The sequence below is a fragment of the Liolophura sinensis genome, chromosome 8 (genome assembly GCF_032854445.1).
Source record: "Liolophura sinensis isolate JHLJ2023 chromosome 8, CUHK_Ljap_v2, whole genome shotgun sequence".
NCBI classification, from domain to species: domain Eukaryota; kingdom Metazoa; phylum Mollusca; class Polyplacophora; order Chitonida; family Chitonidae; genus Liolophura; species Liolophura sinensis.
In genome coordinates this window covers 13,588,835-13,651,465 of record NC_088302.1, presented here as the reverse complement: position 1 = coordinate 13,651,465, position 62,631 = coordinate 13,588,835, and the positions used below count along the sequence as shown (strand labels likewise).

Sequence of the window (62,631 nt, the reverse complement as noted above, 5' to 3'; positions counted from 1 at the left end):
CAGGCATCATGTCCTACCCAGGGTTTAAATCCCTGTATACCTTTCTCAACAAGCGGGTAACGATTTTGCCCTCACAATATTTATCAAATGGAAAGCCAGTATCACATATCTGTACAGCTGAGCTAAGAAAAATCACGCTAATTATGTCGGCTGCAGACAGCCTTGGTATATCGTCAGGTTACGCGGATATGGTGAGGTTACGAGGATATGGTCAGGTTACGCAGATATGGTCAGGTTACGCGGATATGGTCAGGTTACGCAGATATGGTCAGGTTACAAGGATAATGACATGCCATGGAACGCAGGGCTACAAAGAAAACTGGTGTTAGCCTGCACAGCTGGTTTAAATTTTATATACCCCTTATGTGCATGGTCTGTAGCTCTGACAAGTGTGTGTCAACATTTTAGACCCACTGTTCAGCGAATGGCAATGGAGAATCACAGGTGATGTAGGGAAAACCATGTACCCCCTTAGCACTAATTGCTGCTCAGTTAATACATTTCTGAGTGTTTTCACATTACCTTGGTACTGGACTAAAACTGGCAGAATAAAAGTTAATATGGAGGCTCTGGAAAAATTGTTTTAAACTGGAGTACATGTATCAAGATTTGCATACTGCCTTGATATCGTTACATTTCTGCTGTAACTGAACATCAGATTCCGGAGTTGCCATTCTGCTCTGATAGGCCGGTATTACCATCCTCATTTGTGTCATCCGGCAATTCAAGATGTAATTTTCACCGTTGCGCTATGTAACCTCTGCCAAGGCAACTTTAAACTTGGAACAATACAACCTTAAACTGGAGTAACAATTTTAATTGGTGTGGCCTGAAATAAAAATAAATAGGAGCAAAATATTGATTACATCTGCATGTAGGCATGCAATCAAATATTCTATTTATTTATTTTATTTGTGTTATACGGCAGACTCAGGAATATTTCACTTATACGACGGCAGCCAGCATTATGGTGGGAGGAAACTGGGCAGACACCGGAGGAAACCCAGGACCACCAGCAATGTGCTGACAGAGCTTCCTACTTACGTCAAATTTTCAAATCATCCATTCAATAATCGCTGATGTCCACTGACGGTGTTTTTTAACTGAAATCTTATCCCTTCACCTTTTATTACAGGTACTGCTGTTTAATGACAACAAAACATTGAGTCTCAAAAATAAATAATTTATTCTCCATTACTCTGTATCTCAATCAAATTTAACATGAAGAGAATACAATTCAACCGATGTGGAAATTGATTTTTCATGTATGTAAAGTTTAAACCGTTAACAAATGTCAAGTACACTACAAGTGGGATATACAACAGTGTAGGATTTAACAACAATAGTAACGGCTCATGTAGAAAAAGGTAAGGCAAGATAGGTGTAAATTTTTTAAATGCATGCAAACATTAGGTAAAGCTTTTAAGTTTGACATTTTTTATTGTGACTACTTCATTTTTGATAATGCTCGCTGCCACATGTGCCTACAAGAAAAACTAACGTTTGTAAACAACATGATTTGTGGTCAGATCTGGGTCTAGTCGGATATATTTATCAAAATTTCTGACAAACCATCCTCATCCTTTAGAGAATAGTCCATTTTTGTCAGTCCCCCTACCAGCCAGAGACAGGCGTACATTTCCGATTACTGGTTTTCAACAAAAATACTTCACAAGGAAACAAACAAAATATACAAGTTCATGTATAACGATCAACATATATTGGACCAACAAAAACAAAAGAGGAATAGAAGTACATGTACATGTTGATACATATCAGGTCACATGTACTTAACAAATCACAACATATTTACATCAACACAAACAATAATTGATACCTTAGTAAATAAAAAAGCAATGCTGTCTTCAAGTGATGGTACATGAAGGCCTACTTAGCTGGAAGGCTCTCTTTCAGAGCATTCTGCTTGTCTTTTTTTGTGAATATTTTTCTTATGAATAAAAATATTATCCTCCGACAGTGTATCACACGAATAACTGACAATGATTTTTTCTTTTGCAACATGTCCTCCTGAACAGTAAACAGGTATACTCTTAATTTTAGTAGATGTGATGTTTTGAAATTTGTTTTTGATACTGGTAACTTCTTTAATCACAACTTATTTCATTTGATCTACAAAGTTACTGTGATGATCCTGCTTGTCAATATGTTAAGATATCATGAGGAAGTTGCTTAGAAATGTAGAAAAAGTGAACCAGATTTATGTTGTGTGAGTGCCAGTTTCAGTCCTATCACAGATGGACTTTCATAATTTTTTCATAATCTCCAATCTGAACTTCTCAACTGCACTTTGAAAGAAATGAACTCCACAGAATTATGAAGAAGGCACATTCTAATGTCGCCTAACCAATCCTTCTGTTTACAAATGTGACAAGTCCTCACAACTGAATGTAAACCACATGAAAAACGAATACAAAGAACCCAATGACATGAATAGTGAATACTGAGAACTCAGCAACATGAATAGTCAATACTGAGAACCCCGCAACATTAATCATGAATATTGAGAACCCAGCAACATTAATCATGAATACTGAGAACCTTGCAACATTAATCATGAATACTGAGAGCCCTGCAACATGAAAAGTGAATACTGATAACCCAGTCACATGCAAACTGTGTACAATTCACAGCTGAGGACAAGAATAAATGCATAATGCATATTATATATCAGTACATCATTACAACTTGCATACCATCCAAGTTTATATACATTTGTTCATGTGCTATTCCAATAGAACAGATCTATAGAACAGTAAAAGTTTTCAGACTTTGTGTTGTCTCTCTATGTAAGACAACTGTCACTAGAAATCACCATAGCAATACAAAATGCTTTGATTCACCGACACCTGCAGCCAAAAATAAGGGGAGTAACTGTACAATATATTACAGTATAGTACAGTAATGAATAGAGTTGCCTCCCTTCGCTCTAATAATATGAAGACCTAGAGTAAATACTTGTATACATGTGATTTTATTTTTTTAAAAATTGCTCGTTCTTTTCTTTTATTTATGTGCCATCTATTCTAGGCCAACATTAAATTCTGAATATTCATGTATTCTCATAAAAACAATCATGAAATAAGATTTGTAATATACAAGTACATGTAAATAAGCATACTAACAGTCAGCTTGTCGATTGAATAAATATATGACATTGGACTAGAGTTCATCAATTTCCAGTAGGCCTGTTGCATCATATTTAAAGAAATTACATGTATTGATACCTGTGCCATAGACTAGAATAGAAACACACTTATTCTGTTACTACCCTGGATAGGTTCATATTTTCAATCATGATCAAAATTCTATAATTAACATGCATGTATTTGCTTTGTCAGCAGTCTCCAATGGGTATATTTATGTACATGTAAAACTTTAAACTGAAGTAAATATGACTTAATTCATTAACAAACAGCATATAGATATAGATATATATATATATATATATTGCTTTTTGGCATGTTTAGTTACACTCACTGAAAAATCTTATAAATGTTAGGGTACTAATGAACCAGAGAAATAAATAGTAATAATAACAATAATAATGAATACAAATCAGAATGTAAATTAGCATGAAATACACATAAGAAAAACATTTTTTGTCCAGTTTAATACTGCCTTGAATCTCCACATATATCTACTTGTATACAGTAAGAGAACTGTGCAACAGTGTCTTGTAAGATCTCCATCATTTTCATGGCTGGCTACATGTACATGTATACTGTCCTTTCGAATTCTGAGTGAGACTACCCCACAAAATATGTAAATGCTGTTGTCAAAAATATGGTAAACAAGGCTTCATCATCTACATAGAAAGCTGTCGAACATATAGTGTTGAACTGAGGAAGAATTATTCAAAACTACTACGAACAACTTAATGTTGACAATAGGATATGTATTTGGTATGTTCCAAACTACATGTAGTAAACAAAATATATATATATATATATATATATATATATTTTTGGTAGGGGGGTTGACAAACAATTTTCACACATCCCTCAAGGAGGTAACATTTTTTCCTTATTGCCTCCCTTATATCTGGATTTCGGTACATTACAAGCTTTCAAATCGCCCATAAACTCGGGTGTAAAGCTTGAATGCTCCAATTCAGGATGACGCCCCTTGGATTATGAATTGGGCAGGAAACATGACGCAAAAGGCTGTCAACTTGTTCCTGTCTGCTTTACACAATAATACTGCAAGTCGGATAGACAAGCCAATCATATCCCGGTAAGATTTCAGATCTGATGGTGTTCTCCAGCAGGGTTTGAAAGCCCTGCAACAAATTTTAAATACCTCAAAATACCGCTAAAAATTTTGTAAATATAAATTATGTGGCCATACTGCAGAAGTTGGAAGATATACATGAAGCCAATGTCCACCAAGAACATTTGACCACTCATCTTAGAAAACTGCTAAATTTTTGTTCTTACACTGTTTAAAACAGATCTGTTCCAAAGAAGTTGTTACAGGAATGGGATGTATAAACATGCTTGTACAATGGACCATGAAATTACCAACTTGGGCTTGAAAGTACTCTATACACTGACAGATGGAAAGAATTGCAATGGTAAAGTACAAGCAAATAGCAAATGAATTTACACATTTAGTATAAAAATGTTTTATGATATACACAGCAACTTTATGCGAACACCTATCACCACAAAAAGTGAGATTCGCAAATAAAAATACACAAAATTTCTTGTGCAAAGTTTCACTTTCATTTTCTCTCCATCCTCAGTACTATCTCTTTCTTTTTTTCTGCAATAAAAATTTAAAGCAGTGTTTCTTAAGGCCGTGCTCTAAAGCTGTAGAATTTGAAAGTGTTCTGTTCATACATTCCAATTCAGCTCTAAATATTCATGTGTGAAGACAAATGCGTCATGATTGACATCCCCAAAACAAGGGACCTAACTGTTTAATGCTTTGCTTGAGTTACGCCCCTTTATCATCCAATTTTGGACACATGACATCTTTTCTGAGGGTACAGTACATGTACTTCTGTTCAGGGCCCCAGAAAATGTAGAAATCTAAAAAAATGTAGAAGATGTAGAAATGAGCCTGACAAAAGATGAAAAGAATGAAGCTTTTCTTCACCAAAAGCTGTTTGCATAATCAGTATCATAAACACATATACATGTTCAAACACATAACGGAACTTGAAATGTAGAACAACTTCTGATGATCATTTTTTAACCAAGTTTGCACGTACACGTATGAATTAAAGGTGTGCATAATGATACCTACTAATAAATGTACAACCCAGTCAAACAGACAGAAATCCCTAGACTAACACAAACTCTGGTCAAGAAGCCTCTTTCCCTTCAGACAAGTTACCAGCAGTGTCAATCAAGTTTGGAGTGTCGCGAATAATTTGGGACAGGCGGGCTACAGATCCGTAGCTCGATGCTTTTGACCCGGTGCACATCCGGTATTGTGATGGTTCCAGGTCCGGGTCGCACCTGATTGGATGAAATATGTGAATCAGTCCTGGATCTATCGAACGAAACACTGTCATATTACTGGTAAGAAATTTTTGGAACAAATCAACGTCTTCCTTTCCCCAGCCGTGGATGTTTTTGTCGAAGCCACCGACAGCCATGTAATCAGATTTGTACACACTGGCTATCCCATAACCAAAGAGACGCCAGTAGCCGTAATCGCTTGTTATTTTGTCAAGGTTGCTCCACCCACAAAGTGGGATTGTCCCAGATGAGTTTGAACAGCCTGGCACAGTCTCAAAGTCATACTGGCTGAAGACGATGGGAAAATATGCCAGTTTACCGCGCTTTGTGTTGACACGTATCCTGTGCACAGATTCAGCGGTGAAATATATATCAACATCAACAAAGAAGAGCAGTGAGTTGTTTGCACAGAGCTGAACACCGAGATCTAGCCCTGCCCCTCTGGAAAAAGTGCCGGAAGCGAGAACAACTTCCATTTTGCCTGCAGGGTAAAGTCGCTGGTATTTGTGGACTAAGGCGATAGTTTTGTCCGATTCTGCAGTGTTACTCGACTTGTACAGTATGACATGAAGAAATACAGGCTCCCCAAGCTTCAGGCATTGTTTCTCAAAGTTAGCCATGAAACGTTTGAATATGTCGTAGCGCCCTGACAATGGGAGAATGAAATGTATCGTTTCCTTGGGCGCTTTATTTAACAGTGAACTTGCGCTAGACCTAAAGCCCAGTTTGCTCCGCACAGTATCAAAGAAACTCGGTGGTTCTGTTATCTTTGTAAGGGTAGTCTCCCCTGACAGGTCTTCTTCAGCAAACTGCATTTCCAAAAATGTTTGGTGAAGGTAGGCGTGACGACGGACAGGGACCGTCATTTTACGCCCTTTGTGCTTCCGATATATCAAAAGCAAATCAAGCACATAGTCTGCCCCATATAATGGGTTAGTCCTACGATAACCATACAGAATTTCTTTAAAGTCTATTGTTCTGCCTCTCTGTCTGGCGTTTTTATTGACCATTGTCATAATTTGCATAACAATGTCATCTAGAGACTGTCGTAAAGCGAGTTCAATGCCACGCGATGGATTGGCACTGGAATGAGAAAATACTGATTTTGCCATGAACTCCCAGGGCAGTACGTCTTCTGGACGCTGTGGGACATACTTATTCAGGGATGGCTGCAGACCTTGTTTAGGTGTAGTCCGGTCAGGCATGTTATCCTCGTCTCCCCTGGCATCAATCAGAGCGCTCAGGCTTGCCATTTCCCTATGAAGTGTCAGCTCCCGTTGGAACAGCTCCATGATCTTCCGCGACTTGAAGTACTTGTCCATCCTGAACAGATACCTAGGCTCCTTCACCGGGTGCAGTGTGATGGCACGGTTGACCTCCTTCAGTCCCAAAGTGTGGGTGAAGCTGCCCTTCTCTTCACGGTAGTTGTGATAAAACAGATGCTGCATCTACAACACCGAGAAACGGCAAACATTAAGGTATGAAATTCATGTAAGCCCAACTCAAGCTTTTGAGTAATATTTGCATATGTTATCAGATAGCTCTACATTCAGATGTTAGTCCAATCATTTTGAAGAAAATTACATAAACAGTATCCCAACAGAAGGATGGCATATGTTGTATCTATCACTTCTACCATAAGTCATTTTTAAAATTAGAGGCTATACCAGAGATTTTTAGCAAAATATGAATTTTGCTATAATTTTAGCATGAATAATCATGTTGTCACCTGAGTTCTTGAGGTCAAAACCAAACTCACGGAGGCTAACATCATAAATTAGAATAAGTACTCTTTTATTTATTATATTTATTTTTTTGCAATAATGTAGACATGTGGAGTTTGCTGTGTTTATTGTCACTAATGACAGGCAATTCTGGTAGCGAGTATAACTATAATTTTATAGATAGCTGAACATAGGTGACAAGTTAAAAGAAACAGACTATAGTATATTTGACATTGACAAGTTCAGCACACTTAGAAATGTACAACTTTACAGTAATAATTAAGACCATTTAACTAGTATATTTGACATTAACTACATGTTGGTAGGCACACAAAGAGGGTATTTCATAAGACACAAAAAGTTCATGACCCAGCTCTGACAGTTCAGGAAGAGGGGAAAGCAGGGTGGCTGGAGTTAAAACAAGGAGTAATTCAGTGCAGTGAGATCAGTTACTAGAGAGGAGGTCCATTTGAGACAATGTTAAAACTAACTCTTGTGGTTTTCCTCAGCAGAGGGGGGAGGGTGGGGGTGAATACAACAGGAAACTGGCGACCATGAATGACAAGGGGATGAAGTGGCCAGTGTTGATCTAAGATGGGGTGATGTTGGTCACCAGAGAGAAATGAGGGGTGAGGAAGGAGATGTGTTGGGAAGAGGTGGGGGTGCATACTATACTACTATACAATAGCGGGCAGGATGACACATTGGTGCCACATGTTGCTGAGCCAGGCTCAGTGACCCAGGGAAACTTAAAACCACCCTCCTCAGATACTGTGATATTGGTAAGAAGGGGAAGGTTGGTACAGGGGTAGCCATCTAGTCCTCTCTGACTTACACCAAATTAATGAATGAATCTGAAGCAATGGTTTGAGGCAGATCTTGTAAGCTACACAGTACATGGAGGATTGAAGAGGGGGGGGGGGGGGGAGAGGGGTTAGGATCTACATGTATTCATGTCCATGTAACTGAACCTTCAGGAATTCCTTTGTTCAAGTGTTTGTAATTAAGACCATTCCCTTACCAGCATGTACTTTGTGTTACAGTCCATGCTGTTGTACAGGTATTAAACTGTTGGTCACTTTAACACGGTAATGCATATTAAACCTGCCCTACAATTCAGGATTCCTACACTTTAAAAATTTCAAATTTTCAGGCATTTTCAAAGCTTTTCCAGGCCCAAATTTCGTATTTTCCTGGCCTCCTGGAAATAACTACAATGTATTCTACACTCACATCTAGTTTAGTATACAAGCTTAAAGCAATGTAATTAAATTATCTTTCAGTCTTACGCATATATACACAGCAGTTCATTAAGCACAAAATTCAAAAGTTGTTGGAGAACAATTTTCTCAAACAGAAAGTCCACATATATACTCTACACAGCTCATGTATCTGGTTGGTTCTATGGCCTCGCTTTTCCAGGCTAAATTATGCTAAAAACATATCTACTTTCTATGCTTTTCAAGGTCTGGAAAAAGTTACTTTCAAATTCCAGGCTTTTCAAGTTTCCCATACTGGACAGTGACAAATGCTACAAATTTTCTGATTTCACCTAAGCACTTATTCTTTTTGGTTAAAGCCTATAATGGAATTACTGAAACAATGATAATTTCAATTCATGTAGAATGCTAACATAACATGCAAAGGTTTTCATCCACATGTTTGCTTTCTTACTTGCGAGTGAGTGAGCAAGTGAGTGCTTGGGGTTTAAAGTCGTACTTAACAATTTTTCACTTATATAACCACAAAGGAATCCTTAGAGTGCATGTAATGTGCCTCCTTTCATATGCGAAAAGGTCGAGGAATTAGGGGCCCAGTTGCAGTCCAAAAATCATCAATGCAAAGCCAGACAAACAATAAGTTCTTACACAGCTTTGTCCAGAATTACTTTAAGTGGGAAATGTTTGCACCACCTCATTGCAAACTTCGAAACCTTCCATACTTATGTGCTATAAAATGTACAACAAAAGATTATGTAGATAAAAAAAAAAAAAATAGTTATTTCTAAAACATATGTTTAAACTTTCTAAAACTAATGGGGATAATGTGTGATATCACACAGTTAAAATAAATCACAATATTAAAGTTAGCTAGAGCTACATGTGTTATCCATTCACAATCTTTCTGTTTTTTTGTAACCACCATGGTGGCTAGATCCTTGATTGTGAACTTCACCCGATTCAAACAGAAGTGTCTCCATCAGGCTGAAAGGAATGCTGACACGTAATAATATATATAAAGCTCATATACAATGTAGTAACACTACCAATGAGCTGCAAAAATTCTGATATAACTTTTATTTTAAGCATAATCTGGTTTTCAATCATAAACTGTACTAAACGTGGAGAGGCCGTAAACAGATTTCTGACACCCTCGCAGCATGAGGTCTTGGGTTTTAAATGGCAGTTTGGTGGTTTATAGTTGAACACAAGAATGATCTCCAGAGAGACATATTGTGGCTTAAAACGATGCAAGTGCTATTTTGTGCTATTTTATAGTGCACATTAAGAATGTTTCGCATATGCCAACTTAAAATTTCTGTTCTTACTTTATTTTATTTATTTTTCTGCTATTTAACGCTACATTCAAAAGTATTTCTCATATACGCTGGTGCATGCTCATCTTCCTCAATGGAGGACACCACTATCCACATTTAGCTTAGTTACAAATAAGTACCATTTTAGTGCCTTTATGTGCTTTCGAAAGAGCATTTGTATATACCAGTAACAAACTTTAGGTGAAATACAGCATGTCCAAAATAAGGACTAAGCCTCATTAACTTTACATTGTACAGAGTGATTAAGTTAACCGACAGTATCAGAAAATAAAGGACTGTCTGGCCTGGTATATCAGACTGTCTGGCCTGGTATATCAGACTGCTGCCCTGGTATATCAGATTGTCTGCCCTGGTACATGTATATCAGATTGTCTGACCTGTGACATCAAACTGCTGCCTGAGCGTGTACAGCAATTATCTTCATAGTACTGCATCAATGGCCCACGGAATGAAATTAAGGGCCTAATTGTGATGTCAATTAAGACATTTATACTCGCTAAATCTGATACATAGACATGACAAATTACATGTACCACAAAACTGTGATATTATTTGATTGTCCATGTATGAGTAACCCAGGAAATGGAGCATTTAATAAGGTGATGGTTCATCAGAATTTAGTACTCATTCTAATTACTTGCACTGCACATGCCTGTATGTATGTGTCACTTCTCGAACTTCCTGACTACAATAAATTAACCTAACATTTGCGCATTATTAGAAGCCAATAAATGTTAAAATATTATGTTTCAACTTGTGTTGAAACTTGTAGTTTTCCCTTCATCCTATCTACGACACAAACCTCAAAAACATCTTTCTAAGATGAAAAGAATTTTCAGAATCAGGGAAAATGAGAATCTTGTTAAGTCATGCATGAATTTTTTTTACGTATTACCACATACACATCTCGGTATGTTTAATACTATAGGGCCATACCTGGTATTTTGCTTTGAAAGGAAGTTTTCTTGTACTTCCCAATACACTGGAACAATAGCAGTCTGAATGCTGATATACATGAATTTATGATGCTGCCTCACTGGAGCACCATGCCAATGACACCCCCTTCCAAACCACAGTGTGTGGACACCATGCCAGGAAGTACCTGGACCATGCCCATACATCAAACGATGACCCAATGCAGGACTGAGCCTTGTTCTTCCCACCTGTGAAGCACATACTCTAACCACTATTTATTTATTTATTTATTTGATTGGTGTTTTATGCTGTACTCAAGAATATTTCACTTATACGACGGTGGCCAGCATTATGGTGGGTGGAAACCGGGCAGAGCGTGGGGGAAACCCACGACCATCCGCAGGTTGGTGGCAGACCCTCTAACCACTAACCCATCATTATGTAGTCACAAGATGAAAAGCATGTATTATCACTGCATACATGTCTTTACATGTAATGTGCATATATGCTGCCACGTCTGTATAAGGAACAAGTACCACAAGTATTTACAGTACATGTGTGAAGTTTTAAAGAACCAGGATCTAAGTGTTGCTTAGACACATGCACATCATTCCTGCACAAGCCATGTGCATTTTGAACTCACTAACTTCTCTCTGAAGTTTCCGCATTTTATTGATCTTTTATCCTGTTCCTTTTTTTCACATCTGCTGCCCGCCTTACCCTTCCTGTGATTAGGCACACCCCTCTGTGCGCCGACTCGACCACCAGACGTACAGCAATCAGATAAACATTGCTCAATACCGTCATTTGCCTACATAAAAAACCTCCATGTAATGCTTGAGCACATCCTCATTTTACACACTTTTTTTTTTTGTTCGTTTCAGACAAAACATTTGGCTAGAGATCAGGAAATTCTACATTTCCATACACTTGCAAGCCACTGCATGTATAGCACATATGTTCTACATCAATGCTACATTAAATGACTTAAATGATGAATTAGAACATCTGTTTAAGCTTCCTCAGAATGTCTAAAGCCTAAAGCACAAGCATCTAGGTATTTTATGTTAATACCAGCAAATAAATACATTCTGCAATAACATCATGCTGGTGTGGCTCGAGAAAATTATTACATTGCAAAATGATCACAAAATTATTTTTTAAAAGACTGTAGATAACAACCATGATTTCCTTTATTTTAAAGTCACAATGAAAGCATGAAATATTGAAACATATCTGTTGTACAAGGAAGATTATTTATTTATTTATTCTGAATAATGTTATATGCCCTATTAAAAATATTTCTCTATATGTATTTATTGATTTGATTGGTGTTTTTATGCAATATCCTAGAATATTTCTCTTGTACGGCAGAGGCCAGCATTATGGTGGGAGGAAACTTGGCAAAACTCCGGGAAAACACACAACCATTCGCAGGCTGCCGACAGACCACTAGTTATTAAGATTATACCTAATACCATGCGTGCATACATACTAATAGTTTGCCGATACTATGCCATTTACAAAATGACATATTACATGTAAATGTAATATTTTTAATACTCTTAACTTTCACTACAGATAGCATTTGGACCACACTCACTACATATGCACTCAACATTTGTAAGCTAAGTTAAGTGATTGTCACATTTGAATGTAACCTTCACCTACACAACTCTATTAATATACGAAAATATTGTTGCAGGACATGTAGTACATTTCTTTCTGCAGTATAAATCAGAGAATTATTTTTTGATAGGTGATAACTTTATGTTTTTATTCTTTCTCCAGGACAATAGTGCACAGTACAAGTAGAGGAAATGAAGCACAGTGGGTTCATAACCATGTGAGCACTGCCCCCAGTGATGTTTATGCTCCAAGCCCTCTCCCCCACCACCATCCTAGAGACTATACTCAAAACATCCTGTTTGGACCCCAGGACAGATCTAATAATATGTACTCATGCCAGCAAACTTTCTCACAACCTTTAAATCTTCACTGACATGGGGCTTATTAAATGAGCTAGTGATGTTTGATTCTACATATTGTCTGGCGTGCAAAATCTCCCCTATTACACACAAGCCCTCACCCAAGCCGACTTTTTGAATTTATGCATCTAAAAAATTTGTCTTTCAGCATAGGCTAAAAATTTTAAGTAACCTGACTTTAGCACATCACTGTATCTGCATAATTTGACTAGTGTAGAGGGGATTTAGACTTACATAAGCACTGAGCTGTACATGTACATGTAATGGTGAGCACTTAATAATTGTCAGAAAAACACAAAGAATCAGACAGAGCGTTTACTTATCACTGGATATTTTAGCAAAGCATAACTGTCCAATAAACCAGCATTGCAATAGCCTAATTAATTGCAGTACATGCTTTCTTCTAAATTATTATTTATTTAATTATTTTGTGTTTTACGCCATATTCAAGAATATTTCACTTTCTGGTAAGAAATCCAGCAAAACCTCAAGGAAACCCACAAGCCATCTACACGTTTCTGGGACTGGGTTAGATTGAGGTATATAACCCGCAAGGTGAATGAAACAGGCAAAAAACAAGACCTCAATCTATCAGAGATGTCTCCCTCATCTTATCCCTCATAACTTTTCTTGCCCGACAATATGTCTGAAGAAGTTCTAACATACGAAGTTAGGCCCCTGAGATCAGACAGCATCTCAGCACGCAGTTACATTGCGGTTTCTACACTCATGAACTAGTGTATACAAAACGTTCCCAGTTAGCAGATGCTGACAGGCGATTGCGTCATAACAGGACTTTGATAAGAACATGCAAACACACGAGGATCAAATCTGGAGAGCTATTTTGGCTATCAAATGCTTTGGGATGGAGGAAATCATACGTGGCAGCATTGTTTGAAAAAGCACTCCAGACAGGGCCGAATGTTTGGCATCTGCTGCTTTTCTAAAAGTGACATAACCATGATCCCGTCTGATTGGCATGTCGGAAACAATGTGCAGCAAGCACCGCGAGGATTATTCCGAGCTGTGCCGAATTGCTCGCACGTGAAGCAGAAAATGTCATGCGGGTTAGGTAAATGGCTTAGAGGAGGAATGATCCAACCACTTTGAATCATTCACACGCGAGTAAATAGTTTGGGTGCATGACAATCAGCAAGTCCACTATATTCCATGATGTGTGCCATGTAACAAGATGAAAGGCACAGGTAACTGGTAAGAATAAAGGAACATTATATAGGAAACTGCAGCATGCTAATTATTTTACTTTTCTCTTCCAGATTTTGAATTTTACCATATTCTGCATTTGTCAGGTAAAAACTTGACAGTCCAGTCTGGAGCACTACAGACTTCATGGTCTTTGTGTAGGGTTCTATCCTCAAATAAAAGTCCAGTTTTTTTCTTTCTCTCTCTCACAATTAAATCTTACACCTGAAGGATACAAATGCTTCTGTTGACCAAAAACACTGACTTCTGAAACAAAATTTATAGTTCAAAAGTGTTTCATTTTTATTTTTTCTTCACTTTTAGGGAAATGTTGCGAGCATGGTGAATCCATTTATAGTAAAGAAGAAAAAAAAACAAATTGACAAAATATAGATTTGAACTCTCGAGCTACACACACATGTACAATGCATGTAAATGAATAATGAAGCTTCATTCAAGGTCCCACTCTTAATGACCACATATACACGATCTCCGTGAATGTACGTGAGCAACTTAAAAAGCTGTGCGTGTACATAAATGTTACATGTGACAAGAGAGTTACACAGTACACTCCAGGGAGAGAGGGTAAAAAGAGAAAGGTAATCCTGTAAGGCCCTGAATCTAGAGTATAACCCCTGCCAAGTTTACATAATGTTCACCTCCCTAGCACGCACATGCAGTTTTAACTCTGCTCAGGGTCAGCATTTAGATCTTAGGAATGAGTAAACACCTGTTTATGGGCATTTTGTCGCCTTGCATGCCTCAGGCATGCCAGTTTGCAGACGGAAAGCAAGGACATTTTGACACTTGTAACAATCTGGCTGATTTATATGCGACAAAATGCAGGTGAAAGCCTACACATGGAGACCCAAAAATTTCAACTCCATATACCGTAATTCTTCACCTTTTCACATGCTTGCAAGATGTTTATCCAGGCATATTCTGAAGGCATTATTCTGTGTTGACTGATAAAATCATACTTCTTGTGAAGCCTGAAACTGGCCAATGCAAACACAAAGTTTTGTCTCCAAAATCAAATTCAAAATGTGCATAAATTGCACTGAAAGTTGCCCTTTCGTATGCGAAAAGGTTGATGAATTAGGGTATACTGTTACATGTACAAGTAGATCTGTAATGAATTATTAATCCATCTTCACCACACCATATCAACACTTGGAAAAGAAATTTCTAATCATAATTTTTGTTCATATATCATATATCATAATTTCATTGCAGCAAGCCATTGCCAATGGTCACATGCTTAGCATACTGATCCACAGGAAACCCATGTTAAAGAGTGAGTGAGTTTTTTTTCATCGTACTTAACAATTTTTCAGTCATATGACGATGAATGAATCCTTAGAGTGCATGTAATGTGCCTCCTTGTTGCAGGACGGATTTTTCCACACTCTTTTATCCAGTGCTGCTTCACTGAAATGCCTTACCGAAGGCAAGTAAGGCGCCCTGCCCGAGGCATTATACTGATATGGGTCAACAGTCGTTGCACTGTGCCCTTCATGCTGAACGCCAAGCAAGGCAGTTACAACTTCCTCTTTTAAGCTTTAAGGTGTGACTCGACCCAGGATCCCATGTTGAGGACACCAGACAGGACTCAAAACCCAACCAGTCATACAGCACAGCTCTTATCTACACCTAGTCCAATCTGGTCTCTCTACACATACCACTGATGTACATGTATGTGTGACCAGAAGTGAATGTTCGCCATTGTTTAATCTTTGTGTGTAGGCAGAATTGCAATTCTGACATTCTGCGCTTTCAATTTGAATAATTTTATTGGTTAATGTCAGTTTTCATCCTGCCAAGTTATTGGTCAAAATTTTTGGAGCTACCATTTTTGCAATGAAATTTTGCTGGAATCAAGTGTTTGTCCCAGAAAATAGAAGAAAAAAGTGTCAAAATCTAATTTGGATTGTGTCAGAAGAATATATTAGTTAGTGACAAACAACAGAGACCATCCATGAACATGTGTGTGTGTGTGTGTGTGTGCGTGTGTGTGTTTTATTTGCTGTAATCTAATGTGATTTGGACACTGGCTGTGGAAATTCAAAATGTCACACGTTCATTCTTTACCATTATAGCATGGGTTGAAACACCAGATTGGACTATGGGTAGATAAGAATTATAAATTTTGTTGGATTGGTGTTTTGTGCCAAACTCAAGAGTATGTATTTCACTTATATGATGATGAGCAGCATTATGGTGAGAGGAACGCAGGCAGAGCCAAGGGGGAAACCCACAACTATCTACAGGTTCCTGGCAGGCCTTCCAACATACGGCTGGACAGAATGCCAGCATGAGCTGGACTTGAACTCACAGCGACTGCATTAGGATAAGGCTCCTGGATCATGCGCCCCACTGGCATGCTAACCAGCTTGGCCAAGGAGGCACCAAGGACTTGCTTTCAGAATATGTACACTGCCTTTACATGTATTGCCTGTAGATATGCGCAATATAGCAGGAGCAAATAAATTCTATAACTGTACCGAGCCAATGCCATGCTAAGTACTATATAATGCATAGAAACAACACATATATGAAGGAATGCAAAAAAAAGTAAACAAAAACTTCTGATAAATGCAAAAAAATGTACACACAGAAATTAAACTATAAAGACCACCATGAGGCAAATCTGACATGGCAGTTGTGATGTAGTTATTTCCCATAGCATGCAATGAGAATCAAAACACTGATGTTCACTAAGACAGAGTTCACACAACAAAAACAGTCCTGGAGACCCAAAAATGTTCCTGAACAAAATATCAGGTTCCTTTTTATTGGCAGCAAGACATCCATGGAATGAGAGGCCAGACGTTCCAAATTTAAGAAGATAAAAAATACACACACCATGGGGGGGAACTACTCTGCTGTCTGTAAAAACAATTAAGCCTTAAGCTTATTTTAAGAATCGACCTAGTTTCTAAATGACCTAATATTTCAACTGCAACACAACACAAATATAAACTCTGAAACCTCTCACACATCTTGTTCATGAAATACAAATACAAACTTTGAAACCTTTCACAGATCTGCTTATGCATGCACACCACACCAAGGTTTAGATAGTTATTCTAAAAGGTTTTATAAATTAGAATTTTTTTTAAAATTAGATAGTACTGCTTTTTTATTGTAATTTCCACTCTCAACATAGGTTTCTTGTACAAAGAAATGGTAAGCCTAAGTTGACTGGAAATCACTGAGATCGCAATCACAGAGCTAACTTACAATCTTAGACAATTAAGGGGATCGTACGGTATGAGTATGATAGTCACAACTGATTATCAACAATTTATCAGCAGGTCGACCCTATTGTAACACACAATCACACCAAAACCAAATGTTAAGTACAAATACTGGACTTCGGTAGCCTGTTAGTTAGTAATTTGTGAATGTTTGTACAGATGTGCAACTCAATTGTCTCAAAGAGATGTTACAGGAATTTTGTTCACATGTTGTTGTCATTAGCTGCGGAATTGTTAATTAATTGACTCTACTAAAATAAAACGAAGAATAAGTCTCCATATAGAGACCACCATGATGTACATGTCAAATCTGGCGTAGGATCCCAACCATAAATCTGTAAAGTTATAATTACCTTACAATTCCTATGTGCAAAGCGGCATTACTTATTTTAACAATTAATTGTAAACTAAACTCAACTGTAGGGCCTATAATCAATGGTACATTTAGACACAACCTCTTTGTGCAAGCAGGTGCTGCTTTGATAATATTACAACCATTAATGTGATAAGAAAAGCTAAAATAAAAACTAAGCTTTTCTAGGATCTAATACATAACTACAGCTTGATCTTAAAACCTTTAAACATGATAACTGCTTTTGAAAAAAGATGGGCACGTCAATCAGGATGCAGGGTAGATATTTTTGATGGTTTTGCTATATTGACCAAAAGGTGCCACTGGGCGCCTGCTTGCCAAAAGGATTAGAGCCCAGCAGAAATGAAGCTCTGTTCAAGGCTCTTGACTTAACAGTACTGTTTGGATAATCCAGCTGGAGTCCATACATGTATGGTCCAGTCTGTGGCACAGAGACATTCCCCATGTTCACACTGGATGTGGTACAGCTGGTCTGTGGACAGATGCTCCTGGTACTGGGGGGTCAGAGTTGAGCTGTATCATACAAATATAGCTCAATCACCACATCAGTTCTCCAGCCTCCAGGGGACCATTCCTGGCATGACTAAGCACTCCTTGTGTTACCAACTACCATTGTGACCTTCCTGACTGCAATACCATTAGCCCAGCTATATGCAGTAATATGGACTGGTAATACTATGAACAGAAATAATAAAACCAAAGATCCAGAGTCCAAAGATTCAATATATTGAAGTCAGCTTGAGCACAGTTGCCAATGATACCCAATTTGGATCCTTGGGAAAAGTGCAATTAAACAGAACTCATCAAATTTTCTAAGAGCCAACACAGAAATGTATATAATGAGCACTTCGCCCCTAAAATGCCTTCATTTCAACCCACGAAGACCCGGATCTGTTTTAACTTTCAAGGGTTGTGTTTCTCAAGTCCTGTTATTCAAAGTGACAAAGACCTACATGTACTCTGTACATGAATACATAACTAGTGAGCAAGCATATCATATATATTTGAAGAGATGTGGCTTATGCTGTACAAATATTGGAAGAGATTTTACACTTTACACTTTTGGACTTCTCAGTAAATCAATGACTACCTTAAATCCTCAACACATTCCACCAGCAAAGCATAACTTTTGTTGAAATTTGCAAAACAAAATTCATCAGAATTTGAAGAGTAAAATGTACTGCTCAAGCAGAGGCACATATAAACTTCACAGAAGTTAATTAATTACCTGTCCATATAAGGTAACATTCCTGTGATATGCCAAAACATGCACTATGTCTGTGATGGATTTTGTTGAGGATTTAGGGTGAACAGGCAGTAGATATGTATAACAAAAAACAATACCTTGTGGTGTATATATATATATATATATATATATATATATATATACACACATCGCAGGTAAAGTAATTATTCAACCTTTTCGCATGTTTGCAAAGGTCTTTATTCAAGCATATTCTGAAGGCTTTATTAAGTGTTGACTGATAAAATTCTACTTTCTGTGAAGCCATGAAACTGGCCAATCCAACCCATGTAGTTTTGCCCCCAAAATCAAATCAGAAATGTGTATAAATTGTACTGAAAGTTGATCTTTGAGATGCAAAAATGTCAAGGAATTAGGGTGCACACTTGTGCTGTACATGTACACTCTGTCCATGTATATTCAACTGTTCTTTAACAAATCTGGGACCTAATTATCAACATTTTTTTTTATTCAAATTCCACTTACTCCGTAAACAGCTTTGAAATTCCCAAAAGCTTTTGCTTGGCTTTCAGGCTGCATACAGTCATGGTATAAAACAGGAAAGCATTTCTTCTCCGTTTAACTAGACTAAAATTAAGAATGAAAACTGCAGACATTATAAACAACATATTAGCTGTTAAAGTTTCAGACCCCTGATGAAATTACTGCAGTGTGCTGCACTTGGTGCTCCTACTGCATTTCGACCCTTTTCTGTCAAAAAAAAAAACACTCAAGGAAGGCAAACACACTGTACATATATATTCTTCATTTATTTGGGTGCATACCCAAAGCTACCCTTGCTAATTTGATCCTTGTGCAAGTGTTACAAATATGGTATGTCCTTTTTTTTTTTAACATCCTTTCAAAGTTAATTTGCAACAAAATTATGTAACTTCTAATACCAGAGTAGAAGGTTGACTAGTGCATCTAACAAAGTTGCATCATCAAACATGTTCACATCCTTGCTAATCCATGTATATCTTCCGGATTCTTTATTACTATACTAGCATTGTACTAGCCTTCTACATCTTAGCAATTCCAATACGTTAGCTTTATAAAAAAAAACGCTTTGTCCAGTCCATTTTTTCTACATTTTGTGCTAATGCCATGTGCTAATGACCGGCCAGCTGGGGTGCTAGATGGGTAACCATAGCAACAGGTGTTACCCGCCATGTGGAGTACATTACACATGACTAATGTAAATTAGATGTGATGAAGTAGATGTGGATCTAACCACACACTGACACAGGCCACTGCATAAAATCATGCGTGTGTTGAAAACTATGGAAGCTCATATCTGCCATCAATCATTACAGTGTATGTGCTGGTCTCACCATACAGGCTTTGTTTTGATTTTTTTTTTCCATTGAAACCTGAACACATGCAGTACTCATACAGCATGCAGTATACATGAATACTGTATTTGACTTAATGTTTTGCCAACAACTACAACATGACTCCTTTTATCTGATTCTGAAAGTTCTATTGATCTTAGACATTGTGAGGTTTGTTTGGAAGGTAGAAAGATGTCCTACTGAATATTTGTTTCAGGATCGAAAGTGTAAAGTATTATAAGATTTTTGTCCAATATAACTAAAATAGCACTGCTTGTAGGCCTACTGCAAAAGTTTATAATATTAAATTCTTGGCTACTGTAATTCCTGAAACCTTTCGCATATGAAAGAGCAACTTTTAGAGCAATTTATACACAAAACTACAGACAAAACTGTAGTTTTGGAGAGAAAACTACATTGGTTGCATTGGCCAGTTTCAGGGCTTCACACAAAGTATAAGTTTATCAGTCAACACAGAATAATGCCTTCAGAATATGCTTAAATAAACACCTTGCAAACATGCAAAAAGTTTGAGTGATTTTTTTTTCTGATAAGTTGTTTTACGCCATACTTAACAACATCTTGGTCATATGACGGCAGCCAGCATATTATGGTGGGTGGAAACCGAGCAATGCCTGAAGGAAACCCATGCCCCTCGGCAAGCTATACTAGCAGGCTTTCCTGCTTAAGGCCAGAGTCGGGACGGCAGGAGCCGGAATCAAACTCTTTACCTCATTGGTGAGAGATTACAGTGATCGCCAGGTGAGCGCCTTAGACCACTCGGCCACCGAGGGCCCCCGAAAAGCTTGAAGAATTACAGTAGTCCATGTATCATCACACCAGTGCCTAAACCCCGCTATAAACCAAAGCACATTGAAGAAAGCATGAAAAGCCTGAAGAGAAATACTGTTTGCTACATGTATCTTCATTAAGCTGAGCAGGACATCTGTGGAATTCATGTTTAGCATGTAAGTATATTGACAATTGAAGTTCACAATCCATAGTTTCTGGCCAGTAGACTGTGCCTGCTAAAAGCCCTTATCCACTTCCTTCTCTTCCTTCACATATCCAAACTTAACACAGAGCCAAAACCTGTCCAGGTCAATGGGATCCAGATGCATATTTGTCAAATTATGCCTTAATTACCTAACATATGGGGAATGTTTGTTAATAATATTTTTTGATGTTCACGTAATATTTTTCATGTCTTCACACTGTTTTGGCAACCTAATAATACTTGTTGGTGCCCTTATATGCTGGTGTCCTCAAACATGTGTCCTACATTGTCCTACAAGTGTTATACTTTGGTGTCCACATAACACATACAAGTTTCCTCAACACGTGTTGTCATAATGTGCTTTGGTGTCTCCGCCAAACTGTGCATCACCTCCACCAAATGGGAGACTGTAAAGTCACCCAGATTTCCCTCTAATATCCCAAAACAAGAGGGTGAACATTATTTTCCCCATATGGAAGCCTATTAAAGCCATCCAGATTTCCCTACAGCATCCCCAAAACCTCACAGGTGTGCATCACCTTCACCATATGGAAGCCTAACAAAGGCGTCCAGATTTCCCTCTGACATCCCAAAACTTCACAGGTGAGCATTACTTTCCTGACATGAAAGTCTAACAAAGCCATCCCGATTTTCCACCATGTGATGAAACTTATTCCTGTTTATTTGTTCATAATCCCTAGTGGAAGCTGTCATGCCCCACAGATTGCCCTCTGGACCTGCCAAGATTTATTCCTGTGCCTGTGGATATGTCTTAATTCGCCTGTCAGCACATGTTGGCTGTGTGGGTAATATCAAGGATATGCCCCATTACTCAGGTCAGCAAACCAACACTAAGATCAACACAGACCAGGGTGTTTACTTATAAACACTGAGGCTCCCTTGGGGCATCTGATGATAGGCCAAACCTTAGTGGTCAAATAGTGTGTGGTGGGTGAGGAGCACAGGTCACTGGGAGGGGAGTGAGGGCTGGTGCATCTTGCTAAAGATGACTGAGATCACAACCTTTAAAAGCTAGTATATCCATCAACCAGGAAAAAAGAAAGCTGAACACTTTATCAATATTGTAAAGAGTTTCAACAGCACATATACCCTAACTGATCATACATTTTGTGCATTACTAACTTGTCTATTTCTCCTCCCTGATTCAGAGAGTTCTGTTGACTTTAGAAAGGTTTTCGCAACAAAAATAATATTTTGCCTCTAGAAATGCACTTTTTCAGATGTTCCAATATAAGAATGAACCTATTTGCCTCTATTTCTTGACAACATGATCGTATCAAAATGTACTGCTGGGGAGCATCTCATGTTCACCATTCATTAATTGATGAGTTACATGCAAGTGAAGAAGTTTGGAATAAAGCAATACGAACCAATAAGTGTTACAAGCACAACTTATACAGAATTCTGCAAGATGATGAAATTTCTTTTCTTTAAGACGAATGGGTCCAAAAGCAGGTCTTTGTTCGATGGTAGTATGATGACTATAACAGGTTCACTTTTTGCCATATTTCACAGACATTGTTTTCATTCTATGCTCATTGTGCAAAACATCGCATCAGTTCACCAATGAAGATGGAATAAACCATGTACATCTGAACAACCATGTTCCTGAATGTTAATTATAACACATGCACACAAGTTCAAGAAAAGTCACCCACAAAAAACCTATATCAGCTTCAGTCAACACAGGCAAAAAAAAATGACAAAGTCAATTTGAAAGAATATGTGAAAATAACTTTCCAAGATGCTAATGTGCTTTAAGCAAGTGCCGAGATGCGAGTCCCATTTTTCTATGTCAGCTCTGGTCTTGTTAGCTTAGCAACAGACGTCCAGACAGACTTGAGTGAGGGTTCCTACAAGTGTGGCCTACATGTAACTGTCAAGGTTTACACATGCATGCATTCTCTATCTTCCTGGTCTGGCACCCACATCACCTTCAACCTGTTAACCCTTTACCTCTGACCTTTAAATCCAAAACTATGAGCCCCCATTATTTGACATTAAGAATATATGTATGACCTGCAAAGTCTCTTCTGTAATTCCTTTTACAGACCTGTGAACCCTTTTATAGACTTGTGAATCCTCTTTTACTGACCTGTGAACCCTCTGTAGCAGAGCTTTGAACCCTCTGTGGCAGACCTGTGAACCATACAATCCTCTCAATGACCTCAAAGAACTGATATGACATGGTAAATCCTCTTACTGACCTATAAAGACTTGGTATGACCTATAAACCCTCCTCCAGACTAAAAAAAGGTATATCACTGCTCTATGTGCCATCTTCCTGACACAAAATGTACATCAATGGCCTGTGACAACTCTCCCTGACTCAAAATGTACATCAATGGCCTGTGACAACTCTCCCTGACTCAAAATGTACATCAATGGCCTGTGACAACTCTCCCTGACTCAAAATGTACATCAATGGCCTGTGACAACTCTCCCTGACTCAAAATGTACATCAATGGCCTGTGAAAACTCTCCTTGACTCAAAATGTACATCAATGGCCTGTGACAACTCTCCCTGACTCAATATGTACATCAATGGCCTGTGAAAACTCTCCCTGACTCAAAATGTACATCAATGGCCTGTGAAAACTCTCCCTGACTCAAAATGTACATCAATGGCCTGTGACAACTCTCCTTGACTCAAAATGTACATGTATATCAAAATTACAATGACCATGTTTCCTACTCCTGACTCAAAAAGAATTATATTGTAGTGCTAAGCTGCATATTTGCACATAATTTGAAATAACTTACATCCCTACATGTAGCTGAAGACCTGGGTTCAATCCTATGTCTGGTCATTTAAAGAACAATATTTTAGCCTGAATGTTCCTTGCTTGTTCACCACAAGATTGGGATAAGTCATCAGAGCTTGTCAGGCTGGTGTCTGCATGCTGTTACAGCATTGTCTTCCAGAAGGAGGTTTTGTTGTGATGTCTAAAATTATAATGTTGACAGTGAGGTTTACATATACGTCAACAAGGAAGAGGAAGTTATCTACCTTATGTCTATATAGATTACGGTATTAAGTATTAAATAAAAGAGGTTAAATTCACACGTGAAATGAAACCAACCAATCATACATTGATAACATAATACATGCACTATGAAAATAAGTGGTCATTATCAAAGTCTTCAAATTAAGTTCTACTGTAAGAAGAACGTATACCACTAATATTAAAAGCCACCTACATGTATTTGCTCTTCCTGAAAACCCTCCCATACATGTACACCGTTTATGCACATTTAACACACTGGTGGTTGATATTCTTCTTTTTTTCAAGAAATTGAATAACTTAAAGGCATAAACTAGATTTAAACTAAATTTTTACAATATACAGCTGTATATGCGAAATAAGAATGCAGAGAATTTCATGGGGTTAATTAAGTAAACTTCTTCTGATCACATCATTGAATAAGGTAGCGTTTGATTTCTTGCTTGCATTCTTTCCTAATCTATACACACAGGTATGTAATACATACGAGCATATTCAAATATGAGTATTTGTGGAAAGAATCACTTGCTGCATTTTCTTCCAGCAACATGTACCATTTGAGGAAGTTCAAGGACAAGTTCCACAGCTATTGTTTGAAAGTTCAGGCAAGTTCAAGGAGCCATACTGTTTTTTTTTTTCCTCCTCTAATGAAATCTCTGGATGGCATAAGTGCATACCCACTAAGGAAAATCATCCATCCACAAAAGTTTTGTTTCAGAATTACCTACAACTCTTGTAGAAATACGCCTTAAAAAACAGGTGTTGGAACAGTGATGCACAGCAAGTAAACCTGGAAAACTTCTGAGAGTAAACCTAGACACAGAAGAAAGAAAAACACACAAGGAAAATAAACGCACACAGAAGTAAAAAAAAAAAAACATGCCGTTGACTCAATGAAGGCAGAAATCAGATAAATGAAATGTTGTTAAAAACTTGTTATGTTATGGTTATATCACGGCTAGAAAATGTTTACTCACTACATATCGCAAGATTTTGCCCCCGGGCGTATAGAGCATGCAAGGATGGACGCTGCCGTGTATTAGCAAACGGTCCTTATATAACCTTAGGAGATCTGTTCTCAAAATTGCACATAATGGCAGTAGGAAGTTCACCACCAATGCATGATGTCAGAGTTCAATGTCCAGGGATCTGAGAGGATGACCAATCCGATTAATACTTACTAATTCGCATGTGTATATATATATATATATATATATATATATATATATATATATATATAAAAACAGGACAGATGTTAACATGCATAGCATACCTGCATGTAGTTAACTTTGGCGTTTCACTTACACAAGCTGCCATATAAAGGTATACGTATACAATCGTATGCAGTTTTCTGACTGTGGTCTGACTTCCTGGTCGAAGTAGAAACTACCACTTAACTCCCAGGGTGACACATCATGGAATTTTGTCCTCCCTGGGACCAAAGTTCTCAGCTGCTAGTACAATGAGGCATTAATTTGCTTTAGCCACATACATGTACATATGATTGTTTACTGGCCTGTGGCCCCCATGACATAAAATAAACACAACCACAACCTCTGACCTTCACATCTTCTCCCAATTTAAATAGAACATGAATCATATCCATAATGGGTTGTCTGGGATCAAGCCACTTTCTTTTAAAGGATGTTAAATGTCTGATGCACATATACATGCTCAGGTTTAACTGCTGCACACATGCCTGAAGCCAACATGAGAACAGGATTAGCACAAGTTCAAACAAGGTTCACCATACCTATAAATATTCCAATAAAATATCACAAGTTCAACATTCATAAAATCAGACAAATTTTTGCAAATGGCGAGACATTGAATCAAGAAAAGGTGAATTCATGCCGCCACATGAAACTTAACTGACAAGAAAAAACATTTTCAGACATGAACTCAAACATCTTGTCATCGTAATGATGGAGTAATGTAAATGCAGAATTCAACCTACACAGATTTTGGGCTTGTCATTATTTGTTTGTTTATTTATCTGATTAGTGTCAAATAATTAATTAATGCCAAATACTTCACATTTTTTTAGTTCTATATGGAATAACTTAAGCAAACATTTACAGTGGGCAGGCAAGTATATGTATTGTGGAAAACATAGTGTCTTTGCTTTAAGCAAAGCATCGCGCTTACACATGTTAGCGAATCGGAGAGGATTAAGTTGAAGCTGTGACCAAATCAGTCAGGTGCTAGTACGCTGTAGCAAGAACAGCGCCTAAGCAAAATAAGGAAGCAGGACCCCTCTAGGCCATTCATCGCATTTGTGAGGACTGCTGATTTTATTTCCTGACGTGACCAGCCTGAGCAATAGTAATCCCACAGATTATGTTCTGTAAGATAAGGTATTATTAATTTCCCAGTCACAAGCTAGTAATTTTCCTATATTTGCCACCTCTGTACAACTGCAGTAACTGTAAACATTGTGATTCCTTGTAAACACGCACGCCTCATTTCTCCTCCGAGCCATGATGAACTTGGGCAATCACTCCACGTCTATTACCCTTATCAAAAGGTTTTTACATGCATTATGCATCAAACAAGACCCAGATGGGGGGTGCCCAATGATCCCTACCAATACATTCAAACATGTATACTGTACTATTTACACATGGGTACATGTGTGAAGATGTTATAGTGCTGTCTAACTTATTGCTGTGTTGAAAACACCAGAAATCATAAAGCAGTTTACTGTGAAATTTTCTCAAGGCAATACAATTAGGAAAGTAATATTTACAACATTTCCCAGTGGTGTATACTGTACTCAGTAATGTATCACAATCACATTACAGACAAAAAACACACTACCTTGAACTTTATGTCAGATAAAAACCCATTAAAAACTGTTCACAAAAATAGTTGCATTTAGTTTTTTAGAATTTTTCCAACCCAGGAAAATGCATTTGAAACTTTGGATTCTATGGATACCTTGTCCGACCACATTGGGACCAGCTGATGCCTCATCAGGTTTTTGCTGCTTAGCACACGTACATGGCTTGGTTTCATCAATTTAGTTGCATATACACGTACATCTATGAATGCATTCGCCAAATGGACCTTCAAACCAAGTATTTCAAGGAAAAAATATGGATGTGACCTCAGTGATGCCCTGTAAGTCCCTATACAGATCACCATAGATTCTGATGTTTTCTACATGGGAGAAATTCTACAACAATGAATTGAACTATTTTCCTGGACAGTGTTTAACGGCCTTTCACACAGAGAGGCAGGCAGGATTATGTAGTGCAAGCCTACTCACATCATACTTTGGTTGAACCAGCAGAGGGCAAGCAATTAACTATGCCACCTTAAACTATAAACATTTAGTCTTACAATTATATCTGTTTCATCCCAATATATATTGTTTCAAGATGTGAAGTTCGGCCTGTACAGTGTATCAAAATATAGTCACTCTCTTCATACCCAAGCACAACTGCATGTGGTACAGAAAGCAGATGTAGTTGTTGTGTGGGCGCATCACACACAAAGGAGCTATATACGTACGCCAAATCACAGCAGCATGTTTCTGCTGACTCATCACTTCATGGGAATAAACAGTATGCCCTCTTGACTTTTTACATGATGATGTATATACAGTCAAACCTGTTGTATGCGGCCAGTGAAGGGACACATAAAAAGTGGCCGCATATGACAGTTGGCTGCATAAAACAGGTTGTGAAGACCAAGCCAAATCACAACTGAACTAAGTTTCAGGAAATCTACACATGTAGGTCTACATAATAATCTTATACATAACTGATAAAGCACTAATCTGGTCAGCTACATAAATTTCATAGCAATATAACAATTGTAGTAAAATAAAAAGTCGCCATGTTGAAATTTTTGAATGTCCGATGCGGCAATCATCATTACTGTTGAAAGTCTCGGCCGCTCAGGACAGGCTGATATAGAATTTGGTGGCAAAATATATTGGCCACTGGACGCGTTGGACAGGTGCCCACATATAACAGGTTGTTTAACATGAAAAATTGTTTGGTCGCGGCAGAGAGTGGCCACTTACGGCAGATGGATGCTGATTACAGTTGGCCATTGGTACAGGTTTGACTGCACATGTAAATCAATCTGCTCTGTGACATGCTCTTAGGCTACTCATAGCTTACCGTTCCCTTCTGCAGATACTCCCTGTGTATATTAATAGGCCAAAAATTAAGTACCTACATGTATGTTAAATTATTGACAATACATAGGGAAAAAGAAACAAAATTTCAACTCTTCTCCAACAAACAGCAGCTGTAAATATATATGTAAAATAAAATTTAGATCAATACATGTAACATTTCTTTGTCATTTTTTAACCCTATATTGTTTTCCAGTTCAATTTCACAAAATAAAAGGCTATTTTTGGCAAGAAATGTATAATGCAAAATGCAGAGGTGCTGTACAAACAATATTTTTGTAATTCCTGTATCCAAGAAATTATAGTGAATAAATACACAGCTAGTTACACACATTAAAATGCTTACAAACAGTGATAAAAACGAAGAATACTCCTGTCAAAATCTCAATAAAAACTTTAAGAGTACTGCCCTTTCTTTGAGGGTCAGTCGAGTGAGGCCCAACAAACATATTTTTAATGATGGCCCCACTGAGTGACCTATATGATGTAGGATGATTATAGAAATACTGATGCTGATAAAAAGACACAAGTATACAAATACACCAGTGGCATGCAAGTCTGAGAAATGAATTACAAGTCTTTGAACTCTCACAGCCGAAAAATGTGTCATTAGGTATTACTCAAGAAGTGCAGGGAAAAATAGCAACAATTTTGCATATATAAGTCTGTGGATACAAAGTTTAAAAGCATTCCAGACATTATGTCTGCCTCAGTAACATACAACTGTTACAATGTACAACATAAAAGATGATAAATTTAACTCTATACACATGTGCAAATTTTCACAGGACATGCTCCTCACATTTGATGAAGTGAAAACAGCAGCAGACTAAAAATGCCATCAAAGCATTTTTAACAGTATTAGTGCAAGAGCACTCAGAACTTCCACGTCGGACGACCTGTATGCTTTCAGACAACAGAAAGTGTGCGACAGCCTCAAACTTACACATAGGCGTTACTGATTACTACTACCTGATTGTACAAAAAGCAACATTTAATTTCATACCAAATTTTTTAATATAGTACGCCAACAAGGTAAAGAAAATGAAATGAAGGTACAATGTAGTACTAGGTTTGTACACATCAGTGTAGTGTAAGATCTAGGTCAAAATATTTTTAATAATTCTGGATAAAAAAAACCCCCACAGATCACAGGATTCAAATTTGGCAGTAGGCCTAGACATTTTATCTGTGGGAAGCACAGATGGCTCTGCGAAATATGGTGAAGCCAGTAACGGCTGATCAGAACTATGCAGTACAGATTTGGGGAACTAGACGGTCATAAAACACTTCTGGTCTCAAGGAGGGCAAAATAGGTAATCTAGCTTTAAAGGAAAAGACAACAAATAATTTAACGTTGGTTATTTCAGTCCAGGGTTGGAAACAGGCCTTATATAGGTAAACAGGCCTTATATATGTAAACAGTTACTTCCTGACGTGTTTTGTAACTCTCATAAATTAACTACCAGTAGCCATGTTGTTGAAGCCTTTATGAACTTGGTCAATCACTAGTGTTGTCATGTGATAATTGGCTGTCAAAAAACCTAACAGCTTTCGATTGTGGTTTCTTATAGTGGATAGACAGATATTGATGCAATAAATTGGATTTTGCAGTTAGTTAAAGTGTTAAACTGATACATTTTGGACCACACATTTATGAGCAGGCAACTGAGAACCTCTGCCCACATCACAATGGGTATATGTTGGGCATGTTACTGCAGTAACTTGTCAGGGTGAACTGGCAAGAAAACCGCCTCTTGAGAGTCGCTTGCTTGAAAACAAATACTGTGACTTTGCATTATTTTTCCTCAGCAAAGTAAGATTTATTACGAAAATATCTTCCCGAAATATGAATGAAAGAGTCTGTTATCAAACAGAAGGTCCTGCTACGTGTATGTTTGGTACATTCCCTGAAGTCGCTACAGCCAGCTAGGCCAAATGCCTACACCCATGCAGGATGAAGACAAACAGGACAGCTTAAACATGATACTTGCGTCCACGAGCATCGTCCTAACCGAGCGCCAAACTGAAAGAAACATAGGCCCTTTGAACACAGGACAAACTCTCTGGTTGGGTATCAGGTGTTTTTTGTTTGTATTTTCACACTGTCACAACGTTTAATACTGATGGTATGGGAGAGCTCCTTGGTTTTGTGACATAGATGAAGATAGCTATAACGTGTTATGTTCCCTTTAAAGTGTGATTGTCACAGGTGAGCTCTCAAGTTAGAGAAGAAATTTGCACCTGACTGGTTAAAATTGATTGAGTGTGGCTTTGCTGACTTTGCTAACATCACAAAATAATAAAAAGGTACCATATATCTGAATTTGGAGTCCAAGACTTCGGTACGTATATTGGCCTGGTGCTGTCTTCCCTTTTAAAAGAGATTTATACCCAAGTGGCCTAGCTCAGTTTAATCAACTCTTTATACAACCATAGGCTTCCACAGAGGCATCAGTCTTGAACCATCTGATTACACTGTACCCCAGCTCACACATTACAGCGGTAATACAATGCAAGAATTGTCCAAGCAGTGCACCCCATCTTCCTGATAGCTCAGAGAGAAGGAGGGAGAAGATGTCTGTGGAAGTGGGGGGGTGGGGGGGGGGATTGGTTTTCACAGAAAAGGCTTTGAAGGCTGCCCTAATCTTTGAAGCTAACAGGCTAATGTGAAAAGTCAGTTTGGTCTATAACCTGAGCCAATGTACACTGTAAACAGTTCAGGACAAAGGTCAGGTCAAACTTGACCCCTGACATTCAACTGCCACAGTGTAACAATCCTATCTCCTCTTACATGTACATGTATACATGGATGTGTAAGTCATAGCAATAATATTTACTAGTATATACATGATCATCTAAAAATGTGTACACCAAAAGTTTTAAGACAACATCTCAGAACATACCTATATCCAACAATTCATAAATCCAGCAGTCTTCATCTTTAATATCAGTTATAAAACTGTTAAATATTTACATGTATGTTTCAGACAAGAATCATCAGAACTATGATGCCATTTACAAAATACTAAAAGTACCATTGTTAATGTAGACACAAAAGACTCACTGCCGAGTAGGATGGTACCCCAAAAGTAGGTTAATACTCCCAAAGTAGTTTGGTACCAGAAAAGTAGTTTGGTACCCCAAAAGGTGATACCCCAAAAGTAGTTTGGTACCCCAAAAGTAGTTTGGTACCCCAAAAGTAGGTTGATATCCCAAAAGTAGTTTGGTACCCCAAAAGTAGGTTGATATCCCAAAAGTAGTTTGGTACCCCCAAAAGTAGTTTGGTACCCCCAAAAGTAGGCTGGTGCTCAGAGTAGGTTGGTACCCCCAAAAGTAGGTCAGTACTCAACAGCACAATCTAATAGCTTAATTACTCTTTCCAGCTGGAGGTGGTGAGATGAAAATAAACTTTACCCCAAATTGATAGACTCTGAATGAGAGAAATTTTGTCCTGTGAGTTGCAAAAATGTCCGATAACTTTCAGGGATCAACAGGAAAACTGTCCTGCTGGGTTTACTTCAAATTTCTATCCCTGGTTTCATTTAAATTATAAGTTTATTTATTCACCTCAAAAAGAATAAAATTTCAGGCAATTGAACCTGATATTATATATCCTCTCCCCTCCTCCAGATTTCCTTTGCCATAATATATAAACTGAGACCTTTGAGAAATTTACACTTTCATGAAATTTGATGATCCACAATTTAACCAACCACTGTTGATTTCTGATTGTCGTCTTAAATTCACGATGAACTAATCCAGACTGCCGCTTCATACACACAGTCTTAAAACACCAATAAAATAAATACATACATCAATTCCTACACTGCAATTCACATTCATCAAACAATTATGGTAATCCCATGAAACCTCTTGTGCGGCTAAGATATCGCAAGCTGGTTGGACAAATTCCCTGTATCAGGAGGTGCTGAACTGGTATAGTCTGGTACCTTGTGAATCATCACATAGTTAGTACAGTGCTGGGTGTGATGGGAACAGGTCAAAGTGCTCTACACATAAACAAAGCTCTAACTCTTCATTTGGACTTCACATGTGAATCGGTGTCAGTGATATACATGTAGATGTTACTACCCTTCACTGGTACATGTACATGTGATATCAACTGCACTGGTACATTCCCTATATTAGGGTATATTTGGGTGATTTTTTTGTTTGTTTTTTTTTTTTAAGCCATACTAAAGAATATTTCATTTATGTCAGTCAGAGCGATCAGCATTAAAAAAGCCATCAAAAGAATTATACCGAAATTATAAAAATGTAAATACATCAGCCTGGAGAAAATCTTGTCCCAAAAGGGTACAGTTTTACTTGTCTGTATAATACAATAAAAGGCCTTAGGAGCACAGAGGAGTACAATAAAACCAGATATCACTTTCAACACCATTCTGGTTATCAAACAATCGTGCCCCATATTTATATGAAGATGCGAGTCTCAATGATGAATTTATGCACTGGACTTTCACCCTGCCTCACTTAACTTTATGCCAGACTGTGACACCACACCTAAAGCCAGACATAGTCATGACATACATGCCCTCTGCACAAAGCCAGGAATTAAATTAAAGTTTTTTTGTTTGTTAACATTTTGAAATCAGGATGTCTTATTTACTCCCTTTCTCCTGTTCACATCAACTTTATCTGACTAGAGTGTATGAGAGGAATCAAGACAAATTTAGCTGAAGTAAACCTGTGGCGAGTATATGCCCAAAACAAACTTTAAACTTTATGATTGGCCTCCAAATATACATGAAAAAAAAACAAAATGACTAGCCTTCAATTTGTTGTTGTTCAACACCATAATGCTCAAGAGTTTTTCATGTACATTTACACAATGTCCACCACTTTATACATGTAAGCAGAGAAGGGTGGTGTGTGTCCGGGAATGAAGTAACCAAAGACCTTTGGCAAATTACTGGCTGACCGTCCCACTTGACTTAGTTGAGGGTAAGTGGCCTTCAGAAAATTTTATGCACGAGTTGTCAGCCACAAAAATTAAAGCAAGGAAATCTAGAAAATTCCCTGCCTGAGACTGGGATTGAACCCATGTCTCCAGTGACTTTGCGAATAAAAGTTCAGCCCTCTGACCCACTCTCTGCATTGCTCTAGACATTCTAAGCATGTCTTCACACTTGTTTTTGAGCGGGTGTTTGTTTATCAACACCTTACATATGACCAGCAGACCTAAATTCATTTTCTCCAGACTTGTAAGTTTATCAGGTGTGGCTTTTACACGCACCTGGACATTTCTTTTTTTTTAAAGAGTGTGTAAGGCCTTTCAAAGCATTCAGCCATCACTCAGAGGTGTGTAATTGTATGCAGATATGACTTTGTTAACACAAAACACTGTCTCTCTTGTAAATACTGTTTTTGTCCTATACACTGCATGCACACATGAGAATCATGCCATTATCCTTTGTATTAGAAATTATTTCTTTTGATCTGCCTTTAAGTCAGGTGTTACATCTATCACAGTGATTCACGCAAAGCTAGGTATTCACAGAGGCAACAAGTTGTAAAGTTTATGGACTTCCGTTACATTTGCTTTTATATATAAAATTTTGAATGTATGTTTATTCGCTCTGACAAGCATGTTTTGCCGTCTGACACATGCCACATGATATACATAACGCACACATTCATCATTCCCAATGTATTCTTTGTTGTCTGTTCTGCGAATACCACTCATGATTAGGCAGCGTCTTTACAGTAAAACTTAACTTGACTTTCCCGGATTTACACCTAACAAGTCCGATTGCCCTTTCAAAATATCAAATATCAGCGAGACAGGTGGGGGATCTTGCAAACCAACGCAGATAAAAGATGTTATCTTATTGTAGATGCGGCATTTAATACACATCTCTCGACTGGCACCATTGGTACCTAACATAAAATCACGACTTTTACCTAGGAGTTTGCGAGAGCCCCCAGTTTGTTTCAGCTAACTGCATGAACGCTCAAGATTTCTGAAATGCTGATTGGGCTTATTCTTTAACCTTTTCAACCTCCACTGCAACCAATATTTTGAAACATTCTGAGAGAACTATCTGGTGTAGAAGGCTTGCATCTTTAATGGTACAATTAAATCATTTTAGCATGAATTTCATAATATTTGTATGCATAAACTTTCTTCAAAAAAATGTGCTTAAATAGTGGTGAAGATTCACCCCGAGATTCCTGGCACTGAATACGGGTATATACAAGTCTGTGACACATTAAAGGGGGAGCACAACTTGGCCATCTCACGTGCATGGATGTGAAAAAAATCAAAATGTACATGTTTTAACATATCAAAGCAGATTACTCTTCATCCCCAAATTCATTTGGTGAAATTCATTCAGTCACAGAGAATTCCTGTTAAAGTCTGACAGGCGGCTGGAAGTAGATGAACCCTGGAACAGAATTATCCCTGTTAGCAGGCAACTCTAAATCCAGGACAGTCACACAGGGCAGCACCTGATATTTGGTTCTGTAAGGGTAACCTACCACTTCCTCGTTACATTGTAACATTGTACAAGCCAAGGCACAATTTCTTACTATATGCATGTACATGTATGAGCGAGCACTCCAAGCTTGATGTCATGATGTCAACCTTCAAATCCTCAAATCTGAATTCAAAGGTATGAAAATGAACATGAATCCTGCAGGTCACTTTATAACCTGTGAGATATTTGTGTGGTTTAGATCTGCAAAACTCACACAAACAATTCAATTTTACTGTATGCATTTGAAAATAATGAAATTCTAAATTTTGGTCCATGGAAATAATAGTCATGCTGATGGGAAGCTCCCTTGTCATCATGCTAACAACTAAACCCCCATCAAAGCCCCCATGTTCAATTCACGCAATGTCATTTTATTAATTACAATTAGGATGAAAATGTCCTTAACTATTCATTAAAACTTTCCAAAAAATATATATATTTATGGAACGGAAATCTGTAGCAAAAGATATAAATGTAGTATTCTATAAACAGAGTGAGCATGGGTTTGAAATGTTATTTACTACTCATTTGCAGAAAGTTTTTGCAACATAGTTGACAAAAGTGTGCAAGTATTCATGCTTTCACAACCATTCACCTAGCAAACAATCAAGTGTTTGTCACAGCAAAGCTACAACAGGACAACATCTTTTCTCACAGGATTCATTTTTCCTTTGCAGGATCAAATAGAGCTTTATTAATTTCGGCACCGCTTTTAGTGAGTTATTTTAGGCTAAAATCTTTTCAGATATTTAGAAACCTTAACTTAATGTCTTACAACATACTAGTAATTATTGTTATCAAAAAAATGTTTACACAGTCAATTTACACGAATATAAATGATTTATAAAGGCATATAAGTTGAACTTATCAGGCAATAGTCCCCATAATTTGGGATTTTTATGTCACGCAGTAACACAGGCACCTACATGTATAAAGAGTGTCAGAATGTGCTTGAATTTGGTCCTGCTTTCATTCTTACTGTAAAAGAGTACCGAAAAGTACAGTCAATTTTTACATGTTGACACTGTATTAAATGCCTCGTCTAAAATGGAGATGTTAATCACAATCAGTACATGAGATATGATAACAATTACAAACTCTTTAACAAGATCCTTTGATCTGTACATACATGTACATCTGATCTGTCATAAACATTCTAAAACAAGGCGTTCCCGTATATATCTAATCTCAACAACGAATGAACACACCCATTCTGCCTGGCGTCCGTGGGTGACATGTCACTATAACCTGTCAAGGGTCACCGCAATTTATCTTCACAAAATTGTGTTAAGTAGTACAGATTAATCATTGTTTATGTGTTCCTTAAAAAGTTCATATGAATGACAGTTTAACTACATCAGAAACCATGCATAATGCAATGGATGATGAACAAACAAATCCCAAGTTAAAATTACGAAGAAATCTGAATTGAAACTTTGTAAACATTTGTAGAATGTGCATCTATAGAAGATATTTTCATTTATTTGGGTGGTGTTTTACACCTTACTCAAGAATATTTCACTTATACGGTGGCAGCCAGCATTATGGTGGGAGGAAACCGGGCAGGCCCCAAGGGAAATCCACAACCATCCAAGATATTTTCAAACAGGAACTAATGTATATACATACCCCTAATTGCCTCAATATAGACAAAACAACAAACTGATTCAAATCTGAAACTAATAAGTAGAAAATTCTGAGAATGGAGTACAATGTACTTATGAAAACACAAATTCAACACAAATATGAAATATATTTTCAAAGAATCATGTCCAGAATTATTTCCGAAGTACACTGCTTGAACTTGCAAGTGTACTCGCACAGGTGTCTGCTACACGTGTTAATTTGTAAAATCTGTGGTCGTTTTATAAGCCCTGTGAAAGTGTCATAAAGTAAGCGTCACAATCTTAATGTTCAATCTCTGATTTTCATAACGTAAACACTTTTCCCACCCCACCTCCACTCCCTTCTCATCAACTTCAATCCCCTTTCTGAAGTGAACAATCGAAATCAACCTCTACCCCATCTCCCTCTCACAGAGCATCCCCGCTCCCACACCACCCACCGCCCCCTCTTCACCCCTCAGTGCAGGTCCCGTTTTGTTGATTCCCACGCCCCAACACCTCCAATTGCTCCACCCGCTGAGGCCGCCTTTGGCCGAGATTGACCCGTGACAAACTTACCTCAAAAGCCCACGTGCAGGGGATGCCCGCGAACCTCCGCACACAGCGCCCCACTTCTACATCTTCGTGTGTGGAGTAGAAATGTTTCAGACAATAGTCAGTGTTCTTAGCCACACGAGTTAGCGTCTGCCGACTAAACACAATCCCGGGGCCCCCCATACAAAAGTTTTCGTCCACATCCAAACTGAGCCGCCCTATTTCTTCTTTCATTCCGATGCCAGCCTGTCCTATAAACTGGGGTTTGGAACTGTTGACAGACCGCAGAAACTTCTCTAACTTATCCCCTCGTATGTAAATATCATCGTCCGCCCGAACAAACCATTCGTATTTGTCGATGAAATGATCGTGCATGTACTTTAGCATCATGAAGGACTTTTTCTGGGGCGGGTAAGCATCGTCCACGCCGGGCAGGGCAACAAGCGGCAAGCCGGCGTCGCTCTTTGATCCTTCACTTGAGAAAAATATAACTCTACCCGGGATGGTTTTTGTCCAAGTTCTGAATCCAGCCAAGGCGCGAGTACTGAGGTATTTCTGCGCTGTCATAACCCCAATGAGAATAAAACCTTTAGTGAAATGGTCAGACTTTGCCACACTTTCTTCACGGGGGGTGTTACCCGTGTCCGGTTGTAGTTTGACTTCATTTCGGGAAGAAAGTGGCTCCACAAAATCTGCCGCCGTTTTTCGTTTTGTCATCGACATGGGTAGCCAGTTGAATTTCCTGCCGTTACAGCACTCCGGCAGTCCCATCCCACAGGGTAAGAGAAGCTTCCTGGTGAGTACGGCCACAAAGATGCCAAGCAACATCCCAAGTGCCACGTACACGCAAACCTTGCAGTTGTTCTTATGGCCGTACTTTTTCTTGGCCATTGCCTTGCTCGTATAGTCCATGCCATCAAGCACCAGAAATACGGACTTAGCCGTTACAAAATCCGCCAAACTCGGCCTTGCGAATCTCTCGCATTGCTTCATCCAAGTATACACCTAACCATAATATGAAAAGGACCTTCCAGGACCGAGGGATGGAATTTTAAGCAAGCAGCGGAGGCGGCAGGGAAGCTAAGAATCTTGCTCCGTACTCGAGGCCCGGGGAAGACGGCGTGTTGTCCCGGTAGCTCTCCTCTTAGAGGCCGTGCACTGCGCGCCGAAATGCCCCCCCTCTTAGAGGCCGTGCACTGCGCGCCGAAATGCCCCCAAACACGTTCCTCGCAACTTTACATCCATGTGTGTCGAAGATTCGAGTTATTTATACGTTTGCTCATCCTACAGCAAGCCCGCTGTCATCTGTCAAGGCCCGTGTGCAGCAGCATCGTTGAGCTGAGCCTTTTGACACACTTACTCCCTCGACCGACACTCTGTGAATGAACTTGGTGTCACGCTCGGCTGGATTTTTCACCGGGTTCTGTTAAAATCAGGACCGACGCGTACGTATGGAAAACGGACTACGTATGTGCTACACGCTATATTCAGCATACGTTTGAAATATTTCTCAGACTACCAATAAATACAAGGCTATGAGAATAAAGTATAGTAAATTATATCACATTGCACATTTCAACTGGATTTCGCCTATATTTTGTTGGATTAGATATTTGAGAATATCTTCGCAAGGATGTACATGTGTATAGGCATTATATATTGTACAGCAAGTAACTATGAATGAAGTTGCGTAGCTTCCAAAATGAAAAAAAATATTTGTTCACTTTTGGAAACAAGAGTGGAATGTGGCACAGTGATAGATATGACTATACTGAATCTTTGTGGCTATTGAAGTAAATTGACAACGTGTATTAGCGCCAGGTGGCGCCACCTACAGGTTGCAGCTATTTTTTCCATTAATTGTGTTCTTGCCATAATTGCAAGTTACTAACGACACCTGTGGTAGGTAGAACCCCATGAAGGCGATAGTCACTCATTCTGCTTAAATATATAGATATAAAACAGGATATAACTTTTTATTATTATCTTTATATTATTTTGTTTCACTTGTTCTATGTAGGCCCTGTTATTCTTGCCTTGGCTAGACCCAGGATCAAAACAGTTGACAGGATCAGTTGACAATGGTGCCTACATTTCAGCATCACGAACCCGAGATCAGAATTCAGTCGGCAATGGTGACTACATTCCAGCATCACGAAACCAGGATCAAAAGTCAATTGGCAATGCTGACTAAATTCTAGCATCGTTAACCCGTGATTAAAAGTCAGTCCTCAATGGTGACTACATTCCAGCATCACGAACACTAGATCAAAAAAAGCCAATCTTTAATTCTGTGAAAATGTCTAACATGGTTAGTCATGTGGACAGAACCGGCATAAAACAGAGTGAATATTGCCTCTCTACATTGGTGCAAACCCACATGTGGAAGAAAGGAATTGTGGACATGATGTTTCACGGAGTATGTCCTGCGTGTGATCGGGTTCTGACGATTCACAGTGATGTGTCTAATGCGTCATGCAAGCGACGCACATGAACCTGTGATAAGTCCCTACGATGCGAATGAACTTAACTCTAAGTTTCTTGACTTCTACGTTGAGTATACAGTTTCTTGTAAGTAAATATAGCCAAAAGCTAAAGGAGAACCCCAAAGCCTTTATTTCATTCTAAATGTTCCCTTGACACACTATTTTTGCTATATTATTATGTAAACTGCATTCAAAAGAACAAAAAAAAACAGAATGTTGGGTGGGATAAAATTTTCCAGGCCTATCGCCCTGCCTGAAGTTGAAAAGAATCCAAACATGGCGGACATTAGTTTGATTTCCCGATTCAAAAGTTTAATCGGCTGGATTACTGTTGAAAGATGGTTTACCGATGCCGGCTTTGACATGTTTACGGTTTGTTCGCATAAGGGAATCGGTGGAAAGCAAAAATAAGGTAAGGTCCGAGCCGGGATTTTTTATAGTGAAATTGTCCACGTGAAAGTCCATATGACCGAAGCTGGGCAGGAATATCCACCTGAACTTTGGACTAATGTAAATACTGACGGATTGTTCGCGACCTCTAGGTTCATAAATGTGTCTTTCTCCGGTTAACCCGGGGGTAGGGGCTGTATATTCATAGTGATGAATTATATCGCCACATTAATTGGATATAGGAACAGTTGAGATCAAAGCACTTCTGAGATACAAGTGTATATTTTGATAATCGAACACATATTATTTAGTTTAATTAATACACTATTCGGATATGATTTACACGTTGAACATTCCTTGCGTTTTCCATCATCAATGAAAACTGTTGACTGCTTATCTTTGCAAGAATCCGTTCTAATTTCGTACTTTATATACATATACTTTCTTTATAGTCTTTGCTGGTTTTGTGTTGAACGTTGTTTTGGAAAATGATCTTGCTATACTTGACCTGGAATGTTTATTATTGTTGACGACTGGCTCTTGATGTCTGTGACCACGATCTCTAGACTACAGCTGACGACTCCTTCCAAGGAATCAGTTAATTAATTTATTTATTTGATTGGTGTTTTACGCCGTACTTAAAAGTATTTCATTAACACGACGGCGGTCAGCATTATGGTGGGAGGAAAACCGGACAGAGCTTTCGATGTACGACTTTTCGATGTTCGACAGGAAAGCAAGCCAGCATGAGCTGGACTTGAACTCACAGCAATGGCATTGGTAACAGGCTCCTGGGTCATTGCGCCGCTTTGGCAAGCTAACCACTGTGCCAGGAAAGCCTCTCGTATCTCACGCAAAGAGGCCGTGTCAAAAATCGACAGAGGTTTGGATAATGTTCAGTCATCGATGCCTGAGCAAGTTACAAGGACATTTGGCCTACTGTCGGACAGTTTCACAAATGTCTCATCAGTAATCTTGCCTTCATCTGCTATGTGGGTACCAAAGAGTACTCTTTCTATAGTGGAGCCATCTTTCTCGCGGACCGAAGATAATGGCTTGCAGAGGTGTTGTGGACAAGAAAAACCTAGATGAACAAATCTGTATTCAACAGGGTGCTAATTATAACGCCTCATGTCAGCCATAACTTCCACATCCGATTTATTTGAATGTGGTTACGCCATTTTTCTACATACATAGACACGCCATGCAAGGTACAGCAGTTAATGGATGTTATAACAGCAATCAGTCATTTTAATCCAGGTAGATCCTTGGCGTACAGTCAACCATGCAGCCACTTTATGTCATAGCAGAGCAGATTCAAATGACACGGTGAAGGCAAATCCTTCATCATGTTTGGTGGGCTCCAAACTCTGCTTCAGAGGGCTGGTATATGAATGTCTGTTTTGACGCAGAGATCCATACTGAAATGGTAGCATTCCTAGAATTGGCAACGTTGATGGAAGATAGTGAACGGACCATTGTCTTATACCATCCACATACGTTGAATAGAGCACTCATTCATAAAGATGACGCATGTAGCAAAGGACAGACGTGCAAATCAGATAACAGCTGCAAATCTCCCCATTCTCAAAAATAAAGCATATCATTCCCGCAAGCCTTAACTTGACTTGGCCCTCAATCTGCAACTGGCGGTTCTCATCTTTTGCAAGCCATGGGGAAGAAAATTTTATTATTTTCCGGCGGATCGGCGGATGGTCGTGGGTCTCCTCAGGGCTCTGCAGTCATACATATATAATACAACTGATTTATGAGCAGGGTGTTAAACACCAATAAGATAATAAATAAATCATTAGTTTTCAACTTATAACATACACGGAATCATAATAAATCCACCGAATGAGATTGATTTGTATGGTACATTTATTTATTTATTTATTTGATTGCTGTTTTACGCCATACTCAAGAACATTTCACCTATACACGACGGTGGCCAGGTTTATGGTGGGAGGAAACCGGACAGAGGCCAGGGGAAATTCACGACCATCCGCAGGTTGGCAGACCATCCCACGTATGGCCAGAGAGGAAGCCAGTATGAGCTAGACTTGAACTCACAGCGATCGTATATGGTATACATAACAGTCCGTTTCATAAAGTGACATATACAAAGACGATATCTGGAGTCGGCAATGAGAATATGGGGACCACATGTGATAGAAACACCCTGTAGGAATAAAGAGAGGCTCCACTTATACCTCCCGCCCAATGTGAACATTTGCGGGACAGTACAAATGTTATCTTAACAGCATACAGATATTTATTTAAGAAACCGTATAATTAAAATTGCATGGACAAATAATCCCATTGTTTTGAGTAAGTTTTGATGTAAACTGCATGGATATCTTATCTCATTTCCTGTGTGCATTGAATGCCCCAGAACACTCACTGTATTACGAATGAACTTACGAATGTTTTAATATCTTATCAAAATATTGTTACAGGCATATCCTTGTGTAGATTCTGGTTTTAGTACGCACCTTTTCCACCGTTATCCGGTCCCAGCTGCTGAGCCGGGTCTACGTGATTTGTTTGTTTAAAAAGACGCAGACAAGCATGGCATGCAAAGGTTACGGCGTGACACATCCACAACGACAGAAATCCAGGAGAGTTTATTTAAAAATATCGCTACATGCATTTAACATACACCACAGAAACTAGTCTGTGCTATTTCGTTTATTTCATATTTTATTTTGACATTGACTGCATGAGGCCAATAAGGGGTTTACCATATTCATACTGGGGGTCCTTTTTAGCTCAGTAAATTATAATATCACATGGATATTCCACTTATTGTCTCGCGCCATCCTGTCGCGCCATGGCCAGTGGAGACGCATACATGTTGCACAAATCCGGCCCTCGCGATGGTTGCATTGCTGCATCAAAAAATAGAAAATGTAATGAAAAAGTAATGTTCATCAGACGTTCAACTGAAAACTATGCACGGGATGTTTTCGTTGATAGTGAAGTATTGTTCTGTTAAGCTGACATCGACATAAGATGACTGAAATAATCCTGTAGGCCTGAAGACAGACAAAAAGAAAAAAAAATACGCAGAAGTATAAAAAAAACCCTCTAAGTGACTTTTTGAGCTTTGATATAGTTGCCTTGCATTATCAATATGTGCAGTGTGTTATATGTTTTCATTCAAAATAATAATAATCTGTGAAATTAACAGAGCCTGTTGAATGGGTGATGCTAGAATGTACGCTGATATTGCACTAGAGTATTCTATTAGATATAATAAAAATGTTCTATTAAGTCCACACAAAATTATATTACACTATATAAGGGTAATACATGTATTTTGAACGTTCATGACACAGTATTTAAAACGTAAATAAATGATACACCACACCACTCATGCTGGCTTCCTCTCTAGCCGTACGTAGGATCGTCTTCCCGGTTTCCCATGCACCATGATGCTGGCCGCCGTCGTATAAGTGAAACATTCTTGAGTATTGTGCAAAACACCAAATAAATATATCAGTCATGTTGTGGCAAAATACAATGTGTGATAATAACTCCATGAATATATTCCACAGGCATCACTCAGACTTTCTGTTGAAATTAACAGATTGTTTTTTAGTCAATATTCCGAATTTCAGAGCCTTTATAAGACGACTTTTTTGATAAAGGTCGTCATTATAGGTTCAAAAATAACAAAGAGTTCAGACGAATTAACCCATGCAATCTATGCAGCTTAAATATTGGCAACCTGCGGATGGTCTTGCGTTTCCCCCCGGTTTCTGCCTGGTATCCTCTCACCATAATGCTGGCCGCAGTCGCATAAGTGAAGTATTCTTAGGTATTCTTTGATTGGTATTCTTGATTAATACGTTCCTCACATTTATAAACATATAAGAAAAAAAAACAAAGCAGTCTTCACATATAACTGATACACTTTCCTTCCGGTGACGAACAGATATATAGGTATTTATGTCATATTGGACTGCATGCTGGTAAACAAAACACTTCAATTCTGGTATCTAATTCTGGCCACGAAAACAGCCTGGCACTTCCGTGCTGCCATGCCTGCGGCTCACTACTAGGCCTATATCCTATCCTAGGCTTGCATCGAACTATAACACCTCTTGTAGGGATTGAAACAAAAGGGCGAATAACTACTTGGTCACGACTCGCTCACTGGGGGTGGGGGTATGTGGAACATAGCCGTGGCACGGATTAAAGTATTTGCATGTGTGTGTACAAAGCATTAAGGACTGGCTGTATTGGTCAGTCTGTCGCAGCGCAGGCCCTTGACAAAAGAGGTTGCGTGTTCGAATCCAACTCTCGCTGCTTCGCCTGCAGCTTTAATTCATGAAGGCTGTCAGGTGTCTGACCAATGGTGGTGGTTTGCCATGGGCACTCTGTTTTCCTTTCAGCCCATAACCGCAGTCATTTAAGTCAAAAATTCATTTATGTATATTCGCCGTTCAACACCAATGAAATAATTCTGCATTAGACCCGTACACACAAAAAATTAACCTGTTAAATTTAACAGGAAATCTGAGTAATGCTATAGAATGTATTCTGCTATTGTAACAGGTTATTCTGTTAAATTTTACACATAGATTCTATTACTTCACAGAAAGATTCTATTAACCTATGAGGAAATTATGTTGAATATAACACCGTACTGTCTTAAAATAACAGAATACATTCTAGCATCACTCAGAAAACAGACTTTCTGTCAAAATTAATAGAATAACTTTTAGAGTGTAACATTGGACAATTCTTGCTTTGTCTTTCCACAGTCAGTCTTCATAGCTTGGACATTTGGACCGCGCATGTTGACTTCAAGAGATCGTTTACAGTAAAAAGGCGAAATGTTAGTTTGAGTTTTGAAACACGCCCAGCTTTTGGCGTTGAGTAGAGGGAGGGACTCACAAAGTTACGTCGACAGTGACACGTAACACCAGAGGCTCTGCACAATGATATGTTTTAGGTCTACATTATTGCAAAGAAAATGCAGTTAGAATACTTTTGCTAATTCATAATGTTAACTTTCATAAGCCTGATTTCGACGGTAAGAACCCATTGCCTCAGGTGACGTCATAATTATTAAAAAACAAGTGGCATGCTGTACACTGGGCGTGATGAGAAGTTGTTTTTCAATAGCTGCACCAACATACGGTTAGAACAAAGACCTAGCAGTAACACAGCCTACACTATACTGTCTCTGAGAATAGCTTACATTGTTTTTCTTTTGTTTCTTTTCTTTTTTTTTCTTTTTTTTTCATAACAGAATTCCTAACATCCGGCAACTCTAAAATCATACTGCCGTGAGATAAGAGATAAAGTAATGTTTTTCTATTATTTATGTCTATCTATTTATTTTTTTTACCAAAACGTGCGAACAGTGTCAAATATGGCAGTGTCAGAAAAAGGGCTTGTTTAAAGTCGACGGCAGTTTAGGTAATTGGTGGCGCCCTTCGTCAAAATACTCTGAAGTCCACCCAATATCCAACATGCCACAGATTTTTTAATAATTAGGATTTTGCGGTCGCTGTGAGTTCAAGTCTAGCTGATGCTGGCTTCCTCTCGGGCCGTAAGTGGGAAGGTCTGCCAGCAACCTGCGGATGGTCGTGGGTTTCCCCCGGGCTGTGTCCGGTTTCCACCCACCATAATGCTGGCCGCCGTCGTATAAGTGAAATATTCTTGAGTACGGCGTAAAACACCAATCAAATAATAATAATAAATAAATAATAATTAGGATTTCACCTGAGGCAGTTAGTTCTTGTCGTTGAAACCGAGCTTAGCAGATTAACATTATGAATTAGAACAAGGGTTCTAATTAAATTTTTTGTGCAAGAATAAGGACTTCCAACATATCGATTTTTGTAGCGAGTATGACTGATTTTACATACAGTTGAATATAAGCGACTGGATTAAAGAAATACACAATTGTCCAACAGGTGGCCCAGGAAAGCTTGTCTTGAGAAGAAAATCAATCGTTTTTGAAACCTCTATCTATAATTGTTTTGGGTTCGCATCTGAACAGAAAGTCGGTTGACTGTTGTCTGTTGAGTGATGCTACAATGTATTCTGCTTTTGCAGCAAATTGATCCGTTCTAATTCAACATCAAAATTCTGATAGACTAACAAGATATTATGTTGAGTATGATACAATATTGTGTTGTAATAACAGAAGCGTCTCTCAGACAACAGATTATCTGTTCAAATTAAACGATTACTTTTTGGAGTGTTGGTGGTTTAGGCCTCTGTATCCGAACACTACGATTTCCTCCAACCATAAAACAAGCATGAAACATTTTTACGCCTTTCTATGGCATTAAACAACAATCAATCATATAAACTAATTAAATGCTACAGTTAAATGAACAAATTGCAGTTTTGTTCTATTTGGCAGCAGTAAACAAATGGGTTAAAAATATTCTGGATTTATATCCATTTTTCAATTCACCACTTGTCAACCAATGTCAAACCGCGCATCATCTTTTTGGGTGGAGTTGCTGACAGACAGGCGGCTGTACATGTAGGCATAAACGTGCAGAAAATATAGACAGACAGAAAAAAGAAAGACAAACGTGAAAAAAGACACCTGCAAAAATGTAACGTCCTTAGTGGAGGCAATAAATACAATATTTAGACAGCAAATGTAATAAATCTATATAAAAATTTTGTAACAAAACGAATGATGGCTTGCTGCATTTATAATTTGTGGTTGATGGGAGATAACTCTTAGGGACATCTGGACGAGCATATGGATAGGTAAGGAGTCTTTGGAAAACACAATATTAACTTTTTTTTCTCACTTAATACAATAACTTAAGGTACCTTAAAATTAAACCGGTTATATTTTCATGTGCTTTGAAAACTAGAAGACAGAGTGTGAAATTCGGCCCGAAACAGTACGGAGTGGCACGAGTTGTCAGTCAAAATGGCGGCTTATGTTTGGGCTGTCGAAGATGGGTTAGTAATTTGGCGAAATATTCCATTCTTTTGAGCTTTTTTGTGCACAATAACGATAAACAATTATTCGTGGAAGTCGGTTTCACATGTGCACACTGTGATTGCAGCTAAGGTGACCAGATTTTCCATTTGCAACTAAAAACCTGGCGGGAAGAAAGCAAGTGATCGAATTGAGGCAACATGGCGTCTACATTGAACGAGGAAAGTGTTGAGAAGAAGCTTCAAAACGTCACCAACACTCAAGACAGCATCCAGACACTATCATTGTGGATCATTCACCACAAAGCTCACCACAAGAAAATTGTCAGGCTGTGGTTCAAAGTTTTACGGAAAGGTAAGTACCTGATGTAATGTTCATGTACGTGCATGCGGCATTGACTTCTGAATTGACAACACAAACGACTTCACAAGCTCTCATAGCTGTTGTAAAGACTGGTACATTCATTGAAAGAATTTCCTATTCACAATCAAAATCTGAGAAACGGATCAGTGACTAGTCCAATATAATATGTCTCTTGTGTTATAGTTCTGACTTGACACTCAAGTCACATCGCCCTGCCAAATTATTCCCGTGCAAAAACCACCTACCTCTTAACAACAACAACAACATGCGCCAGGATATGACCTAAAACACCATAAAATTGGTACTGGGATGAAGCCAAAGAGATTAATCACAGCCCACCTTTCTTTCTCTCCTGGTGAAGCAATAGATGGCGATTGTTGTAAGTCTTAAATTGAGCAACATGAACTGTTGTGAGAGGTGCAGGGAGAAACTGCTTGTACTGTGTCAGATTGCTGGTAAGGAACATTTACCGCACCTTCACACATGCATTAAATCTTCCCTAGTGTAAATCAATGTCAGCAGAGTGGTCCAAATAATCAACTAACCTGTTCCGAGTCCCAAAACGAGATGGTGGCCACAGCAGGCGTCGTGGCTGAAAATGTATTTATTTTGTTAATTTGTGGTGGGTTGTCATGGATCGTTTTGGCTCGGCGAGACTCGGAATAGGTTAGTTGATTATAGGGACCACTCTGTTGACATTGATTTATTCTAGGGAAGTTTTAATGCGTGTGTGAAGATGCGGTAAATGTTTCTTACTGTTGATCCAACACAATAAAAGCAGTTTCTCTCTGTTATTCTCACAACACATTGTGTTGCTCGATTTAAAAGTTACTCCACTTCACAACTAGGTCAAGCACTGCTGTTGATCTTTTAAAAGTGTTGAATGTGGGATTTTTTTTTGATGGCTTCAAAACATCGCCATGACAGAAGAAAACATTGACAAGGATCAATGCCGTGGCTATTGGACTACCCCAGTAGTGTACAATATTTATGATGGCCAGGGCGATATCCTTGATACATACTGCTGTTGAAGAGAGGTAGGTAGTTTTTGACGAGGAATAATAGACATGGCGATATGACTATATGAACTATAAAACACAGTCATATTGTATATATCACTAGATCAGCGACCATCAGATGTGTCAATCTCATCTTTACAACTCTGACTTTGTGGCTTGAAAAATGTTTGCCTAATACCACTCAACTACATGTAGGAGGGGATTGCTCTTTTGTTGGAGAACCATATGACACATTTATATTTCAAAAGGCTGCCATTTTTTAATGGAAGTGTCACAGTACATAGGAGTTGGGTGCCAAGCCACAGTTTTTGTTCAACAATATTTATTTGTTTAATTGGTGTTTTACGCTGTACTCAAGAAAATTTCCCTTATATAGCAGCGGCCAACTTTATGGTGGGAGGAAACCCTTTTAATATTAAAATTTAATTTCTTTGAGACTAAATTATTGCAATTCGCATTCCCATTTTGCAGCAACTTGTAGCAGAAACAATGGAGAAGTTGCATGTAGGAAGTGTTACTTTGAAATGTTGCAGTGTTATTTGCCCCTATATGTCCACTGTGCGCAACTGGGTGCTGCTGCTCTGGAGGGGCTAGTGTTACAGTGTAGTAGTGCACAACTTGAAATGTGCATGTGGCTTATTGGTTTCTGTCTCAAAGCTTTCTGTGCTATCGGGACTTTTTGCCTTTGGACGTTCTTGTCATCTATTGTGCAGGACTGACTAAAAATCTCTTGGGTGGAGAATAGTCCTCTCTGCAGTTCATAGTAAGCAAGATCGCACACATTGAGAAAAAGGAAGTTGCGGCCATGTCATCAAAATTGATAAATAAGGCACTAATTGTCTGTATAACATGAAAACGCATCTATTTCCACTTATGTTCCCCCCTCCACCCCCACCCACAACCCCCCCTCCACCCCACCCCCCTTCCGAGTTTGTCCTTTAACCGTTTGTGTCGGGTACAAGTGACGCGACACCCTGCTTCTGTTTACTTTAACATGGCACATCCCATTGGCTCATAAGAGTTCCAGATTAAGAATTGATGAGTTACCAAGTTCTCACATGTGGCCGAAGGAGCTTAGGACAATAATCATTCACTCATTCTACTTGTGTAAGAATAATACGTGGGAGTTTTGCCTCCAGTGTAGGTCATATAAAAGTGTCAGAAATGTGATTGCTTTGTACTCACCAGCAAAAGATTGGACATGTCCATAATTTGTTGACATTGACAAAATTGTACTTGATGTATACCGGAAATACTGTATTGGCACTAAAAATTCGGTGAATGAGTATTTTTAGAGGCAAAATAAGTCATAAAATTCTTTTGATGCCTAACCAGTAGGATGTCACCCTCCATCCGAACAAACATAACAATTGCACCTTTGTATGATCAAAAGAATGCTGAGAATCAGACCAGTTTCAAGAGGATTCATGGATGGTCGGACCTAGGGTTTTCAGTATTGGGATAGCGGGGATAAAATAAACCGCCCTTATGGTCAGTGTAAATTGAGGCATGTCTTTCATATGCTAAAAACTTATTTGCTGGCTATCTACACGATGAACCAATTTCTGCTTGTGTTGTTAAAGTTTAGTCTTCCAGTTTTAAGTTGTTCGTTAAAATGGCATGTTTTTGAATGTTTACATTTTTCTTTTTTCAGCCAAAATACCCCAGAGACTGACCCTATTTTATCTGTGCAATGATGTGGTCCAGCATGGGAGAAAGAAAGCAACAGTTTATCTGGAAAGTTTTAAAAATATACTGAAGGATGCTGTTATGTTTGTACGGTAAGTTTAAGAAATCTGGAAGCAAATGAGCGATTTTGCTTTTGTATAAGAATACTCAGATATCAGTCCTGGTTATTACTCCAGTGTACCAAGTTTAACATTTACTCTGTCTCGACTGGGTTTATGGCCAAGTCGTAATTATACAATGTTCCATAGCCAAGGACAGTTTTCATGTGGACAATCAGGCTACCTCTGACAACATCGGAATGGTTCAAAAAGCTGGATTTGATACTTCTTGACCTGTTTTTGAAAAGACCTTGATAAAATAGATAAATTGTAATTCATGACCCTGAAGCATCTCACTAAAGTGAACGCTGTGAGTTCAAGTCCAGTTTGTGCTGGCTTTCTCTCCTGTTGTATGTTGGAAGGTCAGACAGCAACCTGTGGATCGTCGTGGGTTAAGCCCAGTTTCCTCCGATCATAATGCTATCGTATAAGTGAAATATTTTTGTGTAATAAGTAAGTAATGATTTGCGATTCAATATTCAGAGCTAGTTAAAATGGATTAATTGAGACTGCCACATGTACATTGACAAAGATATGCATTTGTTGAGAGCGTACGGGTGGAGTTCAGAAAGATGGTTTATTTGTACCAGCAGGGGCCTCCGTGGGTCAGTTGGTTAGTGTGCTAGCGCAGCGTAAGGACCCAAGAGCCTCTCACCAATGGAGTCGCTGTGAGTTCAAGTACAGCTCATGCTGGCTTCCTCTCCGGCTGTAAGTGAGAAGGTCTGTCAGCAACCTGCGGATGTTCATGGGTTTAATGCTGGGCGCTGTCGTATAAGTGAATTATTCTTGAGTACGGCATAAAACACCAATCAAGTAAATAATAAATAAATAAAATTTGTACCAGTACTTAGATCACCCACTTTTCCTGTCTAATAAATATATAGAAGATTGAAGTACTCCAGTAAATATAATAGAATAGTAATAATGATTCTAGTCATAGGTGATAATGAGTCGTGCTGTCACTGGATTTTTTGTCATGACTAGAATCACCCAGTTTCTCTTTTCTGTTCACATGTAGCAAGGTACGGAATAGCAAGCTTTCTCATCCATGGAGCACAAGATGTGTGGTGAATTTTATATAGACAAGCATAGAGTTTGCAAGAGACAGGAAATATGTGTACATGGAGATAGCATTATTTTCAAGGCTTGTTTTACATAGTTATTTCCCCTGATATAGCCTGTGTGTAAAAGAATGGTAATTAGGAGGTGCGTTTTTATACCTGACATTAGAGTCTGGTCAACATTTGTGATGATAACAGTGTTTTGATCTCATGGAAGATGTTTCAGAAGTATACTTACACAGATTTTTCAAATTGTTTTGGCTTCTCCTTAACTGGTCAATAATTAGAAATTATATAGCTGCCAAAGTGCACAGTTTGGGGCTGAATGTAGAACTTGAGCCAGCTAAGCAGCCTGGTTTCTGTTCACTGTCAGCATTGATAACTCTAGACCAGTTGGTTACTGTTTACATATTAGATACAAATGGTAAATTTGGGAGTATCTTTGTTGAAAAACTATGTGCAAGACTTCTGCAAACTCAGCAAAAACAAAATGTTTCATTCCCTTTAACTTCAATTTGTGCAGAGATTCATCCATTCGACCATCAATTCTGAGGATATTCACCATTTGGGAGCAGAGAAATGTGTTTAGAGGATCATTCCTAGAGGAGCTGAGATCCTTGGTGAGCACAGAAAAGACTGCAACACCCCCAGATGAGAGAGAGAAGGAGAAAGAGAAAGTCAAAGTCAAAGTCACAGGTAATCAATTTAACCATAGTAAACCCCAGTGTCAGCAAAAGATTAATAACTGAAAAAGAAAAAAAATGTTTAATTTTTTTTTTATTAAAAGAATTATAACATTTAGATATTTTTCACATATTGTATGTAGTCATCCAGATTCCAATTGTCTATAAAGCCGTATGGGCATATGTGTTTTCCTCATGAGATTTGAGTATCAATAACCACGTCAAATGTATGATTACCGTATATGACGTAGTAGAGTTTAGCCGAAAATTTCTCCCTGTAAAGTTTATCCATTTTGAGTTGAGGGAGGAGATTAAAGGGGAGAGTCATAGCCTCCAGCTGTGCAGTAATCCCCAGTTTACTGTCTGGCTGCTGGCCCTGGCCACATGGGGTAAACTCCCCAGGCGTGGACTGAGAGAAGGGTGATTATGCATCAACTAGTCGATATAGACCCTAATTAAAATGTTTGTTGAACGTAACAAGCTATTGTTCTCAAGGTTAGGTCCATCAGTCATCGAAAATAAATTTTATTTTTTGAAATAACTTGCGGTAAATGATCTAAAATTTCCACCGTCGGTTACTTCCGCACAGCCTCAGTGGGGTGTTGCATGACATTCGAGATATTAGCTATTATTAGAATTCTGTTTTCTGCCTTATCAAATCGGGTGCCTTCAGTTAAACACAGAAAACACATTTTTGCAAAGTTTCCGAAACTAAATATACCATGTGTTCTAACCTCCATCTCGCGTTGTTGTGACAGCCAATTGCCATGCGCTGGACTGAGAACTTTGTGCGTAAATGTCTGCAGGTAACTGACAGCTTATCGATTTCAACACTGACCAATGAGACGCATTTATTTTCATTGACCCGCCCCTGGGAACAGTCACAATTGTGAAATTTCCCGTCGAATCTAGGCTAGCAGAAGGAGGTCCATTAATTTACATACAGCTACATGTACATGCCCAGTGAAATGCATATATAGTAATTTTTGTGAGACCGCTATGGACTTTGCTACCAAACCGTGTCAGTAAAGCCATGTAGTCATGTATTTCAGTGGTTTACGCAGCACACATAACTAACCCATTTGCAGTGAGTAGAATTAAAAACAGTTGCCAAATCATCAGGTGGTCGATCGGATCTCTACTGTGCTTGGTGGGTTTCCTTCACTATGTTGAAACTTCAAAACCTGTACCCAGAGCTGTGTGAAAGGTTGGGATTAGCCATGATATCCACACTATGCCTCTGTTTATATCTGAATACTCAATAGGTTATAGTTTGGCATGTCCTCCCCTCAGATTTCTATATAATGAATTCTATTGTTAGGTCATCAAGGCCTACATTGGTAAGGTGTCATCACCTCATAAGGGCAAAGTTGTGGAAGACCTGTGCGCTTATTAACGTAGGCCTGTTTATTACCGGTCCGCCATCAGATTTCAATCCGTGTGTTTTGGCACAAGTCACTTGGCACACCGTACGTGGGATGTGCATTCTGGTATTAGCTGTGTAGCAATCCTAGTTACAGCTAACAGTTGCTTGTTCATTGAGGAGTAAGCGTGTTTATTGGTCTTATCACAGGTATGTACAATCCTATGGGCACACATCTCAGACCCCCACTGCCCCCAGCTGTGTCCATTTACCAAGAATCACAACTAGACACAAGGAAACATGGGATACACTTTTTAAAGTCATCAGCTAAACTCGATACGTGATTTAGGGTAACTAAATAAATGGTCAACTTTTTTTTTTTTTTTATAGAAGAACCAGCTAAACCCAAAGTTGAAGTTGATCAAAAGATTTTGGCAGAATTTAAGGTAAGTTCATTATTATCTATTAATACTATTCGCAATGAAAGAAAGCCAAAAATAAAACAGGCATCTGTCGAATATCCATTAAAATTTATATCTATTAATAAGTACTTTTTGCACTTAAATTCAATTGAGTTCTGAGGTTAGCTTACTTGGATCTTTTTTGTTGTCATTTAAAATCGCAAGTTTTTTTTTTATCCCAAACTCAGTATGGCATATTGCACTTGAGTAAACACCAGAATTTGGTTCAGTGGGCAACAGAAAAGTGGAAGAAGTATGTCACAACACTGGCATCCTACAAGATCAATATGGCCCTTAGCGCTCACATTAAATTAATCATTCAAACTGCAATTAATGTAGTTACTAAAAGAGTATGCATGTACTTCTAGGTACCTTTTCAGCGGCCTATGCAACTAATATTTTGAAACATTCTGAGAGAACTATGTGGTGTAGAGAAATATTTTGCCCATTTTATGAAGCTTGCATCTTTAATGACACAAACAAATAATTTTTAGCGTCATTTTCGTAATAATTGTATGCAGAACTTTCACTGAAAAAGTACCTAAGTGGTTGGAAGGGTTGAAGATTTACTGTAGTTTTCAGTCCTGTTTCTGCTCATGTTGACTTCATTTTCTATTTGTTTTCATTTAAAATAATCTCCCATGAGTATGTCATGTAGAAGTTCCATGCGTTCACATTTTTAGATGGAAGCAAGAAGTGTTCACACTCTTTTGTGTGGATGTATTTCTTACCTTTTGTGTAATTTATGACTTCATGAAGTAGGATATTAACATACAATGTATTCAGATTTGTACTTTTTCAGCCCCAAAAATTATTTGATAAATTGAGGAGTTTCAAGCGGTTTGAAGCAGAGGTGGAGCTGAGGTCAAAACAACTGTCTCATCTACGATTGGATGCCTCTAGTATTGAAGCTGTCAAACAGCTGAAAGGTAAGATCCAGGTCAAACTTTGTCCTTCATGGGAATGGCGGTGCCAGATAAAAGAGCTATACCTGTGATGTTTCATGTAGATATGGCCATGCTGACAAACCGTGTGGCATGTAATGTCAAATCCAAACTGGCAAAAACTGGGTTTAGGTTTGTTATGTCAATGGCCCGGGGGCTGACAGCAACCTGGAGAACAATCCTTTAATGAGCCACTAAAGAACTTTCTTTGTTGAAATTCTTAAAGTGTTACATTAACATCTGACTTCTGGGTCAGTTTTCATAACATAGTTTTTATTGCAAGCTACACCTGTCAGGAGAAAAAGGTCAGTGTATCTGGTTTTGTGTAGAGCCTAAACCTTACATGGATCACTACAACCTTATGGAGAAAGTAAGTTTAAAAATGAAGTATCAATAAAAAGAACACTAAAAACAAAACCAGTGTGTGAATATACCTGTACTTAATTTCTTATTGAATTTTTTTTTAAACTCAATTGTATGCAGTCAGATGTTTTGAATTGATTTGGATTCACGCTTATAAGTGGAAAGGTCTTCCAACAGCCTGCAAATGGCCGTGCATCTCTCCACAGGAGTTCAAATTCGGCTGTCTGCTAGCAACCTGCAGATGGTCGTTGGCTACCGCTGGCTCTGCCAGGTTTCCTGCCACCATAATTCTAGCAGCCTTCATATAAGTGAAATATTTGTGAGTGCGGCATAAGACAAAAATCAAATAAATATATAAATCCAATTGAGCTCATGCTGGTTTCCTCTCCGGTCATACCTGGGAAGCCGGTAACCTGCAGATGGATGTCGGTTTCCTCCCACCATAATGCTGGTCGCAGTTAGTTAAGTGAAATATTTTTCAGTCGTGCGTAAACACCAGTCATATACTTAAATAAATTGTTTTTGCACTTTTATGTTGATGTGTGAGTAAAATTTTGGTGAACTTCACTCATGCCTGCCTGCATATGAAAAGCTAATATGAAATTAAATTCCTGTGATAGGGCTCAGTGCGACATCATTGACGACACGGATTGTCGATATTGTTCATAACGCCCACTTTACAATCCAAACATTTGACAAATTTGTTGGTATTTTCATGTCAATTTGTTGGTATTTTCCAATACAGTTTTAAATGGTATTTCTGCTGATGCTTGCTTTATTTTTAATATTTCTTTCCCTTCCTTACTTACTTTCCTAACTTACTGACGTGACCAAAACTTTGTTCTTCAGACCGAGCTCATGGCAATGAATTCTCTAAGCAGTTTGAGGACTCTTGTGTGAAGCTGGAAGAGTTTGTTGGGAGCTTTGAGAAAGGCGTTCACGACCGCAAGGCTCTGATCACAGCCCTAGAGGAAGGGGAGCTCTTCTACCAAGCTCAGTTTGGGGAGGCAAGGATAGTGGCTAATGTGAGTATGGCACAGGGCAAGGAAGTACACATCAGCCAGGGGTCAGTAAATCAGGGCAAACAGGGTTCATGGATGTTAGCCAATTGAATACACTATACATATTAGTCAGCCGTCAACTAATGATTCCTAGCTCGCGTTATACCATATGGCTGGACGACATGGCGGCCAAGTGATTAGAGTGTGTGGCACTTGTATGGTAGACTTAAAATTGATCCAAAAGCATCTGCAATACATGCACTTGGTATTAGGGTATATTCAATTTAATACTAGTGTAACTTTGTCGGTGATGGGATCGTATCAGCGCATCTGATTCAAAGACAAATGTTTTAACTGCACAGCCACAACCCTTCCCCCTTCAGTTATAATATTTTAAGCACAAACAATCATTGAGATAGCAGCATGAAAAAAAGGTGTATAAAGACAATATAGCCTGCAATTAATGGGTACTGGTGCGTAGAATTTTGAAACGATGTTGTGCCAACCATGTTAGCCAAGTTCTGATTTTTCTACAAGATGTGACCCTGAGTGATGGATACTGATCCAAAAAGGTGTTCAAAAACTTCCCAAAAATAATGTACCCTTATACTTATACCTTATACTTATACCTTTATACCTAGCCATGCACTGGCATGCCCTTCTGTGATTCCAGGCCTATAAGATCTTTGGTACAAAGTTGAACAATCTGAAGAAGAAGCTAGATGAACTGAAGAAGACATTACCTGAGCCAGCAAGTCCTGTGCCTTCTCCGTCAGTGGATGCCCCGTCCCCGGGCAGCACCCCGCAGTACGAGCCAGACACAGAGGCTGTTGACATGGAGATGTCAGATGATGATGCACCCATACACCCTAGCCCCTCACATCCAGGTGAGATAATGATATATCAAATTGTTCTGGCATTTGCAAAGTTCACCCTGATGTAATCAGCGATTTACATTGTGAAATTTGTATGGAATGTAACTGTGCATCTTCAGTTACATTTCTACTGGGGCACTAAGCTGTCTGTTGCGTATGGCTGATTTTAGTGATTGTGTATTGATATTAAGAGACCTACAGTAAACAGCCTAAAATTTGGCTCATGACCAAGTCACACATTTTGCCTGATAAAATGCAACTGGAAAATGTTTCAGCACCAAGAGCAGTAGTCAATCACATTTTTGCCTATAAATATGCCTTTCTTGAGCGAAATTTTATGTCCTTCATGTCCACAATAAAAGTGCAAATTGTAGCTTGATATTGCTTTCAAATTCAATCTCAGTGTCAGCATGGTTATGCTGCTGCCTCACTAGAACAGCATGCCAAAAACTCCAGACATAACACCCCACCCAATCACAGTTTATTGACACCAGACTGAGCACAACTTAACCTATGCTTTTGTGCTAAGCTTCAAGTTAGAAAGCAGCTGGTTAGTCAGAGCATTCATTAACATGGATGATGTGAAGGTTTTGTCTGCAATAATTTAAATAGTAAATTAAGTAGTAAAAACATCATTGGGGCCTCAGAAGCAGAGGGGGCTAGCACATCAGCATGCGCAATGACCCAGAAGCTTTCCACCAATAAGGTCGCTGTGAGATCAAGTCCAGTTCTGGCTGGCTTCCTTTTCAGCCGTACATGGGAAGGCCGGCCTGCAGCCTGCAGATGGTCGTGGGCTTCCCCAGCGCTCTGCTCGGTTTCCTCCCACCATAAGGCTGGGCAACATGGTATAAGTGAAATATTCTTGAGTACAACATATCTACACCAATCAAATAAATAAATAGGTACAGTAAAAGCAGTGTTGTATTTCAACTACAATTTTCGAACTTCAGCTTTTTTCAGGGGTACTAGATGCTAGCAAATAGTGCATAGAGCAAGGGAGTAGGTAGAGGGGCAAACAAATGTAAACTTTGCTGTAAATGTATGGAAGGCTGGGTAATTGTTCGTTTGCACTACGTCCAAGTTTTACTTCCATTCAGATGTATTTTGTTATTGTGAAGAAACCTGCTCTGTGGAGCTGTTCCATATCTTCTTAATAACTGTACACACTGTACATGTTGATACATGTATAATATGGCTGGTTATCTTTGCCTTTTCTTTCTGGGGGGAAAGCTGGTCATAAGCGTCAGGACAGCACGACCACAACTAAGTCTATTCCCCAGCCCATACCCAGTGTGACGGAAATTAGGATGAAAATCCAAGGTACATGTCATTTCCAGCATGTTCTCTTGTTCAGGCTTCAGTTGACACTGCTTACTTTATAGTTAACCCTGCCTGATTCCAACCCTCTTCACATAGGACAGCCATAATAATGTCCATCAGGAACCAATCCCAAACATACATTTCATTTTTGCCAAATCTGCGAAGCCACCCTTTAGAAATTCTTTGTTAGACATAGCCTAAGCCTATCAGAAAAAAGTGGGGCATGTCGAAAAAGGATGTTTTTTTTTTTTTCTGGCTAATGAAATAAACAGAGATTTTAAAGAAGTTAATGTTGAAAAAAGATTTTTAAACACTTTTGTCAAAATCTTGATAAAATCTGCTGTGGGGGTTAAAAGCATTTTTGACCACGGTTCCAGGCTTTTGAACTTTGCCAAACTGTTTGTGTTGGAGGAGCTTCAAATCCCTTGAACTGTATACAGGTACAAGTACATTTGATTTGATTTTTTGGCCACGAATTTTAAAATAGAAAAGAGCAATTTTGGGTTTTCACAGCAGGAGAGAAATCTACGATGATAGAAAAAATACTGTATTTCGCCATATGTTTAGCCTGTAAAAAGTTTATAAAGGCCTTAAAATGATTCTTTTGATACCAAAATTTCTGTTTAACTTGACAGAAAAAAAAATAAGTGGCCCTATGAAGTGGATGAATCCTTCAGAATCAAGCAAAATGCGTCACATATTTCTGTAGGTGAAGTACAGTAGTGTTTATTTCATGGGAATTATACTTGAAATCTGGCGCGTTTTTTTTTTTTCTATAGGTAAAAGCCCACCCCTCTTCAAAACTCCCATTCCCATTTTTCAATCACTTCCTCTCTTTCATCACTGGCTAGTGTGAACATTAAGAATGGAATAAAGTGTACAGTTGCAGGTTCGCACACATGTATCAGCATGCACCCACTTGTCCATGAGTGAAGTACAATACTCAGTCCATAGAATGGAACAAGACAGTGGTTATCTATGTTTGCTTAGCCATCCACTACACATTTGTTTGGCTGTAGTCCTGTGTTGCAGTGTCTACTTGTGTAATGCTTTTCTCATACACCTTAACCTTGAAATGGATTTTCAGTTTTCATTGTGATCAACTGCTTTGCCTTAACCATTTAAACCTATGCAAATTCGAAAAAGCTTCTGTTTTAGTGCGAAATAGAAGAACTTAATTCAAGCTTACTCTTTGTTAAATTTTTCACAAGAATTTATTTCATTTGTTAAATTGAGTTTGGTCAAATGTTAGATTTAGTACTGAATTAAGATAGAATTTTGTGTATGAATGAACCTGTAAAAATTACAACTGATGTGTAGTTGTGATTCTACATATATGTAGATGCATATGGTTTTAATGGTGTATTTACAGGACTTTTGCTGACGTAAGTGGGAAAGTCTGCCAGCAACCTGTGGATAGTCGTGGGTTTCCTCCCACCATATTGCTGGCTGCTGTCTTATAAGTGAAATATTCTTGAGTATGGTGTAAAACACCAATCAAATAAATAAATATATAAGTATATACAGAACTCCAGTCAGATAAATCAGTGGTGTACGTGTGCACATATATATAGCTGTGTATTGGTCACAAGCCTCTGTGGACAGTTGTGGAAATTTAGCCTAAGAAGAATTATCATTCCTTCATATTGAATCTGGTTTGCTTTTCAATCCGAATAGTATCATTTAAAACTGATATACTGCTTGGTATCAGTGAATGTGGGAAAGCACTTTGATAGTATAGTTTTAGTTTAAAAGGATTGGGACATTAATGGGGGTACCTCTCCCGCCTTAAGTAATTCGGGTCCAAGCTGTGCAGCTTATTGTTCATTCCTTCCTTTGTGATAACAGCCTTTGTCCGAGAATGCTTTGATGTTAGGTTTGGTAAGATTTTGTATCGGCCAAGGATGACCTCAAACAAACATCAAGAGTGCGCTCCATTTAAAAACCAGATGCATTTGATGTGGCTGTTTGTTACAGCGTTAGGAACAAAAATCACCCATCAAATATTATGCAAGGATCTGAAGAACACTTATGTTCATTATGTTTTCATTTGTCGATTTATTGCAAGCAACATGTCGCTTATTTCCTAGGCTGTGTGGTCTCGATATTCCTTGGTGATGCTCAAGGCATACCGCTGTGCTGACAGCCTAGACATAATTGACAAGGGCAGGTAACTTCATCAGGTTTTTAAATAGAGCGTGCTCTGACCTTGGTTTGGGGCCATCCTTTTGCCAAAGATAATGTCAACAATCTCGGACTACTTGTTTGCAAGCTGGTAATGTATGACTCATGTTTCAAGAGAACGAACGTCCATTTAGCTCGGATGCATTGCGCATGAAAGGGCATTCCATTGCAATTCAGTTTTGATAATCAGATAGTCTCCTGTCAAACTTTAATTTTACATTTATATTGACAGGAATTAAATGATTATTTTAATTCTCTTTCAATTAGAACATTCACAGGTATATGACAGGTTTTAAGCCAAACACAAAACCCAAAACCCATTTATCACTAACTACAAGTAAAAGTGTAGAGTCTTTTGTTGTACGAGTTACTCTGCACGGGGGACTGTAAGGAACCAGATATGTCCCATATCTGGCCATTTTCTAGATTGATTGTGGATTGTTCTATAATAATACGGTAAAGCATTACTGGGTACAGTCTTGTAATAAAATATTTCCACACAGTTGGATGTTACTAGCATACAGGCTACATGTACATGTACGTGTAAATAGCTGTACAGTTTTCTCTTGCAAACATGCGCTTGATAGTAAACATTATCAGGGATTTAATTCATAAAACCAGGGAATTTCTACCCTTGGCATTTTTGTGGACGCTTTTAGGAAAACTTGTGTACGTCACTCACATTTTGACTGAAGTCAGACATCATAAAATCAGCTTTTGAAAAGTTGGGTGGTTGTAATATGCTGACATTTGGGTTAGACTTGAATATAAGAAGAATTAGTATCCTTGAATTTCACGTGCTACGTGTATGTTTACATGATTCTTATTTCTGCTAAATATATATAAGTTTGAAATGTCTTGTCCAGATTGTTAATCTGCCAATCTTTGTTATGTTCTGCTGTTACCCATCTTGGACCACCTGAAATGATAGCATCTGTACATAATGCCTTAGAACATATTGAAGTGGTACTCGCACTGAGGGATATGTCATATTGACTTGTTTAATGAAACATTGAAGTAGAGTTCATAAGCTACTTTCACGTGGTGTGATTTGTCAAATTAAGTAAATCTTGTGAAACAGTGTCAATACTACACATCACAGCATGTTACCTTTAGGAGTCATCTTATGTTTAGATACGACTTCTGATTTCAGCGAGGAGAGAGAGTCAGAAAAGCAGCCCAGAAACGACATCTACAAGGAGAAAGTCCATAGAATCAACACCTCCCAAACACTCCACTAAGTCTGGTATGTACTTCTTAACTACGCTTTTTGGTGAAGGCCTATTTCCTCTGTACGTTGCAGGTTGGTGTACAACATATTAAGGAACTTTGGGTGGCCTCACTGGCTCAGATGGTTAAAGCACTAGTTCACTGCAACTATCAGGCACTTGAAAAATGAGATCACCTGTTCTAATCCAGAACTGCAGTTTTGGACGCGGCTTTATGTAAGGAATTTTTTAAGGCACCTTGCAAAGGTTGGTTTACTTTTGGCATGCCGGTTTCCCATAAATCTGACGGCCATCATTGTAGTGACAACTGTCTGGCGTGCAAAGTTTAACACCAGTTAAATAAATAAAAAAGATATTTAAATTATTCTGTGTTTGTTTTGTTTTTTGCATCTGTAATGTGTAATGATTTTCTCGACACCACAGTGTATTGTCATAGTTATTATTGACATGAACAGACATTGGAAATAACGACATGTCAGTACACAAATAACCATTTTAACATAAGTATTAAACTACATGTACTTGGAAAGATATCTACAGTTGGGATGAAGGCATATTAGAATGTGGAATGCAGTTTTGATGATGCTATCTAGTGAAATTTGAATGAAGTGGCATTATTCCACATACATGTATTGTACCTTATTTTGTTGTAGTTAAGTTCCTTGACCTTTGATGATAGTCAGAGCCAATCTGGGGAGTTTCAGATGCATGGTAAATGTAGAGGTTTATATATGGAACGTGAGCCTTTATGACCGAGAGCTTAGAGCATGTAAAACTTGTAAAGTGGGGACCCTGGGTCAATCCTCACTCTGCCCATGTCTAGGAATTTAAAGTTGACAAACTTGGTATTTTATTGCTTAGCGCTCAACATATCAGATAGACCAAATACTCGAGCTGTTTTGGTGTACTGTAGCCTGTGAGGAAATCTTCTCTGGCATCTTCAGTATGGCTGAAGTGTGGATGTACGTTAACCAGATATGAACTTATGTCACCTTGGAAAGCAACCTACCACAAGAAGTGATATGACTGAAATAACAGTTTCGCTGCATGTCACAACATAGTGTTTGTTGATTAAGCAAGGTGATGTAAAACTCTCAAAACGTTCCTTTTTCTTTTCCAGAAAAGACGCCTGTAGAGAGTTCTGGAAACAACCTTGAAGACAGAATTGCCAACATGTTGCCCAGCCTTCCCATTGGGCATGGCAAAGAGGCGGAAAAGAGTTCTCCTGGGAAAGACAGCTCACACTG

The 62,631-nt window shown here is 38.5% G+C and overlaps 2 protein-coding genes across 3 annotated transcripts in view; one reads left to right on the top strand and one right to left on the bottom strand.

The window, feature by feature from the left end:
- Positions 1–3,993: 3,993 nt before the first annotated feature.
- LOC135472567 (chondroitin sulfate synthase 1-like) lies at positions 3,994–38,063 on the bottom strand. The gene is made up of 2 exons (XM_064752123.1): positions 36,949–38,063; positions 3,994–6,937 (listed from the first exon to the last, which is right to left on the bottom strand). Exons 1-2 carry the CDS (start codon positions 37,915–37,917, stop codon positions 5,330–5,332), a joined length of 2,577 nt encoding a protein of 858 aa, XP_064608193.1. The 5' UTR covers positions 37,918–38,063; the 3' UTR covers positions 3,994–5,329.
- Positions 38,064–46,719: 8,656 nt separating this feature from the next.
- Positions 46,720–62,631, top strand: part of LOC135472284 (regulation of nuclear pre-mRNA domain-containing protein 2-like) — a 17,996-nt gene continuing 2,084 nt past the window's right edge. The window contains exons 1-10 of one of the 2 annotated variants that reach the window (XM_064751722.1): positions 46,720–47,085; positions 49,768–49,894; positions 51,485–51,657; positions 53,398–53,453; positions 54,271–54,397; positions 55,625–55,800; positions 56,450–56,663; positions 57,882–57,971; positions 61,309–61,401; positions 62,505–62,631. The exon at positions 62,505–62,631 is cut by the window's right edge and continues 2,084 nt beyond it. In XM_064751722.1, the coding sequence (XP_064607792.1) occupies positions 46,932–47,085; positions 49,768–49,894; positions 51,485–51,657; positions 53,398–53,453; positions 54,271–54,397; positions 55,625–55,800; positions 56,450–56,663; positions 57,882–57,971; positions 61,309–61,401; positions 62,505–62,631 (1,337 nt within the window). In that variant the 5' untranslated portion in view covers positions 46,720–46,931. The remainder of the gene's footprint in view (positions 47,086–49,767; positions 49,895–51,484; positions 51,658–53,397; positions 53,454–54,270; positions 54,398–55,624; positions 55,801–56,449; positions 56,664–57,881; positions 57,972–61,308; positions 61,402–62,504) is intronic. The other variant, XM_064751723.1, reaches the window with a different exon arrangement.

Bases quoted from the DNA above. Each gene is read 5' to 3' on its own strand.
- LOC135472567 (XM_064752123.1), bottom strand. From the start codon at position 37,917: ATGAAGCAATGCGAGAGATTCGCAAGGCCGAGTTTGGCGGATTTTGTA. The intron at 6,938-36,948 runs GTAAGTTTGTCA...TCGGTGTTGTAG, and splicing joins CCTGCACGTGGGCTTTTGAG to ATGCAGCATCTGTTTTATCA.